Source organism: Chenopodium album, chromosome 23, assembly GCF_948465745.1.
Source record: "Chenopodium album chromosome 23, dcCheAlbu1.1, whole genome shotgun sequence".
NCBI classification, from domain to species: domain Eukaryota; kingdom Viridiplantae; phylum Streptophyta; class Magnoliopsida; order Caryophyllales; family Amaranthaceae; genus Chenopodium; species Chenopodium album.
The window spans coordinates 8,102,938-8,175,026 of NC_137856.1; the positions used below are offsets into that span (position 1 = coordinate 8,102,938).

The 72,089-nt window shown below is 33.0% G+C and overlaps 3 protein-coding genes across 5 annotated transcripts; 1 reads left to right on the top strand and 2 right to left on the bottom strand.

The window, feature by feature from the left end:
* Positions 1–11,557: 11,557 nt before the first annotated feature.
* LOC145608421 (uncharacterized) lies at positions 11,558–25,156 on the bottom strand. Of its 2 annotated transcripts, XM_081664034.1 has the most exons (15): positions 24,760–25,156; positions 23,836–23,970; positions 23,668–23,747; positions 23,440–23,523; positions 22,736–22,823; positions 22,365–22,597; positions 20,243–22,229; positions 19,408–19,718; positions 18,869–19,184; positions 18,628–18,783; positions 18,286–18,427; positions 18,060–18,136; positions 14,951–15,090; positions 13,156–13,264; positions 11,558–12,192 (listed from the first exon to the last, which is right to left on the bottom strand). In XM_081664034.1, exons 1-15 carry the CDS (start codon positions 24,934–24,936, stop codon positions 11,998–12,000), a joined length of 4,230 nt encoding a protein of 1,409 aa, XP_081520160.1. In that variant the 5' UTR covers positions 24,937–25,156; the 3' UTR covers positions 11,558–11,997. The 2 variants fall into 2 exon arrangements, with proteins under 2 accessions (XP_081520160.1, XP_081520161.1); XM_081664035.1 differs by lacking the exon at positions 24,760–25,156 and having other exon boundaries at positions 23,440–23,512; positions 23,836–23,967.
* A 119-nt stretch (positions 25,157–25,275) lies between these two features.
* On the bottom strand, positions 25,276–25,992 carry LOC145606969 (uncharacterized). The gene has a single exon (XM_081662778.1). It carries the CDS (start codon positions 25,990–25,992, stop codon positions 25,276–25,278), a length of 717 nt encoding a protein of 238 aa, XP_081518904.1.
* A 6,404-nt stretch (positions 25,993–32,396) lies between these two features.
* Positions 32,397–45,457, top strand: LOC145608996 (mediator of RNA polymerase II transcription subunit 7a-like). Of its 2 annotated transcripts, none has more exons than XM_081664574.1 (6): positions 32,397–32,517; positions 35,277–35,437; positions 35,605–35,674; positions 36,594–36,760; positions 36,854–36,927; positions 44,880–45,457. In XM_081664574.1, exons 2-6 carry the CDS (start codon positions 35,303–35,305, stop codon positions 44,938–44,940), a joined length of 507 nt encoding a protein of 168 aa, XP_081520700.1. In that variant the 5' UTR covers positions 32,397–32,517; positions 35,277–35,302; the 3' UTR covers positions 44,941–45,457. The 2 variants fall into 2 exon arrangements, with proteins under 2 accessions (XP_081520700.1, XP_081520699.1); XM_081664573.1 differs by having other exon boundaries at positions 32,411–32,517; positions 35,274–35,437.
* The last annotated feature ends 26,632 nt before the right edge of the window (positions 45,458–72,089 follow it).

Here is a 72,089-nt window from a genome sequence, read left to right on the forward strand (position 1 = left end):
TACTTCTTGGACATATGATGTCTTGTTTAGATCATTCATTGCACAATATGATTGAACTAAAGGAAGAAGTCATTGCTAAAGGAGAAATATATCTACAAGTTTGGAAGCAAAAGTTGCAACTTTACAAGTAGAACCAGTATTTCACCACTAGTAATTGGCTAGAATTAAATAAATGTTATTCATTCTTGCCATTATCAAAACACCATTCAATGTTAGTAATGACTAAGCATCGAAGATTCAAAAACGTGGAATAAATGTTATTCTATGCTTCATTGAGTCATAATGTGTTTTGAATTGCTAAATAGGTTTAAAATTCTATATGATAGAAATAGTTAAACCATTTCTATATATATAAGTGGTCTCTAATATGTCAATTAATTCGAATGAAAATGAAAATTGCATGCGGAAGATCCAAAGGGATGGACTTTCAATATCATTAGATTATGAATCTATTGATATATGTAATTATCATTCTAATTTGAAATTTTGACTAAGTCAACATTTAGAGAAATGATGATGAGAACTCAAGGTCGAATACATATCGATGTAAGAAAACCAAAGGTTCAAAGGTTAGAGATGACAATGAAACTTCATTTGTGATATGATCACTACTTGTGCTTAAACATAAGGGTGAAAATTTTGAAATGTTCAAAATGTTCAGTATGAAGTTCAGTATCAACTTGACAAGAAAATGATTACATTACAATATGATTGTAATTGTGAAAATTTAAGTCAAGACATGTACTTGGCAACACATTCAAAATATTGCGATATGATCGTAATTATGAGAATTTAAGCCAAGACCTTGATAAACATCCAAGAGTTGTGAAAATGTTTGACAACAAAATCCGAAAGAAAACCTTGTGAAGTGTTTATGAAGGGAGCTATCAATCTATATGAGATATATTTTGATAATGGATGTAAATTACCTATCTTCCAACCATTGTTCAAGGGATATACTTTTAAATAAGTTACAAAACTAAACAAAAACTACATACGTCAAATCAAAATAGCAAAGGCTTCATATGTGATATGGATAAGAAAAGTTCTTATTAAGTCTTTCTACAAAGCAAGGAATAAAACATGTATTAAACCGTTTGATGCACGTTCGATTCCTATAAAGAGCACTGGGTACTACACCACAAACCATACTTAGCACAAAATGTTTGTTGCTCAAGTAGGTGCCCTTATGGAAATTGTTCCAAAAGGTCAAGTGGGAGTAGTGTAAATCTCAAAAGAGTTTGAGAAAAGCAACAAACAAACATGGTTGGGTCACCCTATGCTAAATATGGCCTCCTTAAAAGGCAAGTGGGAGTATAAGAATCTTGAAAAGTTCGAGAGCCTTGAAAGAGTTCAAGAAAAGTGATTTCGAAAATCTTGAAGAAATTTGAGAAGTTATCGAATAACAGCAACAATATGAGCATGATTCACCTCATGATACAAATGACAACGCGTGGTCTCATTAAGTGTAATGGGATTAATAACCATGTGTCGAAGGTAGTACATTCCAAGTGCACATCCTCTATTGTCATTTCTCATTGAAAGCTAAACAAAGTTGTTGTATGAGTTTCAATTGTTGCATAAAAACCCACAATGATGACTAGCACACGTAAAACTTAGCCAAAGAAATATGATTTCATATTAACTAAGAGTTCTAAATTATTCATTTTGGAACATTATGATTATGCAAGTAATAAAGATGATTTGACAAGTTATAACTCCAAGTGGTTTAAAACCAGGAAATCTGAAATAGATTCTAAATCTGTAAGCAAGTGTATGACACTTGAATAATTTGCCTAAATTGGGTGAAACCCAATATAAGCAAAGCAGACAAGAAAGAAAAATGTTTTCTAACTAAAGCAAAGACTTGTTAATGGATTCAACAAATTCATAGTATGACTATGATTACGATGAAACCTTTACATTAGTCATGTTGCAAAGATCTATTAAAGATACTTTAGTGATTTCTACCTTATAAGATTTGGTAGATGGATCTCAAAACACTTTCTTGAAATTGTTCATGAAAGAAGATTTGCATATGATACAATCAAAAGTTTGGAGATCCAATAATCCTAGGGATGCATAAAAGATCAATAATGGATTGAAGTTAGCATCAGGGAGTTAATGTTCTTAACTTTGCGAGTTAGTCAAATCGTTTGATGTTCTCGTAAAATGAAGGAAAAGGTCTTGAGTGTACAAGATGTTTAGTGGGAGCTATGAAGTCTTCTTGGCCTAGTACAAAGAGCAATTAATGAAGGATCAAGTATTGGCTATTGCATTTTGTATGAAAACCTTGAAGAAGAAAATGAGTACAATTGGGATTCAAGATCTATATAGATAGGTCTCGAAGGATGTTTGAGTTTTTGTTAAGAAGCTTATATTGATAAGATTCTTATAGGGCTCAACATTATATTGAAAGGAGTTTCAATCCCATGTAACATGGCACATTGCTTAATGATTCAATACTTTAAGAAAGGTTGATGAAATTAAGACTTTGAGTGGTGATTCTTATGCAATTCGCAAAGGATGCATCATGCATGCCATGGACCATACTCGTCTATTTGATTCACGTGTTCTAAGAACAAGTGATGATAGATTTCAATCAAAATCCAATAATGTGACGTTGGAATACAAATTAGAAATTCCAAAGTTCCTTGTGAAAGGGCGAAGGAAAATTCTTAGTGTATGGAGATGAAAATGATTATAAAATATAGAAATTGCAAAATTCATGTTTATGAGAATGTCTCATGAACTCTACTTTCTAAACCCCTTCCATAACCAAGGTATGAGAGTCATACTAAGGTTTTTGGATTGAAGCAAGTTATGTAATTTTAGTTGTGTATGTTTTGAGAAAGCATATTACAAAAGTAAATACATTAGCTTGAAGAATTATGTTTATCAATTGAAACAAAGTTTCAATCTTATTTAATTGTGGTTTCAAAATTAAATAAAATGTCCAAAATAATTATGGATTGATGGGCTCATCAGGTTATCTATTCGATAGAGACCTGGTGTATGAAACCCCACAGGTGAACAAAATCCACATATTATTTAAGTTCCTAGTTCGAAATCATTAAAGTGGACATAAATGATTTCAATGAATGGACTAGCATGTAAGATTGATTGGATAGCTCGGTTTCATGGGCTATTGGAGCATAGTGATAAGGCTCGGTCAATCACATGGATATGCATGAATGATGCAGGATCGAACTATAGACCAACTTTGAAGTTCAAGTATAGAACTTCCGGATATATTAGTGGATTCCTTTGACATGAGTGGAACATTGATTTCATTCAATGGATGATATAATTGTGGTACATTCAAACGTCTTCCCGTAACTGGAGATTATAAAGGGTGTTTCCTGGTTATTTCAGAAGTTGAGTGGGAGCTTTGGTTGCCACAAGATTGGATAGAGTCTACCTATTAAATTAGGAATGTGTCATGTTTTGGCCTCTTGAAGAGGGAGAATTCAGAAAATGCATGGCCGTGCTCAAATGTGTTACATAGTAACCATTTGTTTTGTAATTCTAACTCGGATTTCAAGAAACGATTTGTAGATTAATATGGATTAGCATAAGATGCAATCATATTATCAAATCGACACAAAATGACTTAAGGAATTTGAATATTGCGCACTTGTCTCAGACAAGTGGGAGATTGAAGGAATTGTGTCTTCGATAAGTGCAATTACTAGATATATCAAGGATCACTATTATGGAGATAATAAGTTCATTCTATTGGGGCGTCATCCTCTGTTGCTAGACTATGAGAGATGATCTTTGGGCTAGTCAAATAGCCCAAGGCCCTTTAGAATGGATCCTATATTGGTCACACACAAGGGTATTGGGTTAAGCAAGTAAGAGGCCCATTAATGGGCCTCATGAGCAATTAACTAATCATGAATTGGATTGGGCTAGCACAGTTGGATTGGAATTAGGTTTTGGGCTTTTGACATGGGCTCTTATTTGGAGATGAGATCTATAAATGAGAACCATGCCTAGGGTTTGCAGAACGAGTCATAATTCACATACTGTGAATTTTGACATCAATGCAACCAATCCCAAAACCCTAATCCTCTCTCTAACTCACGGCTATCTCTCTCCTCCCCTCACGTTTGTACGGCCACCCCTTAGGTGGTGGTTCGTGGTGGTCATCGTGGTGGTTCTTGGTTAGCATGTCGCTCTTCTACATAGAAGGTCAATTGAAGTGTTCAATTGCAACTAACTAGCATTAGTGGAGGTCTTAACTTGTGCCCGTGGACCAATTAGAGGAATCACGCTTGGGGTTCTTTATCTCCCTTTGTTCTTGCTCGATCGCACGTGGAATCACGCTTCAAAGGTACGATTATTTGTGCTTTATGTGTTATGCATTAGATCCTTGGATTAGGTACTATATGAATATGATTCATGTTTATTTCCGCTGCGTAGTACCTATAAACTCCTACAGCACCAACATACAATTTATTTCTTATGTACATAGACATTTACTTAACTCCTTCTTCATGCTTAAAGCATCAATAAAAATTATATGAACCATAATAAAATTCCTTTTTAATATTCCAAACATAATTAAACAATTAGTTTAATTAAACATGCTCTCTAACATGCCATAAATAAATATGTAGTCCATATAATCATGCCAAAATATGATTTTCCAATCCATAGATCATCACAAATAATTCATGCTTCACAATTCAATCACCAACACCAATAATTCACAAGTCATTACATGATCCTTAACATGATGCTACTTATAATTGATTGAATTTAATCCTAGCATGATTCTACATCCTCAAAATATGCTAAGTACGCGAACGTACCTTGAATATGATCTTAAATTCGCCACGACTAGTAAAAATCGCTTACTTCGAAGTCTCCTACACATTAAAATTATAATAGTGTATCAACATCCATTCTAAACAAATTTCCAGCAATATATACTATTTTAAAACCCTCCATAAATTAATTAGAATAAGCTGAAATTATAATTAAGACATCATAAATAAGCCCCCTTTTATGGGTAATTTAAATTCCCTTTAAAAACATAAAATTTAGGTTTCTACTTAAAATTCTTGCACTATTTTTATAATTAAAACTTGCTGAAAATTAATCTTAAAGTGCTTAAATTAAAGGTCTAAACATAATTACATCATATACTTTCATAATTTCGTAAATCAAGAACCTAGGGTTTCAAAAATTGGGGCTTTTTAATTAAAATCAAAATCTGAAAATTAATTAACATGATCACCATATTCAAACATCAAATTTTAATCATAGATCTAATCATAGATTAATTAGGAACAAAAGGTTAAGTTTTTTTTTTTTTTCCGTGAGCAAGCCACGGCAGCAGCAGCCACCGCGGCAGGGCTGGGCTGCTGCCGCCCGCCGCTGCAGCTGCTGGCCGTGCGCCGGCGGCTGCTGGTGGTGTGCGGTGGTGGTCCGGCCACGTGTGGTGTGCGTGGTGGTGGCCGGCCGTGAGAAGGGGAAGGGAAAAGGGAGAAAAAAAAAAGAAAGAAAATTAAGGAGAAAAGGGGAGAAACTTACCTTGGGTTTTCTCCACTCTGGGCAAAGTTGATTTGCCTCATAAGTGGGATATTTATACTCCCTTTTTACCCTAAACTTTCCTCTTTTAATTCTCCTAATCCCTTTCCAATTAAAACTTGTTAAAAATAAACTTTCTTAAATTAAAATCCCATCTTTTTAAAATAAAGATAATTAAATAAACTTTCCTAATATAAAAATATATTAGTAAAATGCTTTAATTAAAATTATTATATCTACTTTAATACTTCATTAAATACATACTTTAAAATAAAAATACGTATAAAATACGGGGTATTACAATTTGAAAGTAGCACAAACCTAAAAAAAAAAAAAAATGAGCATGCACATATAATTAAAGAGAAAGTATTGGGTGCGGCAAGCCGTACCAAACAATTTGTGCGTTAAGTATATATGTTGGAGATGTGTTATTTGATAGAGGATACGTACATTTTATTGTAGGATATATATTGTTTGTTATAGGATATGTAGTATTTGATAGAGGATGTATACAATTTATCATTGATAGAGGATACATACAGTTTGCTAGAGGATATCATCATATAACCAATAGAAGATATCATCTAGTCTATAGATAATATCATAAACACAATTATGATATCATCTAGCCAATAGATCATCTAGCCTGTAGATGATAGCATAGACACAATTATAAATGATATCATATAGCCAATAAAGGATATCATGAACACCATTATAAATGATATCATATAGCCAATAGAGGATATCATACATCCAATAGATGATATCATAAACACAATTATAAATGATATCATACGTAGCCAATAAAAGAAATCATCCAGTCTATAGATGATATCATTTACACAATAGATGATATTATCTAGTTTATATCATAGAACTAATAGATGATATCATCCAACTTATTGAAGATATTATCAAAACAATAGAGGATATCATCCAACTCATAAAAGATACTTGTATCATAAAAACAATAGAGGATATAAAAAAAACAATAGATGATATATCATCCATCATATAGATAATATTATAGACACAATACATGATATCATCCAATCTTTAGATGCATGATATCATCCAGACAATGAATAAATAAAATTATACATATTTTATATTTAGGAATCTTTATTTTTAAAATAAACAAATACAATAATTGTCTTCCTATATTATTGTATTTACTTAGAGCTGTCAATTCGGGTATTCAAGTTAGGTTCGGGTCGAGTCAAATCAGGTTTCGGGTTAACTCAGGATCGAGTTATGTTGTAAGGTTTTGATGATTGTGAACAAATGATGATTATCTAGCTAATATGTGTATTGAGATGTGCATGAATAAGTCATGAAGCACGAAGATGATTGAGTACAAGTTAGATCATTATAGAAGATGGTTCCCAACGTACAATGTATGGATCATGCTTAAGTTCCTCAAGGGAACACAAAGAGAAGAAGAGTTGCTCAAGGGAACACGAAGAGAAGAGTTCGAGTTCCTGAAGCAAACACAAGGATAATAAGTCTAAACGTTCAAACGTTCTTTTAGACTTTATATGCGGGTTCTAAGAAGCACTAGAAGTCAGTTCTTCGAAAGAAACAAGCAACATTTCCTTGATGGAACAAACAAAGAGAAGTTCCTTTGAAAGAACAAGAAGCTTTGGAGTAGAAGCTTCATCGGAGAAACATGAAGACGACGGAAAAATAGGAGCATATTTTTCTAGAAATCATGTAAGTACGTTGGACAAGATGAGAAATTATTGTTTGGAACAAGCCTAAGGAACTAAATTGAAACTTAAGTCTAGAAGGAACTGATTCTGATAGCTTGGAAGGAACTAGGTTACCACTCAGTTACTTATGGGTCAGTTAAAGAAAAATAAGTCAACGTTCATTTTAATGAATGAGTTTATATTTAGTTATTTTTCTTTATAAAGATAAAGTTTTTAAATGTGATAAAATTAGTTTTGGGAAAAAGATTTTTACTGTTTTTGGAAAATAAATCTTTGATATTATTTTACAAAAAGATTTTATTTATTTATGAAAAATATATATCTTAAATATTATTTTACAAAAATATCTTTTTCATCAGATAAGATTTTAACTGCTTACTTTATCTTCTCTCCAAGAAATCAGTTATCCTGATTTTACTCCACGTTCAACATAGTGCATAAGACTTTGACTACCACGTTATCACGTTTCTCTACTGTCCAAGTAATTGGAAGTTGCCTAAAAGTAAGGGAACTGATTGTTAGTGGAGGATTAAGTGGGCGTAGTGGTTAAGCCTTGTGCATGCTATAAAAGGAGAGTTAAGGTATAGTTTCAAATTTTCTGACTTAAGTGAGTCATTTCAAAATAGTGTATGTCTCAAGTGGAAGAGCAGTAGAAAATAATTATATTTTCTCTCCACGTTTTTGAGTCAGTTGCTTCAGGTTCCAAGTTCCTTACAAGTCTTAAAGTGTCCAACGTATTAGTTTTATACAATATATTTTTTATATATATTTGAGAGTTGTTCAAGGGTCTGAGTAAACTCTTGTAATGGGGAATTTATGAGGGTTTGAGTGAACTCTTGTATTGGGGTGAGAACTTGAGTGAGTTCTTTGTATTGTGAGAAAGAGAAAGCTTTGATTGATTCTTGAGAGAAAGAGAAAGAGTTAGGCTTTGAGTGAAGTCTTAAGTTAGAGAGAGAGTTAAAGTAAACAACTGATTGAGGGATTAATTGATTGGAAAACTCGAGTTCATTGAGGAACTCGATAGAGGCTCAAGTTCCTTATAGGTTGTAACAGAGTCATCGGCCTATTTTAGTGGAATGTTTTGAGTCAAAATCTCTTGGAGTCGAGGTTTTTCACTTCCTATTTGGCCTAGGAAGTTTTCCTCGTAAAATCTCTCTTGCACTATTTCTCTACTTTCGTTTAGTTTCTTTTATTTCCGCAAAAAGTGACTAGCAACCTCCATACTACAATTCACCCCCTCTTGTAGTATTTCATCTTTATAACAGGTTATGCTAGGTCAATCTAGCTTCAGATCAGGTTCACGTTCGGGTCGGGTCAATTTCAGTTTAGTTTATAACGGGTCTTTCACATTTTTGGATATAGGTCGGGTTCAATTCGAGTCAAATTCAAATCGGGTTGAATTTCAGGTTCAGTGGAGTTTCGATGTGTTAATAAGATGGTACATTCGGGTTCGGGTCGGGTTTTGGTTCAAGCTCAAGTTCAATTCTAATAAATATCGATGTAGTGATCAAGTTGAACTATATAATTACGCCTTTCCATAATAATCAAGCATCATCAAGATTATATTAAATCTATATACGAGTAATAGAGAACAAAAGGTATATAAGCTGAACAAAAGATTTTATTGAACCAGATTGAGGGTTTACAGAAGCTAAACAAAAGATATATAAAATTTTATTAAACCTTAGCTTCCATGACTCGGGTACTGGTTTTAATTGGGTCAGGTACTAGTTCAAGTTTGGATTGCTGTCGGGTCGGATTAAATCAGTTTACAGTTACTATCAGGTTGGGTGAAGGTTTGGGTTTAGGTCATAAACTATTGGATCAAATCGGTTTTCGGTTAAGATCAGGTTAGGTTCAGGTCGGGTTACAGGTCACTCGTTTCACCCTATTGTTCGAGTACAAGTTGGGTTCATATCAATGCCGGTTCAGGTCGGATTCTCGGGTTGGCTCAGTTTTTCACAGCTTTATATTTACTCAGTAAATGTTAAAATGTTAGTTTACATTACAACTAAATTAATTAAAAAAGTATGTGGTCTTTAATTTTTTCTTTTAGATACAAATAAAGATTATTCAGAGGAGTAACTTGTGGGTTGTGGCAGTACAACAAAAAAATAATACGAAGTATATTGATTTTGATTTTGATTTCTCATCGGTTTGGCATTGAATTTCGTCTTCCAACCATTGAAGGTCAACAATGGCAGAACCACTATTGAAGATCTTGTACTTTGCTCATTTCACAACCAAAATACATGCATTTGTTATAAAAATGCTCACAATTCAACATACAATCACATTGGACAATCAATTTCAACAATTATACATCACACAAGAAAACCCCAAATCGATTTTTTTGGCATTTTTGAAATATCCGAGAATTTGAAGCAATTATTAAGCCAATTCAAGCTTAAGTCATGGACAAATATAATCAACAATCAACGAGTTTATCGCCGTCGACGACACCACCGCCAATAACAACGCTGCCGCCGATGGGAGCAATATTTGGTATAAAGCAAAAACCCCACGAAACATTTGGCGACTGACGCAATAGTTTGTGATAATTAAAAGGAAAAACAAGTACTCCTCGATCTATCCCTTAATTTTTGCTCCACTTTCTTTTTTAGGGTGTCCCTTTTATTTTGCTCCATTCCATTTATGGCTATAGGGATCACTATTTTTCACTCACAAACAATGTTTTGGACCCACCATTATTCTTTCTCATCAACTTTACCTAACCAAAAATTAATAAAGTGAATATGCACCTATGGGGCAAAAATAAGGGGGCGGAGGGAGTAACACATAGGCGACATAGCTTATCAATTGAACAAACTCCTAAAATCTAACAAATTAACACCTAACATAAGTAGCAAAAGAGCACAGAAAATCGACCTTATTAAATGAAAATAAAATAAAAATAAATCAGGTGTAGCAAATCTACAAATTAATAGCAGTCACGTAGTTAACTATCAAGGGATAAATTGTTGAAATGTGGCATACAAAATGAGTCTTAAACATGGAACTTACAAAACGTAAGTCAAGGACGAGCTTTAACAGCAAGTATCAAAGTAACATTTGTCATTCCATTTTCCTTAGCACAATCAAATCAGGCAAGAGACTAATAGTCAACGCAATAGAGCTTTTGGTTCTTAGCATTATCAATAACTAGCCTTTTGACCCGTTCGATGCACGGGTTGTTGTTTAGGTTATTTTTCTTAAAAAGTGTCGGTGTTGTTCATATACATAGATATTGTACTGAATAAAATGACACATTGGTTTAAATTATATTTAAGTTTAAGAGACGAAAAGACTATTTTATTAATGTAATGAACACTAATTAGTTTAATGTTAATTTATTATAAATGGCAATTTAAAAAGAAAGAATAAAGAGAGGTAACATGTGGCATCTAAGTGATTATGGTGACATGTGGCTTAATATAGATTGTGGTTTGTGTTTTTAAATACTAAAGTATAGAAGTATAGATTAAGAAGGCAATAGACTAATAGTCAACGCATTGAGTATTTGGTTCTTTGTATAGATAATGCTAATGCATAATATCATTGTAGTATGAACCTTGTCTATAAACACATCAGATACCTATCTCTGGATGGATTAGATCTTGAGCAGAGATAATAATTTTAGCTGTGTGTAGAGTGGTTGCTAATGTACTTGGTGCTGGTCATGGAACGGCGTGAAAATAATTTACTACCTCCGTTACATGTTATTTGCAACGATTTGACATAAAATAGAGAGGGAAAATGTCTAATATTTGCAAATAATATGTAACGGAGGTAATATATTGTCAGGAAAAAATTCAATTATGTTCTTGTATTTTGAGTTATGTAAGAGGTGATTTACTCGGTATAAAAAAAAAAAACGTAAAAAACCTTATCACCCCTCCTAGTTTAATCCCCCTTTTGGTGATTGGTGATGATCTTGTGAGGGTAGAGTAATACTTTTTAACATTCTATAAACTGTTTCTTGATTTTATTTTTTTTATTATTTTTATAAATAATGGTAAGAAGAACGGGGCTCATTTGAGGGAGAGATAAGAGAAATCCCTCAAATGAGTCCCATGAGGTTTGATCCCTAGACCTTAGGGATAGGGATACGAGGGGGCAATGCCACTACCTCAACCTCAACCTCATTCCTGTTTTTTTATGGAGAGTGGTTTTAAAATGGTGCAACTATTTCAAGTTTGCTTCGCTGGCTTTTTTTCTTCCTTCTGTTTTCGAAAAAGTCATTTCACATCAGTACAGCCTAATAAGTAATAACACAGTAGCTTAATCAGATTCAATGAAGATTACCAGGCCAAGAAATTCATCTATTTCATCAGATAAGGAATAAGTTTATTTTACATATTCTGTACACGAATTCCCACATGATATACATCATATACTATCCTCTAGCTAGTTGAAAAAAAAAATTTATGAAAAATCTGCCCAAGAACCACTCGCTCAGCATGGAGATGCATTATCTTTTCTGCAGATGAACCACAATTCAGATAGCCAATGAACATCCTATTGCAGCTCCGGAAAGAAGTCACAGGACTATGATGAATAATTTCAGATTTTGCTTCAACTTGCAAAATTTGTGCCACAATTTTAACAGCATTGCTGCTGTTCAGCAGTACAATCCTTCAGTAATATAGGATGCAATGCAGCTTCATATATACAGAAGGTGGACCAACTGAGCAGATTGATGTTCCAGACAGAGACCTTATAAATGCAGATTAACAAGTGTTCAGTTAAGTACATTGTGAACTCGTTCAAGGAGTTGCACCACCTGGTCAACTGATACAGGTGAATGAGGTGACCTGGAGCTTGATGACACTTCGGCAGTTGCACAAGGTAATCCCAACACAGCTTCTTGTTGGATGCTTGTAAGCTCCAAAAACTGAGCCAACATGTCTCCATCAAGCATTGTAGGCACCACACCCTGATCAAGTGAGGAAAAAAGTAAACAACAGAGCAAATTGCAAAAAAAAAAAAAAAAAAAAAAAAAAAAAAAAAAAAAAAAAAAAAAAGTCACCATAATACCCTCTCTATTACTAATATAAGTAGCTGCGCTCTTACAAAAATGGGATATCATGACTGGACAATTGGACTGGAATGTCTGCGGTATAGTTTATAAGGTAACTTGGTGATTCCATCTATATTTATATGACTTTGCCGTTCATGTTAGAAACTTGCAATTCATCTAATAGAAAACTTCTTAAGGCTATGATGGTTATAAATTATAATATGTAATTTAAACATAACTTCTTTCATTAATTCTTTCACACAATCCAAAATTTTAAATGTGATTTAGTAATGGAAAGAGCATGAAATATGTAATAAAATCCATTTTTCATATATATACTTTATACAAACAACATAAAGGGGATTACGAAAATAACAATTCTCTAATGAAACTCATCGTTTCTTTTCACTTGATAACTGTTTACTCAATAGGACTTTTATGCTCATTTGAAGAGCGCTCCGAATGAACAAAAAAATACCCTTTGATACAATTAACTCTAGAGGCATCTTACCCTCCCATTCTACTACCCTGTGCATCTGTTTATATTTGTATATTATATATTTATATATGCCGATTTGTATTAAGGTTACATCAGGTAATTGTTTTATAAGTAGTATCTTAGAAGAGTATGATAAGGTTCAATCCTAGATACTAAAATGACAAATAATTGCTAAACGTGTGAGAATGAACTTAGGGTGTGTTTTCCTCATTTCACCAGATATAGTTAAGACTATAAATTTACACACACAAGTTAAGACACAAGCTCAATAAAGTCCGTAAAAGTTTAACTTAAAACATTAAGATGTCAAAATAAGTTGATGAGAAGACCCTTTAAAAGACCAAATCAAACACGAAAAAGAAATATCCTGATTTGTATACCTGGTTCTCACGACTACGAAACTCGCTATGATTGTTCCCAAGTATAGGAGCAGTAAGAGGATGAACTGCAAGTCTGGCTTGTACAGGCTTCAAAAGCTCATATTCCTCCCTGTGGCAATATCAAAGAGAGCATAAATGACATACTAAAACCAGATTAACTCATTGAACTACAAAGAACACCCACAGAACTGAAGAAGTACAACAATTTCATGGAGTTGTTCCTCTAAACCGGCCTTTGAACACCTTCAATAACATTATTTATAAGTAACAGGTACATAAATTTGCTAAATTGTTAAATAAATGAAGACAATCAAGGGATTAAACAAAAGAAATCAGCTGAGACAAAACAGGTTTCTTTTTCCCTTCAATTCCACAGAGACTGCTTAGTGTCTCAAATTGGGATTTCAATAAGGGATACCTTACTTGCTACTATGTAATGAAGTACATCACTTTGCAGGGTTCGACGTTTTAAAAGCAGCTACCATCAGTGCTGGCTAATAGCCTACGCAAGTTGTGCAACAAAATAAGGCCCCCGATTTCAAAAGGCCCGTGTTTTTGGAAAACCAACCAAACACAGCATATGAAGGTTCACGATAAAATAATACAAAAACTATTAGAAATGACTCCATGGTTGGTTGTTAGCAAGATAAGATAACCCATATTACCGCAAGTAGCATGATCAAATCCCAATATACATGCTTTGCAATTTATTTTTTAATTTATAAGATTTAGTATTATGCTTTGCTACTTCCTTTTTATGTTTTCACCTTACGTTTATTTGGCTTCGCTAATTCATATCATTTTTCTTGTCTGCACCTTCCTCTTCCCATATCCTTCGTATCCGTAGATTTTCTTTTAGCTAAATTCCTTTTTTGGTCTTAAAAATAAATAAATAAAAATTGCTCTTCCATCACATTTTATTTGATTTATTTTACCCTATTTTATTGTGTTCCATCTGAAAATACAGAGGAAATATATGTAACAGTGTAACACGTCTTTTTTTAATACTCAATACTTCCTCCGTTTTATTAGTTACGTGTCAATATCACGTTTGCCAACGCATGTTTCAATGATTAATATCTCTTATTATCTACAATGTAAAATTATAAAAAGTGGATATTAATAATATATACATCGAGACGATTGATACAAAATCCCACATGATTATGTTTAATTGTATATATAAATCACAAAATCGAGTCAAAGTGTAGTGTGTAAATAGTGTAAAAGTCGGAGGAAGTATATAATTTAAAGTTCCAGGAACATTTGGAACATATCGCTTCTGAGCATCCTTTAGCAGTAGTTTGCTAGGCCTCCTCTACAAGAGACTGGGGCAGACTCATGAACATGTGTGTAATGGCCTCAAGCCATTGTTAAAGAGTGACAGCCTCAAGCTATTAACCTATCTTTTGTAAACCTTGCAATTTTCATTCGATATTCAAACTTCTATTTTTATTATACTTGCATTGTAAAATCTGAATTTCAAAGCTAGATAATCAGTCCATTACAAAGTGTATGCTCTATAATTCTATATAGTATATGCTGTTACAACTTATAAATCTGCCAGTCATTTTAACTGGGAGGGAATCATTAGCTAATTTAATGATAATACAAATAAATAAGCAATTCATCTGTTAAAATGGTAAATAAGATATTTATGTAAGGTTAGAGGATAATAGCTTGGTAAACTTTACATTTGTCTCTTCTATAATAAAATTTTCAAAGAGGCAGTAAAGTTCACTACTAATCAAATAGTTTTGAAAACAATATAGTTCCAGATTCAAAAGAAAGGTACCTGGATATAGGGATGAAAATTAAAATGCTTCCAAGTAGAGTACTGGCCATGATACCATTGCGTGACAAATCAACAACACTATTACCACCGTCACACCCTTTAAATCCATCTTCAGCAGGCATTTTATAAGAGAATGACCCCTACACGAACACATGCAGCAAGTATCAATAGTAACAACATGATAGAATGCCATGCACTAAAAGTGACAATGAAAATCACATAGCATTCAAGAAAACTTCACAGCAAGTCCAAGAGGCACACAACATCAATAGTGACAACATGACAGAATATATCGATTTTCAATGCCTAAATAGTTTCCATGAAACAATCTATAAAGAAGAAAACACATAGTAATTACATGAAAATAACAATTCAGATGTGCAGCCTTAAACCTGGAAATGCCATTTTTCAAATAACGCCAAACCATTCTCTCTAAAGATGAGACAAACATAAGTGTCATAGCGGCCCAATTGCATAGAATAAATGAATTGCTGCATACACTAATTTCCCTTCATCACCACTAAATTTGTTAACTCTATTTGCTCCATTACCACTAAATATAAGTAAAGGTAAGTTTTAATTTAACAAAGATAAGTTCAGCAAAAATAAGCTAATGAGAATAGAGCCAATGTTGCTCCTTTGTTATGGATTCATGACCGACTTATTTGGCTCACACAAAGAAGACAGAAAATAGAGAGAAAGATTGAATCTTTCATTAATATACTAAGTTTCTTTTAACAAACTAGTAGCTTTAGGTACCACTCTCCAAATTACTGAAAAGCAACCATTCACCAAGGTGATGACTTTAAACAACAATTACCTGCCTAATCAGTTTTTCTCTCTCACTATTTACATACATGGTTTCAATCCTAGGATGATTCTAGACTGAGCTTTTGTCTCATGTGGACAGGTGGCGTCTCTCGGTTCATTGCATATTCTCCCTTATTTATACTTAATAATTTGATGACATCTAAGTACTAACAATATTAGACTACTCGTATGCCATCCACTAGGTTGGTTCACTACAAGGAGCTTCCCGGCAAAAAACACAACTGAGATACACTAAAGCACAAGGCACTGCAAGGTGCCAACAAAAGAACATCTCAGTAGTCTTCAGTCAACGCAGATTAAGAGGCACATACCACAGGATGCCTCAACCAAGTGCAAGGCTTCCCTTCTTGCACATCTAGGAAGTTGCCTAGGAAAGGGATAAAAGAAAATAACGACTTGTGAGAGATTGACAGATTCGGAAAAATTTCCAGTCTTTAATCCATCTCACAACTTGCCAAAGGTATTGACTATTTTCTCTCTACATTTTCTTTTCTCCCTCCCTTTCTCTATTATAGTAGATCATGTGATTCCCACTGCCTCCCATTTGATTCTTCTTCCTTTTCTTTTCAAACATAGCTTTCTTCTAAATCTTCTTCCAGATTTCTTTTTTCATCAGTAATTGCTGATAGAGATATGAAAATCCCATCTCTTCTTGACTTAAAGGAGGCAGTATAGTGTTGGGAGAAGGACTTGGGCCGGATGCTGACTAGTTAAGAGGTTGAAATTATGCATACTTACCGCACTTGGCTTAACTCTTTAACCTTGTAAAACAGTCTAAATAAAATGTTAATCCAGACTAATTCAAGGAGAATAACCGGAGAAGGAGTGAGCATTTTATGCACTTTGATACCATCCTTTGGTTTCACATCATCAAAATTTTCCTTAATCAGGACAAACAGTGGTTTTTTTGTTTCTTTTGTTAATCATCTTCCAAGTACATATGTTTTAGATTTTCCATGATGATCCAAAATGATTTGAAGTTGGCTAACATGAATCGTCATAAGGAATTGTACCATATAAAAGAAAGGGGCATAACAAAATAATCAGTTCAAAGAGTTTGTAAACAGGTGAGTAAAGTGAGAAAAAGAAAGAGCATCCAAGAAAATATTAAAGGAGTTTTAAAAGAGAACCAAGAATAAAATTCAAGAAAGTTTTAAAAGAGAACCAAGAATAAAATTCAAGAAAGTTTTAAAAGAGTAGTTAAAACGTTGGAGTAAAAAAAAAAAAAAAAAAACATATAAGGTTTGAGAAAACTTTAGCAAAGGAAATCAATACAATTCATAAAACACTAATGGGAATGTGGGATAAATTAATAAGAGTAAATACTAAGATAAATTTTAAAAGTATAGATATAAAAGAGAATTAAAGAATAAATCAAAATAATATTGTTTTGATTTTTTTATTTATTTACAATAAAGCTCAATACACATGTTAAAATAAACAATTATATGAAAGTAAGGCCTCATGTGAGTGGCTCAGCTCCAAACGATGACCCAGTTTTGCTGTCCTAGGGTTAGTATCCGTGAGAGCTAAAGTACTAATCAGCCCTAATGTCTTGAGGAACAAGATAGCACGACTGCAATGTTTTTTCTTCTACAGATAAGGTTATACACCTTTAAGGGTAGGTATCTGAAATAAGGTTATACACCTTTAAGGTACTTGAGGTATCGGAAATAAGGTAATCTGGCCTAAATTTATTAAGGCCTGATAGATTCTGATATGAATCTTCTAGCTCTTATCTCCTAGTCTAAGCTTTGACCATATTTTACAACTAATTTCTAGGGAAAACATTATCATGTGGGGGTCTCATTAGATTTGGCTCAACGTGTAATTTTCAAACATCAATTTTCCTTATTTCTACATAAAAGTAATCAAAACTTTGTCTCCACAAAACAAAAATAAAATCACATAGTATGCAGGTACCATTGTGTCAGCAGTTCACATAGTATGAAGGTTCCCTAGTTTCAGCACTTCATAATATGACAGGGGTAAATGCCAAGTCCAAGCATCACAAAAAGGAAATTTAATTTTGAGGCCAATCTAAATGGATATACATATAAAAATAAATTTACTACGGTCGGAATTTCTCCTAACCTACCAGCCCAAAACTTCAATAAAAAAATAGAATACGCTACTTCATAAAATAAATAAGTACACTATACACTTTTACAGATTAAACTATGTTAGAAATTATAGGTGAAACTTCTGTAAAAAGTATAGTCTCCGGAGTATTGCAAGGAATAATGAGAACAGATACTAAAATTAGCCTTTGACTTACCTTCTTGATGCTCATTGCAATCTCGCCTGTATAATATGAACAGCTCACTGTTAGATTGCATTCAGGACTCGCATTGTCTGGGGCATTAGATGAAACACGGTGTTAATGATCCTAAACATGTCATCTCCAAAAATAAAATACATTGTAGGAAGAAAAACCCCTACCTGATTAGCTAGATTTAAAAAATAAAGCTTATTGCCTACAATAATGAAAAAATAAAGCTAACCTTCCAAATGAGTTGAGGATGTTAGAACAGCAATGCTTCCCTTACGATCCGAAACAAAGGCAGTGCTGGTATCAGTAAGGAGACAATCAGCAACTAACCTCTGACCAGGATCACAATAGATCTGCTCCAGTTTCTTTGCAGTCTTGTGTTTTTGGTCACGGAGACAAGTGTTAGCACATTCATAGAACAGGTGCCAAAATAATGTTAAGAATCAATTTTTCATACCCAAAAGAAAAGGGGAAAAAAAAAAAGGAAAAAAAGAAAAAAGAAAAAAAAGAAAAGGTTATCACTAATCACAAACATACAACGGAGAATTTACTGGAAGAAGCCAGCAGTATTTACCTCGTGATAATCATAAAATAGCACACCATCACGACAGTCACCAACAGCAATCCGTGTGAAGTAAGCTGTCAATGAGACTATCATAAACCGCGTTCTTTCAACAGCATACCTTTTAAGTCTCTTGGGATTATCATTTTGAAAGCCGCATACATAGAACTGAAAAATAAAAATAAGATTGGATACTCAACATCGTCAAGTACATCTAATAATCATCAGGATAAGAGGAAGGATAGCAATTTACAGCGTTGCCAGAAGAAGCTAAGAAGTACTCATCAAGGTAAGGGCATATTGCAAGCACCACTCCAGGCCAAGTAATTGCACTAAGAAATTCTAGTTGCCAAGCTTCAGAATCTTCAAGCTTCACTTCATCACAGCTATTATCATCTGGGCTACTGCAACGGCTGCTATTAGACATCCTTTCAGCAGTGTATCCAGCAGCTTCACAAACTGGCGAAATATGTTGCGTAGATGAACTCGACTTCAAACGCATTGTCATTGACCCACTATCCGAATTGTGCGAGTGCTCTAGGCGGAACATAATTAATCGGCCCTTTGTACTGCCAAAGTTATGTCCAGTTAGGATGCACACATAAACAGGACATATTAAACTATTAACTCAAAAGTCATAAGAACGGAATGCAAAAGGGCAATTTTATCTTGAACCAGATCCAAGTGCTGTTTTAAAGCTGAACTTAAAGAACCAAAACAAACAAAAAAAAAAAAAAAAAAAAAAAAAAAAAAAAAAAGTCAGAAGATAAGGTAATCCAAGATACGACTAACCTTTCAGCTTCTCCACTAGGCATTATAGCTGGCCCAGAAGATAAACTGGTTCCAACCAACAGTACCTGCTGATTCCCAACCTGCACAAACTCCATGCATTTTCCAGTTTCACCCACATCGAACTTAAAAGCAGAGACCACAGACCCACTAAGGGGATCTACACAGCAAATATCAGAGGAAAACGGATCGATATCCAAATCAGTTCTCATAACGAGCAGCAACCTGCTCTCACTATGATACAAGACCTTTCTTGGAGTTCCACCCAGATGAAATTTCTGCACATTAAGCCTCTTACTATGCACCATCTCTACCTGAAACATCAAGTTGTTTCTATATCATTAGTTATCACCAGCAAAACATGTGTCTAATAACAAAAATACTACTACTATAAACACAAAAGTTGATGTTGGAGCAATATAGGTATGAGGTCCTATAATTAAATAGACAACAGAGCAAGGTCAGAAGAAACAAATGTCCATGTATCTTTAAGTAAGGATATTTTAGACATAGGTCTAAAGATCAGCTTTAACTGCCAAATCACCAGACTGAATGAAGAAAGATTTTCAGTGATATAAACAGAGGTTTTAGTTTGTTTGAGGTAAATGACAGTTGGCTTTCATTTTGAGGATCCTTGTGTCCTTATCACAAGTGTTCCTATCAAACTCTTTATTCATTGACAGCTACACTCTTTAACATGGCCGCATGTAGGAATGAATTAGCTACCAAGAAAATCAATCTGACTTAATTAACCCAGCATATGGACTATAAAGGGAAAAAAAATCTAATAACAGCCCTAACCCCGTTGATCCAATATACTACCAAAACAAACACTCACCAGATGTAGACAGTTCTCTGCTACAAACAGAAGTCCCTTTGGACATTCAGCTGAGCATACAGGAGTCACATAAGTTGAAGGTTCAAACGAGATTGAAATGTATGAAAGGCTGTGCCTAGCAGCTTGGACTAACCAAGGCCTATCGCTGAGAGCAATAACATCAGCATCTAATGACTCGCTGAGAGGAACAAGGAAAACAGGGGTAATACCAATCCGACGAATAGCAATTAATAGGAGATGAACAGGATCATTATCCTTTGGCCTTTCATAGGAGTTGACACCACTAAGCTGTGGACCAAGAACGGCTGGAGCTGATGCTTTAAACAAACCAGATTTTGAAAACAAAGTGGTCCTATAACAGGGAAGATCAGATTCCCAGGATGTTGTAGGCCACTCAAAGCGTAACAACATTCCATTTCTTAACCCAGAGAGAATATACAGCCTATCAACCAGCACAAGTCTTACATCCTGCGGAATACACCCACTGATAGCGGTACCAGTCGTGTTTGTCAGTGATATCATTCCAGCGGCAAGAACTCGTATTCCTTGACCACGCACATAAGATAGAATTTCCACAGATGGCTTGTGTGTACCAATCACAAATGTATTACCGATATCAAATCCAGCTGGGATAGGACCAGAATCTCTTCCTATACTGTGCATTTGTGGAATAGATATGCAAGACAATTCACTTTGAAGTCTAACATGTTGCATCTCATATATTTCATAGTCATACAATGATAGCAATTTAACACCAAGAATTATAAGGAAACAAGGATTTGCAGTAGCAACAATTATCATGTTGTGTCCAACAGCTCCTAAGCTAATACCAACTTTATCAGGAGACCAGGAAGTACATGTTGGTGAAGACATCGGAATACCATCTGGATGAGCAACTGAAGTAGGCAAGCAAAGTCTGACATAATTTTGATCAATCTGAACCAATACATTATCAACAACAAGACCACATGCTAATGTACAGACATCAGGCTGAAAACCAACTGACTCGGTTACATCAGTGAAGCTTACACCAACTGACAACACCCTGGTTTCCTCAACAAAAGAAAGCACAAGAAAAGAGTGATTTGAATCTTTTAATCTCATCTTAACAGTCCATATAGCAGTTATTCCTTCATATATAGGAGCTGTCCTTACTAATCTTTCCAGACTTGCACCATTTCTGATTATCCTCAATGATCCTTCAGGAGCCACTCCACAGCAAGCAAACATTTGATCCTGCTTTTCATCATGATAATCCATGACTGACATGTCTAGGATGGGAGCAATATTTTGAATCGGACCTACATAAGCCAGATATTCATCTTTCATTTCACCAACATCTGCCAATTTTAGGACCATGCCATCGTCCATCTCCACAATTGCTGCCAAATAGCCACTGGTGGTCCATAATAGTGCTATACTTGGAAGACCAACAAAAAGACAATGAGATAACAAGACCTCAGGACCATCAGGGCCAAAAGTGATTTCAATATAAAAATATTCCCCTGTATCCACCGAAAATACCATCCTTGGTTTCGTATTTGTTCCTGGTTCCCAACTCCATGAACTTACAAACATAGGTACAGATTTAGCACTGTGCACATCCGCATCAATGCTCATGGGATCATTGCCCTTATTAAAATCCATCCCATAATCCTGCAACTCTAGCAAAGCACGAGCAGCAATGAAGCCTTCATCATCACCATCCTGCATCTTGAAAGGGTCTTCCATACAACTCTTTTCCTCACTTGGGTTGATTGGAGTACTCAGGTCTGTTCTTTGCACACAAAAAGGATTACAAGCATCACTAAGATCCATAAGTAAGATATCACCAACCCTAAATAAAAATGCAAGTCCCGGAGATCCATGAACTTCAGCAATAGTACGAGCTAAGGGTCCACTTTCCACAAACCTAGAAAGAATATGGATTGTATTCTCTCTGACATCCCAACCCAAAAGAAGCAGCTCATTCAAGGATGATTCCTTCCTGCAGATTATTATCTTTCTTTAAATTTGAGGCACATATAAAAAATGACCTAAGTCATCTCACTAGTAATCAAAATAACAAGATCCATGAGCATAGACAAAAAACAGCAATGTTTTCTTATTTGGAATTTTTTACCTGGTGACAAGAATTGCTAGTACAGGATTGTGCTCCTTGCTCAATTGGTCAGAATGTTTTGAAATAAAGCACATGCTCCAAATTGTTCCATTTATATATGATATTGGAGGTGTTGGAGCAGACTTTACACTTATTTCCTCTACAGGCAATGAATTAACCAAGATAGACTGGCTGGTTTGCTGGAGTTCAATGTCAATCAAATCATCCTCAGGTTCAGGAGGATAGGTTATTCGCTAGAACAAAGCAAAGGAATATTTCAACTTCATAAGAAAACCCCAAACAGAATATACTTGAATATAACAGAAAAAACTTGCAGTACATTCCAGGATCAAGGATCATTTGCATATAGTAAACTCAAATAACTCTAATACCTTGTCAATCATATCAACATCGCTTGATTGTGAAACAGAAAAAAGAGCAACACGTTCTTCGTAAGCACTAACGGCAATGTAACACCCTCTGGAACAAATAGCACAATTAAACACACAAACACAATCAAAAACAAGAAATTGATGGAAAGCAGTAGAAAGAACAGAGTAGTGAATTAGGGAGGAAGAATGTGAACAAAGATTGAAAGAGAACTAGAATTAAGAAGCACAATTAGGAAGAGAAATTTAAGCACAACATCAAGTTCATGGAACACAAAATTAAAATTACAACCAGGAAATTGACACATGGTCATACATACAACATACACACAAGTTTATAGTGTGCCAATGTATTAGTCAGATTAACTAGATCAAACATCTAGGCATCCAACACTCAAAGTCTCAAACTAGGACTCTCGTGTCATTTGTGATACCGGTGAGTAGAGATGCATTTACAAAATAATCCTTCTAGTGCACCACTCATGGATAAATGGAAATCAGAAAAGCCCTTTGCTAATAATTGACCGACGAACCAGCATTGAATCCATCACGCTAATTTAAACAGTTAAGAGTGTAGCAAGAATCTATTTATTGATGAGGCACCCTACATTTGCATCAGAGCAAAGCATGGCCTGGATATAGTCTCCAAATATGGATATGAAGAGGTGGCAAAATTACATTGCAATAATTCCAAAGAAAATACTTACAAGGCATCAACAGCAAGCATTCTACCAATCTGGTGTCTTGAGTTGCCAGGGATTGAAAGTTGAACATGAGTCACTGGAAAGAACCTAATCAGTCAGCGGAAGCACAAATATAAGTCACCAACTAAACCATAATTAGTTCACAACAATGAGAAACCATAAATACATCCAATTTTACTATTAAAAAGCAGAGGGGAACCCATAGAGGAAGGCTCTAGATGAGAGTAGAACCTGTGCATTTCATTACAAAATGTTAGGAAAGAGAGCTTTCCAGAATCGGAAATGATAACCAACATGTCTTTCCCCATAACCTGCAGAAGGAATAAAATATGCATTCAATTACCCCGCAAGAAAAGAGATGTAGCCATTATGATGAGGGTTCCTTATATCATGTAAAACCTGTGAGTTATGTGTACGAGGTTTCTTAGTCCTGGGTAGAATAGCCATGTCTTTTATTATACCAAATACTGGTTGCTCACAGATAGATTGCACCACGCCATCCTCACTCATTTCTACCAACTCAATAGATGTCTCCTGCACGATACAACCCATTTAGACATATTCTGAATTGACTACCAAGTGAATATTCTTACTCAATTTAAAGACATGCATAAAACACAATTGCTTCATTTCTACATGATAACACCTTACTCTGACTTGTGAGCAACTCAAAATAAAATCATACGGAATATGCATGAAGACAGAATTTTTGCAGATGACCACTACATTTGAGACAAATAAACAAAAAGACCGTAGTATAGAAACAAACAGCCTAACAAAAAAAAAAAAAAAACACAACCTCATTTCACAATGATTGATATCAGTAGCAAATAAGAAAATCAGATAACTGTTAAGCAAAATCCCCTCATTGCCATTTAAGTACATAGCACGAAAAAAAACACGATTAAGGGCAACCGAAACAAACGAAATGGTAGAGATTTCAATTATCAACAAAAGAAAAATAATTGTGTTTCATGATGCCAGTGAGTAAAGATTGCATAAACTTGGGAGTTTTCCCCCCTAAATTTTTAAACACTGGCTCATTTTCATCACCAATAGTCCAATACAAAGAACTTTAAACAGACAATAACACGGTTTTCGTAATCGATACAATTAACACTAGATATGTCACAAACCAACCATTTTTAGTATTGAAACCTAGTAACAACAATCACAGAAATCAATTCAAAATATTGAACTCAACCCCAATAAAAACTGAACAAATACGAACAGAAATTATGATCAAAAACAATAACAGGAATTAAATAATACACTAAAAATTAAAATCAAATCAAAGCTTGATTGAATTAGATTAAATAAGACCTTGCCAAAAACGATGTCATTGGAAGAAGGAGAACGAATATGGCCATGAACAACTTGAAGAACAACGGAGCTCGGAAGAACGCATTTAGCGAGGTAGTGAGCGCCATTAGAAGGCTGAAATTCAGAATTTGATGCTGGTGTTGAAGATGATGATGATTCTGCTTCAGTGACCGCCATTTTTGTGGGAATTTCTGCAACTTTTTTTAGGGTTCATACATGATTTGATATCGAATTCAATAGATTGACGATAAATTAATTAAATATAGAATTTGGATTTTTGATTTGATTGTGTCGAGATGAGAGAAGAATTTTTAGGGGGAAAGAGAAGAATTTGGTTGGTTTTCTCACTCTTTTTCTTCCTGCTTGCTAAGCTCAACAAAACACCAAAAACGGAGTAGAAGTTATTTTTTCAAATAAAAAAATTGCCAATTTTGTAATTTTGGAATACTCCCTGTTACGGGAGTGTAAAATGTAAGGCCCTATTTTTTTTAAGAGCCGTCGAGCTAGTGCATTTTATTAATCAAGGGACAAAGCGTCCGAGAGTACATAAGGAGAAATATCCCTAGGACAAGTATTTACCCAAACTTGTTCTACTCCAAATGGCACTAACTTAGCAAGATGGTGGGCGACAATATTACCCCCTCTTTTCACATGAGACCAAGAAAAAGACTCAAAACAACTACTCCCATACAAGATATCTTCTAGCACATTATCAAAATCTGTAAAGAAAACTGCTTCTCTAGTGAGCCGATTGATTAAGACTTGGCAATCTGATTCGAGGACGACATTATCATATCCAAGACGTCTGGCCAACTTAATCACGAAGAGTAATGCTCTCCCCTCTGCAATCTCGGGTGGCCAGAGAGCTCTAACTCTTCTGGTTGCTGCAAACTGCACCTTCCCCTTGTAATTACGCGCCACCACCCCCAAACCAACCCATCCATCTACAGCCAAGCACGCATCAGCATTGATTTTCACCATTCCAGCAGGTGGGGCAGCCCAAGTTGCTCTACTATTCTGAACTGGAGGGGCTAGGCCTTTGTAGATCATTTGGTTATATTTATCATACTCATCCACAAGCCTATTCACTCGAGCCACAAGAACCGAGTTGTCAGTTTGTTTACCATCAAAAACCCATAGGTTTCGCTCAAACCAAATCACCCACGCAAGATACACAGCCTTCTGCTTCTGTTTAACACTCGAGCCCCTCCAACTTGCAATTAAATCACACATACTCCCCTCTCTATCTTGCAGCAAGCCAGCACAACCACACTCATTCCATAATCACGCACCCTCATACAATCAAACAAAGCGTGGTCCATCGTCTCCTCCTCAACTCTACACCAAGGGCACACAGCATCCTCTGTCAAATGTCTGGCTCTAAGAAGAGCTCTGGTAGGCAAAGTGTTAGTGCACAACTGCCATAAGAAGTGATGTAAGGCCCTATTTTGCTGAACTGAAATTATTTTTACTGAACTAAACTTATCAATCAATCAATCAATCATCAATCATCAATCAATACTATATACTAAAAGACACGCCAGTAATGACATATGTCATCTCCTGGTGTGTCCTTGGTTATTTTTTTCTTTTTACTAAAAAAAATTCAATCAATACTAATATACTAAAGTAATCCCCAGCCCTATCCCCAAAGTACACATGTCGCGTTTGTATTAAAAAATTCCCGCCAAAAAGCTTTTTTTTTTCTCTTTTTTGTTCAAAAAAATTAATAACATAGCTGATTAAAAAAAAAAAGCAACCTAAAAAATAGAGCAACTATAACAACTTAAATAAATAAAATATTTTTTTGTATAATATTTTTTTCTCTTTTTCTCTTGAATCGTTAAGTACTCTACATTACCGTATCCAATCTATAATAATTTGATAATATAAACAAATACTTCTCAAACATAGTAATTTATAAAAATAATTTGTTTTCTTGTGAATATCTGAGCATTGCTCGGGAAAAGAACTAGTACTATATACTAAAAGACACACCAGTAATGACATGTGTCATCTCCTGGTGTATCCATGGTTATTTTTTTCTTTTTACTAAAAAAAGTTATTTCAATTAAGGAAACAAATCATTTACAAAAATCATATTATTATTATTATTATTATTATTATTATTATTATTATTATTATTATTATTATTATTATTATTATTATATCTCAAAAACAAAAGTCATACAACCTACAATAAATTAGTGGGAAGCCGAAATACAATCTGGGCCCCCACTCCTCTAGCTATAACAAATCCTACCCTAGTGAAGATATGAGCTGCAGCACGACCCCTAATGTCTTGCGTCGTCGAGAACATCTGAATCCGCTTCAGTAACGCAACAGCCTCCTTCTCTAATTCCCCAAGCGAAGAAAAGGAGAAGGGAATGAAACCGTATCCAATCGCCTGACATCGAGCTTCATACTTAACCCGCTTTCGATGAGCAGCATCAGCCACAACCCGCCCAGGAATAAAGTCTGATAGCCCTGACTGTGTCGAAGGAGAAGACCCTGTCAAATCAACACAGACATCGCGACCACGATCCCATGAATAAAGTAACACATCCGCAGGTCTGAGGGCCTCGTCGTTCCCTCCAGCCAACCCAATGTCAACCTCTTTTCTCGCTGAAATCCCAGAACGATAAAAGATTAACATATTAACATGTAGTAATTATTATTATTATTATTATTATTATTATTATTTACATATTCCATATTAACATGTAGTAATTATTATATTTCAGATAAAAGATTTATTCACAAATCTTTCTAAAAAAAAAATAATCAATTATATACCAAAAATCAAAATTTTAAAATAATCTTACAATAAGAAAAAATATTGCTTAGATTTTTTGTCTACTTTTGTTTTAGTTGTGTATTGGAAGCTACAATTAAAATTGCAAATACCAAATTAACAAATTTCATACTTTTATATTATTATTTCTCGACTAATTTATGATTATACTGAGTACAGTAATATTTCTCAATCATAACTATATAACTATATATATAACTAAAGATCACCGTGCATGGCACGGGATCTAACCTAGTTTTTACTAAACTAAACTTAATTTTACTAAACTGAAATTATTTTTACTAAAATTAAATTATTTTTACTGAACTGAAATTATTTTTACTGGTTTTTCATTATAATTCTTCTTTAAGAAAACTAAATTTTACTGAACTAAACTTATTTTTACTGAATTGAAATTATTTTTACTGAACTGAAATTTATTTTACTAAACTGAAATTATTTTTACTTAATATTATTTTTTTAAGGTGAAAAGAACAAGACTTAAATGTGTAATAATACTAGTTTGACTAGTTTTATAATATAAAATTAAATTTTTTAATTCCATTTCATTGAGTACACATCTTGATCTAGTAGTAATGTTAGTCATCTCATAATCACCTTTCTCCCCCCCCTCCCAAAGAGCCTAATCCGCTAACCCTAGTCGGTTTGACTTGTGAGAGTTTCTAGCCCGGTAGGGCCTTTCTCTATACCATAAAAAAAAAGGAAATTTTGACATTTGCTACCAGTAAAAGGACCATGCTTCACATTTACTACCGCTTTAATTTTTTATTTTACTTTGCTACCACCTAAATCATAGTTTGTTAAAAATCACTACCACTCCGTTAAGACTCCGTTAAATTTATAAAAAAAAAAAAAAAAAAAAAAACAGCCACCCAAAAAAGCCTAGCCCCTCCCCGTCAGCCACCCTCCCCCCTTCCCTTACCGGCGGCCAGCGCCCAAAGCTGTAGGTGGCGCCGGTGATTTATGTCGGAATCGAACCCCTCCCCTTACCAAACGAAAACCGACAACCCTAACCCTAAACCGCTAGACCAAAACCACCCTAAACAGGTTTTAGGGTTTTGCTTATGGTGGTTTAAGTGGCTGGGGATTCCGAAAACTCCTTCGCGCTGCATAGGATCGGTCAGAATGGGGTTGGGATCGGGTTTTCGATGGGAAGAGGCTGGGATTGGGTTTTCAAGGGGAGGGGCTGGGATCGGGTTTTCGAGGGGAGGGGGCTGGGAAGTGGTTTTCAGGGGAGGGTCGCGACACCAGCGTCGACACTACTGTCGTTGGGGGTTGGGTGGCCGGAGTCGTCGGCAGGGGATTGGGCTCAGGCAACGGTGGAGGTAGCTTGGGCAACTGGTGGGTGGGGAAGGACTGGTGGCTGGATGGTGGTTGCGGTGTGTTTGATGTTGAACAATGGCGGTGGATTGGGCAGCAGGTGGGTGGGAAGGAGTGGTGGCTGGACGGTGGTTGGGCGGTGGTAACGGAAATACTAATGGTGTAAGACAAGTGGTAGTGATTTTTAACAAACTCTTATTTAGGCGGTAGCAAAGTAAAAAAAAAAATATAACTGGTATCAAATGTGAAGCGAGGTGTTTTTCTTGGTAGCAAATGGCAAAATTTCCTTAAAAAATTCCATATATTGATAATTTCATGCTATCTTCAATCTCAACAATGGAAGTTGAGGAGTTCTCAATTTCGCAACAATAGAATTTGAGGATCAATATCAATGGAGGATGGAAAACTCACACGCAAAATGATAAATATCTTTCCTTTAGGGTTAACCATGCCGTAATTTGTATTTTATTCTCAAGATTTTCTTTGTTTCGCCATTGAAATGGTTGTGTTGGGGTTGAGGTTTGTTGTGGGGTTGATGGTGTTGGGTTTACTGTTTGATGTGCTACCGGGTCATATTCGTCATTGTTGTTGAGATATGGAGGAAGTAGGAGGAAGAAGGATAAAAAAAGACTGTAGAATTACAACAATCTCATTAGTATTTAGTAATACATTTTGTTACTCATATTGGGTAACCTGTGTTGTGTTAAAGGAAGAAAAACAAAGATTAGATTCTCATATATCAAGTAAAAGGAGTATTTTGGTGAATATTTCTGGGCGGAAGAAGGAGAAAACAAGAATTCAAGAAAATGGGGAAATCTCATGTGCCCGGGCAAGCTCGCCAAGTCGGGCGTGCTGGCTTGCTCACCCCGTCGGGCGTGGTCTTGCCCGGTCGGGCACATGGGATTACAAGTTCTTGAGTGGCTTTTTGCCTACTTGGATTATTTTCTTGTTCTAGATTGATGCTTTGTAACCCCCACATTACTCCATCTTTAAGTATATGTTTTGGAGTTTAATCTACTTCCTTAATTCTAATTAAACTCTCTTCATTTTCATCTCCCTCCTCTTTTCATCTATCCATGATTATGCTATATATTCATGGTGCAAAAATCAGAATAACACACACAAAATAGCTAAATACATTTTGTTCTTAGGGCATAAGTTTACAATGACTCCACCTCTTACTCTAAAGTGCCTTAGTGTGAGAATGGGGTGTAACCTTAAGGGACGATATGACGATCACAATTGTGCACCCCCGAATTCGTTTTCAAAGGCAATGATTTATCACGCCACACCGAATTTCCTCTATTATGTTGTTCTTGTTTATTTTCGCTGACTTTTGTATTAGACACCATTTTGACAATGTTAATTAAAAACGCATATAAATAGGTTTGAACTCCTAACCTTATGGAAAGAACACCACATGCCTTACCATCTTAACTACCAATCATTTATGTTCTATTCTTCCACATAAATGTATTTAAATGCAGAATACAAAATTGCATCCAAACTCAAAAATGAAGAAACACATATTATTTATATTCTCTTCCATATTCAACATCACATTCCAAATTAGTAATACTTCAAACACTATATTAAAAAACAGAAATAAATTACTCAAAGTAACATCCCGGGGCAACGCTTGGGTGACACACTAGTTTGATCATTAAATATGTTATAATAATTACATTGTTTTGCATGATTATCGTGAATGTCATTGTTTCTTTGCAATTTTGATATTTATTGGATTTGTATATTTATTATGAGACCTGTAGATCAATTTTCGCCAAATTAAGCTTGAAGATGATGTTCTTTATACAGCGTGATTATGTTTCTTATATTTATTAGTTACGTTGTAAAATCAATGTTCATCCTATCTTAGTGTATATGTTCATTTTAAAATTTTTAAAGGGTTTTATCATTTTTTCGATCCACATTTTTTTAATTGGAATGGAATATAATATTTGAGTATGACCATTATGTTCTATTGGTCTAAATTATATGTTCTTTACATTACAAAAAATGTTCTGTAAGGTGTGTAAAAAAACATAATTAAAAAATAACTAGGTTTTTTCAATAATACAATAATGTTTATTTCAATTGCTTTATATGTTCTTCAATATTCATATTCTTTTGGGCATTTTTTTTAAGTATATTATCCCAGGGGCAGAATCAAGGGGAGACTGGGGTAGGCCTTGGCCCCTTATGATTCAGTTAAAAGTTATATATACATGAATTTATACCTTATACATTGTAGCTAAGTAGACCAAAGTTCGACTCCTAGTATATATGTACTAATAAATGATTTGTATTTGAGCTTGGCCTTCTTAATGTAAAATTTCAGGTTACGCCACTGAATTATCCCATATGCTCTTTGAATTTGACTTGTATGAGTATTCATGTTCTTTAGTTTTTTTTTTTCTAGTACGAAAAATAGTAAAAATAATCTCAACTTTTGCTCGTTCGCTCAAAATAATGCCAACTATAAATTATTTTTAAATAATTTGAATTTGGGGGTCATTTGCTTTTATTGGTCCCAATTGACTAGTAACTTGTTAAAGAGATATGTAATTTTTTTTTAATTTAACACGTGTCACCACATGATTGGTTATAGAAAAAAATAAAATGAAAACTAATAAAAAGCCCCCACGCAAATCCACCACCACCGTTCTAGCAGCCCCCCTAACCATGATATGTGTCACGTCTTAAACTTTTGTGTCAAAAAAAATGTGAAACTGAATTTATGGAGGGAGAGAAAATATTTTTTGGAAAATGATATTTTTGAAAAGACTTCATCAATTAATGCGGGACATGGGTAGAAATTTAATGAAATCAAGATTAGAGTATATTGCATTCTTTTTGTAAACCCTTTATGTTCTTTGGTTGGGAATGTTTCTTTTTCAAAATATAATACGGAGTATGCTCTTTTCGCCTTTTTTATTTATTTATTTTTTTTTTTTTATAGTTTGTTAGGTTCACATGTTTTATTTTATTGGGTATGTCAAATTTAACCGGGTGTAACATGCGCATGATACACATGTTATACCCGGGTGTACAAAATAGGGATTTAAATGAAAATGTTTCTTTATTATGTGCGCCGACCTCAAAGAACAAACCAATGGTACCATTAGTGATTTTCTAAATAAAATCAATAATGATTTAACATATAAATTTGTCTTCTATTTAAGTTATAAGTTTATATTTTGTATTTGTTGATCAACATTTAAAGTCGCTATTAATTATAGACGTTATTTTATAAACTGCAACCGCTAGTACAATCTATTGGTGTTAACTTTTTATTTCAAGTAAAAGCCATATCGCTAATAGCGTCTTTTAGACTAGCAAAAAAAAAATTGTAATAGATTTCACATAAACGTTACATAAGATTGATGTCGTAGAGGTTCCTCAAATAAAGCGCAGCTAATATGTTAATTCATCACATATTTCGTGACATTGCCCAAACACTCAAACTTCTCTATAGTATCTTTTTTTTGAACGGTCTCTAGTATCTCCTCCCTCTTCCTCTTGCTCCCCTCTTTCTCTCAGTTCTCCATTGAATCGCACTTCAAGTTCTCCATTGATGCGCCTTCTTATGCTTGTATTCCTCAATTGAAGCAGCTTCTGAGGTAATTTGTTGTTTCTTTCTATAATCGTCATGTCAATTTCGCAATTTAGGGTTTATGTTTGATTTAATTTTAATTTAATTATCAGAGCAGTAAGTTTGGGGTTCGAAAATCTGAATAGGTTCTAATATCTAAGATCATAACCAGCGATTATATATGTTGTTGAAAAAGAAAATTATCAGCTTGATTTGATAATTGAATCAACTATCCCTAAAATTATGAGACTAATTTGATAATTGAATCAAATATCCCTAAAATTATAAACCTTTTTTGATAATTGAATCAAATTTGATTCCTAATGTATTGCAGAACCCTTAAATGTTAGAATTGAACTATGAAATTAGACCTCTTCTCTCTTTTGTCCTGGCTCAGGGCCGAGCCTGGGTAAAACGGATCATAAAATTTTTATGAATTTTTTATTTATTTTTTGGATAATTTTTAATTTAGATTTGTGTTGCTTGATTATTTTTATCCCAATTTAAGTTTTATTTTTTTCTAAATTATTGATTTCCTTCCTCATTAGTTTGTTTAAACAAATTTCAAAACTCAAAATATATGAATGTAAAGTATATATAGAATGTGACAAATTTGGAAACATGACAATTTTTTTTTTTTTTTGTTTTTTTTTTTTGCTAGGAATAGGAATGTTTTCTTCACATTCTAAATGTGACAAGTATTTTTCCTAACATGGCTATTTACTCTCATTTTCTCAAGAAACGTTAGCAAATAGTACTACTTTTTCTTGTAATAATTGAACCCATCTTATTAATCATGCCCATATTGGTTTTTATCATTCTTTGAAACTAAGCTATATTAAGCATTTAGGTTGTGAACTTTTTCTCACTTTCAAAACAGTAGACTTGAACATTCAATTGAAAAGAATAATATCTTGTTCAGGCTGGTTATGAATGGTGATTTTTGTGTTGGTTGCTTAGATTAACCTCTCAAATAGTTTTAAGTGCTTAGAGGGAGGCGATGTACATCTAGACCTCCTCGAATGCTCATATAAGATCAGGATCTTAGTATTTATTTCAAGGCTAATATGTTAGAAACAAAGTCAAAAGAACATTTAGTTTGGAACAATTCTACCCTAGTCTTTATTTGATATTATAGGATCATGACTATTAGAACCATTTGCTGGTATGTGTGATATTCACATGTCTTTGAAGTTAAGGTGCTTTTTATTCTATTTATCTAGTTATCTATTTTTTATTTTTGAGGGAAGTTCTGGTGATTAAGTTAAAAGAAGATTCAAATATTACTATACTAGTGTTGAGCAATTTGACATCATCCGTGTGAGATGTGTGGTACTCATTTAATTATACAATAGGACCATGAAGAGTTACAACCTTTTTGCTAGTGTGTGTAGTATTCACGAGTCTATTAAGTTGGAGGTGATTGTTTCCTTTGGTAAAACTGTAAAAAAAAACGATTTAATAATGAATTTGATTTCATCTAAGACTCGGTCTTTAATTATTTATTTCTTCCTTAGGATAGCATGTCCTTTGACTTGACTTTAAGATGCATTATTGTTATAATTGTGTCTAATACATTTTCTCAAACTGTCACTTGTGACGGGGCGCCTTTATTTTTGTTTCCTTATTATCAATCTATATCTCATATCTTGATTTGGTGAATGGGGATTATTGGGGACTATTAAGTACTTCCTCTTTTTTTTTTTACTTGACCTACTTTGACTTTTACGTTGTTCATATATGCTCATTTGATCGTTTTTCATGAGTTATACGTAAGGAAAAGCATATTATCTTGTTAAAATCGTCTCAAAAAACATTATTACAATTTCTATTTTTTACTAATCGATAAATTAATTTATTGAAGGATAAATTTATGCATTGGTAAACATTATAAATGAAACAAGTCAAGTAAAAAAGAATTTCAGTTTTCATTTCTTTGCTAAAGATTTATGTCAAACTTATCCTTCTCAATCTTTAGTTAATATATGATTTTGGGTGTTATATATCATTTTTGATCCGCTGACGTGTAGAAGGATAAGTTTCATATCAATCTATAGCTAGAAGAGGACTCAAAATGGGTTGCATGGCCGCATGTATTAAATTTAAGATAATTTGGCATACATCTTAGCAAACTAATGGGCAGCATGGTCGCATGGCTACATGTATTAGTTTTTACCACATTGTCATTAGACCATCTCCAATGGTGAGACTTGAGGGAGTTTCTTTAGGTGAGAGAGAGTATTTTTTGCAAAGGATACCATTAAGTTGGTATATAAACTTAGCAACTGCAAAAGAAAGTTGCTAAGTTTAGATACTCAACTTTGAGTTTCATTTGATAAAAAGTGCGGGCCCTTATCAATATTATAATATGTTTTGTAATTTATTTAAGTTTTAATTTTATTTTTTTTTTCAAAAAAAATTTATAATATGATTTGGTGGGCCATAAATTGAAATTGACATTAGTATACTTTAGAAAGTCTCATATTGGAAAATTAGACTTCACATGAATTGGTAAATTGATAAGTGGGTTGGGTATCACCATTGGAGGTAAAACACAACTTACTACTATTTTGTATTTTTTTTTTTTGAAAACCTACTATTTTGTATTTCAATACTCATTTTGTTTACCAACTTGGTCCATTAGCAGAAGTCCACAATTGATAAAAGTTGTTTATATTTTTTTTTATTTACAAAATTGCCACTCATAGAATAATCTACTTGAATTTTCCCGTTTTTATTTTTTATTTCTAAAATCACCTTTCTCTCTCATATCTCCGCCCAAAGCAGCAGCAGCCATCATCGCCGCCTTGCAAATGGCGACAGCAACATATCCTCCTCCACCACCATTTTACAAGCTTTACAAAGATTACACACAAAATCCTAAATCGGCTCCTGAACCTCCTCCTCCTATTGAAGGCACCTACACCTGCTATGGCGCTACTTACACTGTCAGTTTTTTCTCTCTCTTCGATAATTTCTGATTTTGCATGCTTTTTTTTTTTTTGCTTATTTTGTGAATTTATTTGGGTATTTGATTGATTGAGTTTTGATTTTAAATTAAGGTTTAGATTGATTGATTGATTGAATTTTTTGTATAATTTGACATTAATTGTAGACTGATGATGTGCTCCCAAGTTTGGAAGATCAAGGTGTTCGACAGATGTACCCTAAAGGGCCTAATATAGGTATTCCTTTATTCTGTTTAGTTTGTCGAATTTTCGGGTGTATTCCGCACAATTGTTTGATTATAGTTATGTACATTTTCTCGAAAATTGTTTGATTTTTGGAACAAAATGGGGGAAATTGAACGAGGGACTAGTAAATTATAATGCTGATAAAAGTTGTGGAATCCTGAATTAGGAGATACTTGATTAGTTGATTATTTGGCTGCTGGGCGCGTTTATGCTATTAGAAAGAAGGTTGAAGGGAAGTGGATATTTTGATGCCAGTTTTGTTCATTAGGAAAAGAGAAACGATACGCTATATGTGCTGCTTATCTATTGTAGTCTTGTTATTAATTTTAGGTTCGATCAGTGTTTTTCGAAAGGGTTTAGTTGTCGTACTGTCATAGAGACGATGCAATGCATATATAAAATGGAAGATAATTTAAATACTTTCAGGGTTCTATTTAGAAAGGAAACTGGTGTTATATGTGTTTGTAATTTGTTGGGGGTTAGTGGTTATAAAATATGTCCTCATTCATGAAACTGGAAGGTATTGGGGTGGAAAAAAAAACTCCTTGTGGAAATCAATTGTCATCTGTTTTTGTAGTTATTAACCGTACATGTTGGAATTAGAGCATGCACCACTCTATTCATACTGTAATCTTTATTTGTTTATGTCATTCATTGTATTGATCTGAGCTTGAATTGATCAGAGAACAATTGATGCTGCTTGAAAGTCTTCATCTTTTGTGGCATAGTTCTAGACAGTGGCCATTCAGGGAAGAGTGAAATCAGTTTTCGTGTCATGCTGTACTGTAGTCATGAACTGTCATATGAGATTGTGCGCAGTATAATTCTTAATCGATATATACCTGAATAGCTGGTCTTATTTTTCCTCTACTTTGTTTGTAATATTAGTGTGCCTAATGATGTAATATAGACTTCAAGAAAGAATTGAAGACGCTCAATAGGGAGTTGCAGCTGCATTTGTTGGAGCTAGCTGACATTCTTGTTGAAAGACCATCACAGTATGCTAGGAGAGTGGAAGAGATATCGCTTATGTTCAAGAATCTACATCACCTGCTCAATTCACTACGTCCTCACCAGGTACTACTTTAACCGTTGAGTTTCTTTATCTTACTACGCCTTTTTATTCTCCCTGAGCTATGCATATTTATGCATTTACTTTGTTATTCTTAGGCTAGAGCAACACTGATCCACATTCTAGAGCTTCAAATACAACGCAGAAAACAAGCTGTTGAGGATATTAAAAGGTATGCTTCTTAAAATGCCATCCTTTGATTTATTTTCCCGGAGGCTGAAAATAGAAGTTTGTAGATCCCTTCACCATATGTCTACTTAATACTCTATAGAAAAGTTTACAATATTGAGAGTGAAGAATTAGATTAGGTCTTGTGTATGATGCTGTTATACTCTCTAATGATTTAATAGTCTTGTTCTGTGAGGGCAATGATCACACAGTTTCATTTTGCATCTAGAGTTTTCAAGATGATGATATATTTTCTACTTGGTCAATCTTTCATTTTTATGTGGGTAACAAATGCATGAATGTTACACATTAGCTAAATCAATCAACTCTCACACCTCACACCATCCAAACATCCAAAGAAAGGCAAATTGATTTAAAGACCATTAAAGTACTATGAAGCTTCTAACAAAAAGTCAATGTGAGGCTAACCTTTTGGGAAGACTTTTATAGGATACCATTTGTGCACCTCATGTGCATGCATCAATGCCATCCTCATACCAAATAGGTTGCTACCTATCAACAAACAATAGAATATTTGCAAATGTCTCGTCATTTGTCTTAAAATTTGGTCTTGGTGTCACTACTAGAATAAGTGTCTTTTATGACGAGATATTTATTCGTTAAAAGCCAAAAACATCCTCGTGAAAATTATTAAAGACCGAAAGTATTTTGCCGTTTTGTAATAGGTTTTGTTGTTATTGGTTTTAATGACAATCATTCCTTTCGTCGTTTGTAACTAATGAGAATCTAAAGACTTACAACTATGACGACTAAAGCCTTAATCCCAAAGATGAGGTCAGCTACATGATCCTCTCTTCTTATTCCCTTGTGTTGAATGTCATATGTTCCTACAATCCTAACTGCATCATGTTCTCAACTCCTTCTATCCTTGTCATCTTTGATCTTCGCTTCTTCTAAGACCCCCTTGATCACAACGCCATACTTTCCTTATCACTGCTTTTTCTGGTCTTTGCCTAACATGCCCAAACCAATGCAATTGGTTCTCCCTATTTTTATTCTTGATTTTGGCAACTCCAAATTTCCTCCTTATATCTTCATTTTTAATTCTATCCTTGAAGGCGTTCTACATATGCATCTCTAATACTCACATCTTCCTAATATGATTCTGTATGCCCAATTGAAATTTTCTCTTGAACTTCATTCAGAGTGCCCTTCATTTGAGCCAACCAAAATTAATCTGCTAGGAATTGGGTCAGAAAAAGAGAGAAAAATAGCAAACCCACATAGATTGTATTGCAAGTCAGAGTAACTACAATACAACTCCTTTCTTTTGAGAGGAAAGGATGTTCTCCCAAGCAATGAATTCCGCAATAATTTTCTCGATACATTCCCTCTACACATACCTATTCCCTTAATTACTGATTTACCCCTCCCTGTAACTAACTTCCAGCTCACTCTCTTTTATCAGCTCCTTGCTTGGGCTTTCTTCTTGCTTATGTGAAACGCACTTTAGGACTCGGCTGGTCTCTTGCATAATCCTATGGGGTTACATCTGCTGGTTTTTTTTTTTTTTTTTTTTTTCCTCTCAAAATTGACCCAAGCTATATAAAAGACTTGCTCATGGGCACTTCCTTACCATCCAATGTTACTATATCCCCACTTAACTTCCTTTTAGTGCTAAAATTACATTCCATGTTCTTGGTCGGAGCTTTGAGTGAAAACCTTTGAGATTATAAGCTTTGCCTCCATTGCTTCCATTTGGCATTAACCCCAACTCTAGTCTCATCCACCAATATAGTATCATTAGCAAAATCCAATATTATTACAAATCATGAGTAAATCCATTTTTCGCCTAATGTAAGCCTTATTAATATTGACCTTTTCCAACCTTGATAGGAATATCATATGGGCCAACTTCTTTCGTAAGTGTCATTCTTTTTAATGCCTTAAACTTTACACTTTATGAATATCTTGTTTATAATCGTAATATGTCTTGACAACAACCACCAACAAGGCAACAATTCATGTAAGCACCTCCATATTTTTTAATGGTCACATCTTTGACCAATTTTTTTGTATGTATCCTTCACACACTTTACCAAGGAGAGGTATTTCCATGTCCTCTTTTAGCTATCCTATATATATCCCTTTTACCTTCCTTGAATCTTCATAAACTATACCTTTTCTTTAGCTTGTCAAACAATTTTCTTTTACTTTATCCTTTGCATTCTTTTATTTTGCAACATTCTCGTCATTTCTAGATTTTCCAAGGGGCAAATAACATTTAATTTCTTCTTTATTGTTGCTTTACTTTCTCGCTCACCACAATGTCTCTCTACACACCATTGCTTTCGCCTTTGTTTTACCGAGGACCTCTTTAGCAGTTTGCAAAAACAACTCTTTATCTTCAACCAGAGAGTGAGGCGCGCCTTAGCGTTGAGGCGCAACGTGTTAGGGGTCATGCACCTGTTGTGGTTTAGGGACCTCTTTAGCAGTTCGCAAAATTAACTCTTTATCTTGAACCACAGAGTGAGCCGCGCCTTAGCGTTGAGGCACAACGTGTTAGGGGTCATGCACCTTTTGTGGTCTAGGCAAGGTAATTTTGATAAGGCGCTTAGTATTTTCAGAAAATTTTATACCATTTATTATATGCGCCTCAATAAGTTACGCCTCCTAGTAACGCTTTGGTATACTTTAAGCCTTTTTATACATTCCAACCAAGTCTGGATTCTAACCCCTTGTTTAGTCAAGTTTTTAGAAAACCCACAATCTTGAAATTAAGATCCAACCTCGAAGGATTTCTATAAGATTGAATATAAACAAACCGATATTTCTCCTCACGAGATCACTCTTGAAACTTATGATTCGAATCCCCAAATTATTTAACCCACTCTTGACGCTAATTATTTTGAGATTAAACTCTAAGCTTACTCCTAAACACCAGGTGTTTAATGTTCTAATCTTTAACAAACTTCTTGAATTGAAAACTAGCAAGAAAACGTTTAAGAAAAGCTAAACACTCTTTATTGGAATTAATTTGATTTTCTAGGACTCTAGGAGCCACGAAATTCCCCTATTTATAGATTAAAAATAAGCTAATTCTATCCCTACAAGGATTAGGACAAACCTTTAACCTTTTCCCCCAGTATCCTAACTAGAATAGAAAATTACTTCTAATTAGACTAGGAAAACTAATCCTAAACAAACTCTAATTAACTAAAAACTCTCCTAGCAACCTTAGGAAGTTTATAGCAATTAAATAACAGAAAATACACCTTATCTTAAGTGCTTAAACCAAGAAAAACCCTCTCAAGTGAAAGGTAAAAAATCTTCTATTTTACATCGTTGCCGTTCCACCACCACACGCGCCGGCCCATAGTGTAGTTGGGTTCAAGGTGGTTCCGGTAGGTGGCACATGGGCCTTGTCTCAGCGCGTGGCACCCGTCATCCTCGCCGGAAGTGAACTGCTGCACACGTTCTTCCTTGGTGATCAAGCTTCCTTCTTTGTCTATTGATTTAGTGGACCTTTCCTTGATTATTTCTTTGTTTGGCAAGCCTATAATGAAGCTATTTGGACTATATAAAAGTGTCTTGGACCCTTCAAAAGAATTAGTCTCTTGATCATTGTGATCCACCTTTAAGCTACCTCTAAGCTAATTGGCTTCTTTAACAACTCTTCTCGAGTAACACCTTGGCCTTACCTTCTTTTATGTTCCACCACCTTAATTCTTGGATCACCTTGAGTTGGAGTAGTCCAAAAGCTTAACCTCATATGAACATCCTAGACCAAAACCTTATGTTGAGTAGCTACTTTCCGAAGTTTGGTTGAGTTGTGTTCTGTGATGGACAAATCACATGTGAGGAGGACTGTTAAGCCTATTAACAAACTCACATGTTAATGTTAGTGGAAGTGTTGACCACATTAAAAAGAGTATATAAGTAAAGGAAAGTGTTGAGATGGAAAAGTGAAAGTTGTATCCACTTTATATGGCTAAGGGGCTACCCCTCTCGTTGCCATATGATTTCGAGGTGGAATCTCCTTGGACTTGTAAAGTGAACACGGCTAGTATGGACCAGGCTCGTTTATCATATTAGGGGTTCAAATAATGGTAGGACCAAAAGTTGATGTTATAGCAATTAAGGGTTCAACCTTTTCACCAAGGAGAGTTTAACTCTTTCCCAAAAGAAGAATAATGCATCTTATACAAAGCATCAACTTTCTAAATCAAGGGATGTCTGATGTATTAAACAAAACCATCCAACATTACTTTATAAATGGAATGCAAAATAGTTAATGCACTCACATGTACAATAAGAAGGATGGGCAGAAAAGTAAAGGAAAAATGTTACCCCCTCCGTTTCACTTTGTTAGTCTCATATATTATTTTGCTTGTTTCAAAATGATAAACCCATATAGAACATATTATTAGCATTATTAAAGGGTGAATAATTTTCATAATTTGTTAATAATTAATCTAATTGGGTGTTTAAAAGTCAAATAATTCTGATTGGTTAGTATATGTGCTAGTGGATTGTTGACAAGGAAAATTCTTCCAATCAAAATTTATTATAGGCGATTAGTTAATCAATATCATTAGCATATTAGTCATAGTCTATTAGTAGTAACTTGGGGAATAAGCTAGATCTTTGTTAGGGGGTATTTTCTATAAATAGACCTCATTAGGAGGAATTAAGTCATGTTGAAAATATTATGAGGTTAGTTATTGGGAGAGAGTGAGCCTCTCGAAAGCTCATATTTGAAGAGCATCCACCTCTCGAAAGTGAAATTATCATTCTATTAGTGTAATTCACATATTATCAATATCATTACCATTTTTCTTCCCTCCTTCCATAGTTAGAGCTGTAATCATGTCAGAATCCATGCTAATTCCAATTCCCATAAATAAAACATGAAAAGACAATATTAATTACAAAGCTATAATCAAGGTTGCACGGATTCGCCAAATGGCTGTTGTCTCCCGTACCGAATACGTTTCGGGGACGGGTACTGTATGGGTTCAGCTGGAAAACGTCCCCAAGGCGTCCCCTTCGAAAGTGGTACGGCAAGCTAATTTGGGTCGGCTAGCCTCTAGTTTGGATACGGATACGTATCAGGACAACTTCGCCCATTTTCTGACGTTTCTTTAGAATCCCAAATTAGTGAATTACGAACCTAATTCTCTAAAACCCTAATAATTATGAACGGCGATTCCCTTGGAGGTGCGACTTGATTTAGTAGTCTGCGGCGGCCGGAGAGGCGGAGACCACCTGCGAGAACCCGGACACTCTTCGACCTGTAACTGTTTCACTTTCTTCTCTTTCTGTTCTGCTTCTAGACTTCTAGTTTTCGTTTTTTTTTTTAATTTTTTTTAATTTTTAATTTTTTATTTGAAGTCAGTGACTGTAGTCTGTAGATGGCAGTCCAGAGGTAGAAGTCACTTTCCACTTTTTATTTTATTATATTTTTTCGTTTTAACTAGTACTATATTTTAAATTTTTTTTTTTACATTTTATGAATTTTTATTTTTTCATTGCTGTATCCAACCCATACCTGTTTTTAGAAATTTTGATTTTGTGGTTTCCCGTCCCCGTATTCGTACCCGTTTTTGTCCCCGTATCCGTTTCAGTGCAACATAGGCTATAATCAAATTTCAAATTAATAGGATTTCTCCTTTTCTTATTTTAAGTGATTGATTCTAAATGAGACTAACAAAGTGAAACGGAGGGAGTATTAAATAAATGGTAAAGGAATGTAAAAACTCAAATAGTAGCAGAATAAAGCCTCAATGGAGTATGGAAGCGGCCATTACAGTAATAATTCCAAAAAAAAAAAAAAAAGCAGCAGCAGGGATATGACTTGAATTATAGATTTGGTTAATATATTGGTTCTTGATAAGCAGAGCTGAACAACTTTATTAAAAAAACAAGAAATGATAATATTAACTGAGGTTGATGCGTTTCAGTTAAAGTTTTGATGATCTATGGTCATTGCCAGCGTAAATTCAAAGGTCTGGTTAATATAATGTTTCTAGTTAGGCATAGCTAGTACAGGGAATGAACAATTTTAATCTAGAAAAACTTAAGGGATCAATTTTTTGTCTGAAATGTGCATTGGGCTGATAAAATTCTTAATCTCTACTGGCTTAATTTGAATTGTTTTAGTTGTCTATGAAAAGTATCATGGTGATGTTTTTGTTAAGCTAGTATACAATGTCAGTACTTTGTTATTGGTATTGCACTAGGTAACACAATTGATTCATCGGCTAAGATTCAACTTTATATATACATTATATAGGTTTAAGTCTGATATTTGAAACTACAAAATTATAAGCCTACCTATCTCTTTGAATTTTTGATGTTAAGGAGTTTTTTGGTTCTGCAAGATTTGATTGTTCCTTGTTTAAGCCCGAGAGTTATTCAAAGCTGCAAAATTATCTACTTACCAATTCCCAACAAAGTAATCTAGTGCAAAAAATTTATTGTAGCTACACATATATATGATAGTTCCGTAAAATTATCATCATAATTTTAGCCTGCCGAAAAGAAAAAGAACGTAGACTGAATGATACACAAAATAAAATATTTAAATGGATTACTACCATTGAAAAAAAATAATAATATTTAAACGAAATTACACCCAGCCCAATAGAAACAAAAAAGACGATTTTTAGATATTCAGAAAAATTAATGCAACAAACAGAAAGGAATTGAGTAAGCAGATTGTAAAAATAAAAAAAAAATTATGTAATGGAGCCCAACAATTTAAATAATTATCAGGTTGAGCAATTCAAAACATTAAAAATTTAAGAAAATCCTAAATTGATTGAGACGAAAACATACTGAAATGTTGTTAACTATCTTATTCCCTTTTCGCTTTGAAGCGACTACTAAAATCTTCAAGCTGCAACCAGCAAAAGTACGAAGCTCAACATCTTTAATAAATAAGTCGAGTGTTGCTTGAGCTTCACAAAACACATTCTGTGTTGACATCCTGCATTTCAGCCTTTTTAGAGAACATGACTTGTCAAACAAGAAAATCTCTGCTCAAACCAGAAAATCTTCTGTTTTCGTTTCCCATCAGTATCTTCATTGAACATATTCTCTAATTAAATTCCTTGACATTTGATACGACAAAATCAGCATATAATGATTATAATCTAGTGCCTCTACCAAAACTTCCTTGACATTTCCTACCACATTGGCACATCAGCATATGATTTAATGCCGCTACCAAGACTTCCTGCCTTGGGTGGTGTTTGAGGAAGGGGAGGGTGTTGGCTAAACCGATTGTTATTCTGTTATAAAAAAAATGTTGTTTTTAATTGACTTTGAATTTAACATGTAATAGCTGTCTCTTGCTTTACAACAAACAAACAGTGCTAGTAGTATAGTCCTATTGTCCTAGAGTTGGGATTGACATATCTGATTTTAGCTATTGCTCAATAGAAGCTCAATGAAACTATATTTGGTTTAGCTGGGATTGCTGTATCTGAGTTCAGATCGATATTGCTTAAGAAAGCTCAGTGATTTCGTATCTGATTTACCTGGGATTGCCAGGTAAGCTAAGTGCGGAGTATTGTCTAACATCCAATGAAGTCAAAGGCAACTGAATCTTGTGTTGCATGCTACAGACGTATTATGTGGGAAATTAGGAATTGGAAGCAACCTTCCATAAGATGTCACCGCTAGAAAATGTGATACAGTAGCAATGATAGTCTTTTCTGATTGCCAGTCATGTTCCAAGTAAACCAAAAGTAGTAATATTGTCACGTTCAATGATAACTTTTGAATCATAATCATATTAACCTATAATAGTCTGCGCTTAAAACCTTTCATGATGGTTCATGGCTAATTACTTGGTTGTAACAAAATAAATGACATGTAATGGTAACTAGTTTGTGATACTTCACGATTATATACACTGTTGAATTTGATACTCTAGGTTTCAATTTATGATTGACGATATATTTATTATTGAATTTCTAACTTGTGTAGGAGGCGAGAAGAGGCACAAAAACTTCTGAAGGAGGCACTTGGAACTTTGGAAGGACAGTAGCACTTTCATAAAAGGAATGTTCTAAAGTGAGAGCACATTTTTTTAAACTGATAAGCATACGGTCTGATGATCTTGATCTCTACTTTGCTTCTGTTCTGTGGTTATATAAGATAACACGGAAGGATCTACGTCAATCTAAACAATGGCTATGTTACTGGATGGGTACGTTGATCTTGTGTTCGAGTCTAGTCATGATGGTATGCTTAAGGAAATTAACATGAACAATCTGATCTTTTGTATATTAGGACTAATTTAACGATGTTACTGTATCCGGACTGCTGGTAACTATATTCCCATGTCTGGAATTAATGGTACCAATTAACAAATCAGCTAAACTACCACTAGTTTTTAGTAGTATTACATTTACAAGTAATTTATGTGCATTATAAAATCATCAATTACTCAATTAGTATTCCTTCCGATTCTTTTTTCTTTCTTGTTTCCCAATTTGGAAGGTTTAAAAAGATTTCCCCATTTAGAATCTTTTAATATACTTGTAGTAAAAAATTTCTTTTCAGTTTTCCTTTATTTTATTTGATGAATGTGCCAAAATCTATTCTAGAGTACGAGTATTTTTTTGTTTGTCCAAATCACTAATTGGATATCCCAATGTGTGGGATAAAGGAAATTATCTACTTCGTATTATAGAGTTCGAGTGTAAAATTAGTGTTTGGATCATTAAACCTGTCTTCTCTCACCTTTGCTCTACCACTCACTCTCACTCTCGTGGTATTACCGCCACCTCCCTCCCGTTGCCACTATCACCACCACAATTTACTATTGTCCTCCCTATCTCCGCTTCCTCATTCTTTTATTGTTTGGCACCACATAATTAGTACTTCTTCCGTTTTCTTTTACTTGCAACACACCTTTTAAGCACGCAGTTTTAGGAGATGATTAGTGAGGGTAAACGAGCGATTTTATCAATATAATTTTTACACGAAAATTAGAATAGGGTTAAGTATCATTTGTAAAATTATAATGAAAAATTTGTTCGTTTACATTAAATAAACCCGACCTCAAAATACGTGTCACAAGGCTGTGTTGCAAGTAAAAGAAAACGGAGGAAGTACATTTTAAGGGTTTAATGGTCAAGAATCTTGTTAACAAACACCTCTTAATAGTTTAAAATATTTCTTATGATAGTACTCGTACTCGTATGTATTTGGGAATAAATGCCAAAATCACAGGTCGATTGATGTAATTAATATTTATTTTAAAATTTAAAAATTAAGTTATAATAACACCCTCGAAGCATTATTAGCTTTTGTTAATGGTCAAATGCGAATATGAAATGATCATCTCAAACCATAAATTGGTATTTAATTTTTCGAATCTCTTATCTAGATTTTAAATTTGACTTTTAAAAATATTTTATCTTGTTTTTCATTTTGGAAGTGTGTCGGGTGAGTTTTTCCAAGGTTGATGGGTTCAGGGGCGAATCTTGGTTAGGGCGGGTAAGGGCCCGACCCCTCGTAAGCATATTTGAGTTATTAATTATAAGTAATATAATGTCTAATAATTACAAATAAAATGTTGTGGCATAGTGATTAAGTATTGTTATTTTTGTGCAAAAGGTTAAGGGATCAAACGGTGACAAACCCCCCCCCCCCCCCCCCCAAAGGCCCAAGATCCGCCACTGGGTTGGTTTTATTTGAGGATGGTTTAGGTTCTGTGGGTATGATTTGGTACAAAATTTTTACCTAGATTCTACGGCAGGGAAAACTGCCTGCACCCCCCACCCCTCCGCGCGTGCCCCACCCCCGCCCCTTTTCATTTATGAATTTTCTGTAAATTTTTATAATATGTTCATTTCTATATTGGTAAATGTTCATTTATAAATCATTAGATGTTCATTTTTATAATAAAGAGTTTTTGTTCAAACTAATACGAAGTACATTTTATGAATTTCTTTTTAAGAATTTTTTTATCAATAAAAATGAGAGCAAATTTATTTATTTATATGGATTGCTGCGTTCAAATCATTTTTATTACTACCTCCGTTTCGTATTAGTTGCAACTTTGGAATATTTTATATCTCACAAATAATACCCCAAAGTTGCAACTAATAAGAAACGGAGGTAGTATTATAAGTATTGCATCATCCAATGTACATTTTTGTTAATTCGTTTTTCAACATATGTTCATTTTTGTATCATTAAATGTTCATTTCAAGAGCTATGTGTAAGTTTTATAGTAAGATGTATAAAAATACATACGTCTTAGAATTGTATTTATATAAATAAAGAGTTGTTAAATATAAATTTCCAATATAAAATAAATTTAATTTAATTACAATAATAATGCATTTCCATACAGCTATACTATTATATGTAATTGTTTCATAAGCACGAAAGTGAACATTTCCATCATCCAATGTTCATTTATGTTTAATGTTTGTTTTCAGTAGTTAACTATAGGTTTATTGTAGTTGTATTTAAATATAAATGTTGTACACGTGAATTTCAATGATTTTTATTCTTTTAAAGACACTCATACATATTTTAACTAGTGAACATATTTTAAAATTTGTTATTTTGTCTATTTATGATATATATATATATATATATATATATATATATATATATATATATATATATATATATATATATATATATATATATATATATATATATATATACAGGGAATTGCTAGAATGAGAAATGAGAAAATGAGAAAACCAATAATCCCTTGACACATCATCATGGTTTAAAATTCAAATTTCCTCCTCTTTTTATTTTTAACTTTCTCATATTTTTACAATGACATGTGTTAGGATATTATTAGCTTTCTCATTTTCTCATTCTAGCAATTCCCTATATATATATATATGCTACACACACACACACACACACACACACACACACACACACACATATATATATTTGTGTTTTTGAGATTATAAGTTGTACATGTGACTTTTATTGATTATCAATGTTTTGTAGTTTCATAAATAATGTTCAGTTATGTAACTATAGATGATCATATATATTTTTACGTATGGTAATTTAACTGTAATTGATCAAATGCATTATTGTGACTGACCATTATTGCTATTATATGTGTTCATTTCTTACATGTTTAATTATCTATTAACATGTGAATGATTGTATACTAATATACAAATGAACATCTATCAAAATGGAAAAGAAAATTTATTAAATAAAAAAACCCACTAAGAACTAGTTTAATAATTAATGCTTACTTTTCTCAAGATTTTTTATGTTTTTCTCTAAAACTATTTCCTTCGTACTGCAATAAAAATGAACATTCATCAAACACCTTTGATGTTCTAATAATCGTATGTTAATATGTGAAATTTTGAATGACCATGTATTATTATGTGATTGAACATTTACCAAAATAAAAACGAACATTCATCAAAATAATTCTCCACTTCAAACTATGAAAAAATGAACATTATTACACGAATGACTATAAATTATTAAATACATATGAATTGAATGAGCATTTGTATTAATTAAATGAGAGTTTTTCGAAAAAAAAAATCATGTGAATGATAGTATACTAATGTATAAATGAGCATTTATCAAATTGGAAATGAACATTTATCAAAAGAAAAATTTCACTACGAATTAATTTTATTAACACTTACATTCTTCCAGAATCTTTGTTTTTCTTTTCTGGAACTGTTTTCTTTGTTGTACAAAAAAAAACAAAAAAAAAAAAAAATGAAGAATGTAATGATTTGATTTACTAGTTTTTGAACAAAAATTACTAAAACTATAGTAAATACTTACATGATGCATTTTCCGCAGTTGATGTTTCAATAATTGTTTTGAAATACAATCACAACAAAAAATTTTTTTAGTAAAACCTAGGTTTCATACTCTTTTTTGAACCAAATATGAACAAAAACCACTTATTCTTTCGAATTTCAATCTTGTTTTATTGAATTTTGTAGTGATTGAACAATTTTTATTGATAATTTGTCTCAAATTCGTAGAAATTTTGGGTTTGAAAAAGTAGATCAATGGGTTTAGAGAGAGAAAATGGGTATAGAGAGAGAAAATGAAATGAAATGATGATTTGAATTTTTTTTTTTTTTTTTTTTAATCTATAGGTGGGTAAAAAGTGTGTATAGAAAATGGGGTTGTTGGGTTTATTTATGTATTGTTTAGGGATGGGGGTGTAGGGATAGATAGCTACACTAGAGTCTAGGAGTATATAATTAATGATTTGGGACTTTGGGGATAGTGGGGCTAGTTTTGGGAAAGTTGGGATCTGATTTCATTAAGTGGGCTGGTTTTGGGTGGGTGGGAACTGGGAAGAGTGATTTTTGGTGGTCTGGTAAAGTTTGAAGAGGTTTTGATTAGCAATGGGGGATTATTTACAACTTTTAGGATTATACTCCCTCCGTACCTAAATTACATTTCTATTTCTAGCATTTATTCCTCACATAATAGAGAAAAGTAGGAATGTAATTTAGGGACGGAGGGAGTACATTTATACTTTATTATTATGCTTTCAAAACTTTGATTAGATTTTGTGATATTCATATGAGATTTTTTTAGATTTTTTCAATGTGTATGTTTGAAATATAATTTTATCTATTGATAGTAAGAGAATTTATAGTCGAATTTGTGCATTGATAAATGTAATAAAAGAAATGTGTAAACTAATTTGAATTGGGAGAAGTATCTAAAAAAAATCTAAATTCTAAAGCAAGAATACCAAATTAAATCAAATGATTACACCCATAATTGTGTGATTTTTCGTGTAATATTTTTTTGAATGAAATATCAAATAAAGATTATCAGGTTTTGGTAGGTGTATTACAGAAATTTAGTAGGTATGAATGTATGATGAGAGTCATGTGACCTTAGAGAAAGAGAGGTTAGCAAAGAGGTTCACTTGAATTTATTTTTATTTTTATTTATTCATTTATTATTATTATAATTATTATTATTATTATTATTAAAATTTTAATTTTTTTTTGTGAGATCCTAAAGAGGAGTAGAAGAATATTATTTGTAGAAAGAGGGAATATTGAAATTTTATAGATATCATTACCCCTTGAAATAGTTAGACAAAGAGAGATGTATTATTTTCTAATTTTTAATTAAAATATCAATCTTTGGTTAGATTGAAAAAAGATAATAATAAAATTGGTTATATAAAATCAGCGCATTTTCTGTGTTGCTGGCCACATCGGCCGGATGACACAGGAGGAACTCCTTACCTGGTAACCCTTGACCAACTGAGTAACCCCTGACTGATCGAATAATTTCTGGCGACCAAGTAACCCTAGACAAGTAACCCCATCAACACGGTGTGGTTAGCCACATATGAAACTTTGTGTAATAAAATATATTGTGTAAAACTTACTAATATTTGTTGAATGGAGAAATCATGTGATTTATCATACTCCTTTCGTCCCAAAATACTTGACACAGTTTCCATTTTCTTTTGTCCCAAAATACTTGACACATTACTAAGGTATTGTGTAAAACTTACTAATATTTGTTGAATGGAGAAATCATGTGATTTATCATACTCCTTTCGTCCCAAAATACTTGACACAGTTTCCATTTTCTTTTGTCCCAAAATACTTGACACATTACTAAGGTCTATTTACATTTACACAACTGAGCTGAACTGAACTGATTGGAGCTGAACTGAATAGAGCTGAAATGTATATTCTATGAGAGAAGGAAATTAGGAGCTGAAATGAACTAAACTAATTGGAGATGAACTGAAATAAACTGATAGGAGCTGAACTGAACTGATTAGAGCTAAACTGAACTGAAATTAAGCTGAAGTGAACATACCCTAAATTGAAATGAGACCACCAATTTTTTCCCCCCTTCTACTCTCTTTGGGACCACAAACCTTAAAATCAAATTAAATCCCTCATTTTCCTTCCACCTTCCACTTGTTATTTTCTTACGATATAAAAATATAAAAGAGAATCCTTTATATAATAAACAATGTTTTAAATAAACTCACTTATAATTTTTTTAACTACGTGTTCACCACAACATCCTAAGTATTTTGAGACGGAGGGAGTATTTTATAAACCACATTTTTGTCACGAAATTAGGTATTGACATTGATGAGGATAAGGCAGGGCCGGCTCAACAGCATAGCTCTTTGTGCCATCGCTCAGGGCCCCATTTTAAGGGGCCCACGACTTTTTTTTTTTATTAGAAAAAATAGTTTATAAAAAAATATTTAAATATTTTTAAAAAAAAAAAATCAAAACAAGGCACAAACTGAAAATTATACACATTATTTATTTTAGAAGGTAGTTCAAGCTTTTTCTCTTATTCAATCATTTTATTCGCTTCCCAATTTTATAATTACGTTATTAAAACACTTAACTTTTGTAAGTTAAATTATGAACTACTAGAGTAAAGCTAGTCAAGTTGTTAAAATCATTATTGTTAAAAAGAAAAAATAGAAAGAAGAGTTAGCTAAATCTCAAATGACTAACGTGCATTTGTTATTTTGATAAACTTTTTAACATAAAGTTCATGAAGCCCCAATTTATCTGAAAATAGTATAGTGCACCCGGGTGACCATGCACATGGTGTACCCGGAAAGAACATTAGGCTTATTTTAAAGAACATAAGGAAAAAAAAAGAACATACGAGTGTTTGAAAAAGAACATGCTAGTATTTGAAAAAGAACATGCATAATAGTGTTCAACACAAGAACACGTTTGTGTTTGACAAAGAACATGGCCCTCTGAAAAGAACATTAGACATATTTTAAAGAACATGGAATAAAAAGAACATGTTAGTGTTTGAAAAAGAACAAGCCAGTGTTTGAAAAAGAACATGCTAGTATTTGAAAAAGAACATGCATAATAGCGTTCAACAAAAGAACATGTTTGTGTTTGACAAAGAACATGACCTCCGAAAAGAACAATAGGCATATTTTAAAGAACATGGAATTAAAAGAACATGTTAGTGTTTGAAAAAGAACAAGCTAGTGTTTGAAAAATTAACCTTGCTTTATTATCTTCCAGTTGACTTCAATTCATTACTATTCTTCTTTCTCCTCTAATTGTACTGTTCTTTTTTGAACAACTTGTACTTTAGCTTTAATTATTTCTTTTTTTTTTAAAACAAAACCCCAAATTCACAAAATTAAACACTTTGTCTTTAAAATTATTGACGAAAAACAATTTGCATGTATAAAATTTATACTTACATTTTACTTGAATCCACCATTTGTTTAAGTTTGAAGGTTGAATTGTTGAAATAAGTTCAATTTTTTTCTTGGGTTTCACTTTGAAGATGAACAATTTTGCTATTTTGAAATTTTTTTGAAAAATAGAAAAAGATAAAAGAGAAAAGTTATGGAGAGAGAAAATGAGTACTTTGGAAATGATTTTTACCCAAAATCATTGAAATTCTTAAATGAAAATGATGGTGTAAAGGAGAGTAAAAATTGGCATCAAGAAAGAGAGTGATAGGAAGAGAAAGAGGAGTGAGAAATTGCAGGAGAAGAGAGTGATGGATTTGCAGTTGCAAAAAAATAAAAACATGTTCATTTTTTACCCATGTTCTTTTAAATATACTAAATGTTCTTTTGGGTGCACCATGAGCATGGTGCACTCGGGTGCACCAACCACAAATTACAATTTATCACAGTGATAAATAAATAAACAAAAGTATCTGAAGTCAGCATGACATTTTCTTATTTATGTCAAATGTGCCCCCCATATCCTTATTTTATCCCTACCTTATAAAAAGTACAAAACTACTCTTATGAATAGTGTTATACCAATTCTACCCTTTAAAATGTGTATTTACATTTATACCCTCATTAATTATGTACAAGTTTCTTAAATGAATAGTGATTGGACAATTATAACATCTAAAATGTTAATATACTTATTTGCCCTCATTAATGATAATTATCTCTTTATTTTATCTATTAAAAATAATGTGTGGACATTTATACCCTTAAAATATTTCTTTATATATTTTCTCTCATTATACAGCTAATAATTAAAATTTTGATATAAGTTCAAAGGGAAATAGATTTCGGATATGACTAACTATACTGCGCGCATCGCGCGCGTTAGCTGCCCTAGGGCCTGTTCTCATTGACTGAACTCAGCTGAATTGAACTGAACTGAACTCAGCTGAACTGAACTCAGCTGAATTGAACTGAACTGAAATGAATATTTTATAAGAGAAGGAAATTAAGAGCTGAACTGAACTGAACTCAGCTGAATTGAACTGAAATAAACTGAACTGAATTTCAACGTAAGAGAACAGGCCCCTAGTTTATATAAAAGTTGTTGATTTGTTTACAATTTTACCACTTAACAAACAAAATTTCTTTATCAAGATGATATACTTATATTTTCTCAAAATTGTGTTGATGTATTATTATGAAATACGACTAGATTATTTAGGGGCCCTTGTTTAGTTTTCGCTCTGGGCTCCAAAAATTTCCAAGACGGCACTCATAAGGAAAGCAAGTTGATGAAATTACACGAGGCACAAGCAAGGAACAAGTACAATAGTGGAGAGCTACGTTTGTCACTTTGCTATTTGATGAGTGAATTGAAGGGGCCTATAGTAAAATTTTACGTAATTGTCCAAGATATTTTATATTTATATAGACAAGTTATGAACAAATTAAATGATGCATACAGTGATACAGCAACCAACAATTAATAGTACGGAATATAATATTATGGAAAGAGGTGTTTTTAGTTATCTTGAGCTGGTCATCATTGCAACACTTCTGATGAATGCTACAGGTTCGTCTCTTTTTGATTAGAATTTATTTTATTTTCTTACTTAAGTTGATTGTCTAAACCCTTTATGCACGCAATATATGTATGATTGTTTCTTTTATTAATTTTTAATACATAATCGTAAGTTAAAGAAAGAATTAGTTCCTGAAAAAGTTTTACAAAAATACAAGTTTCTCATTGATAAATCAATTGTGTTTATCTAATGACAAATATATAAATATTCTAAATTGTTATTTGAGCTTTTATAATAAAAAAAAAAATACTAAGTAGTTTACTTGTTTAGCTAACAAAAAACGAACTAAATTGAGCATTTGTAAGTAATAGTCCGAATTTTTTGTATTATTTTAGGTTAGTTGTCACCTGAGATGTTTTTTACTCCCTCTGCTATTTTTTATTGGCATCACTATCCTTTTTGGGGTGTTTTTTTTTTAAAAAATGTATTACTTCTATTTTTAATAACTTTATACTACGAGTATATTTTATAATTTCTCTCACTTACTTTAAATCCCACTCAACTTATTTATCATTTTTCTCTCTTTTATGGTCCCCACTAAATAATAAAAATATATGTCCTCTCTCACGTACTTTCTCTTTCATAGTCCACATCTTACTTTTACTATAATAATTTATTCATCCACTCACAATATTATATTACTCTCCTAAAACTTTGTGCAATTCAAAATGATGCAAATAAAAAAAAAACGGAGGGAGTATTTAACAAATTGTTCGTTAGGGCTAACTTTTTTTTACCAATTGTCGCCGGAGTTATTTTTTGTTTTACCAATTTGTCACTAAAGGTCTTTTTTATTTAGGAAAATTTGTCTGGAAGAGACTTATATGTTTACTATTTTGTCTGAAAGGACCTTATACGTTCAAAGTGGTCTAAAAGGACCTTATAAGTTTGTTTTGTTGTCTAGAGGGACCTTGACGTCATAATCTGGTGATTGACTTTTTTACTTTGGCGTTGACTAGTCACGTGACTTAAAAAATCACCCCCATCCCAAATTTTTTTTCACGTTTTCCCTCCATTCTTCTTTCTATCTCTTCTAATCCCCTAAATTTCTCTCTCCTCTGGTATTCCTTGAGGAATTATCAATGAAAGAGTGAAGATTGAAGTCCAAAAATTATTGCTCTCATCTACCAAATAAAATTCGGGTCACAGAAGAGAGGACTTAGCTTTGTTGGCCTCTGTACTAATATCTTCTTCTCTCTCATTTGTCATTTTCATTTCATCTACTTCAATTTTTTTTTCTAGTCTCCAATGGCGAAAGGGAAAAAGGGGCAAAAACATGGCAAGCCTATCCAAAAAATTTATATTTAAACTAGGTAAATCAACTTAATTGAACTTAATGTTATAATTGGCAAAGTGAATTAAGGGTTTTTGCCGTATTTTGAGATGTTGATTTTTGCGAACGAAAACAAATTGGTTGCATGCGTTTATGTTGAATTACTTGTTGGTAATTGGATTCATGATTTGAATATTTTCTTTAATGTTAAAAATTTTGGGAAAGTTGAACTACTTACCATAGCATTGTATCGAAAGATGCTTGTTTGAATTTTTTCGAAAACTTAGGTAAGATAATGGATTAGATTAAGGAACCTTGGTTTGTGAGGAGAGAGAAACAATTTGGGGAAAAATTTTAGGCAAATAAGGGGAATTAGAGGGAAAAGGGAAAAATATAAGAGGAAGGGTAAGTTTTTAAGTCCCACATGGAGAGTCAACGCCGGAGTAAAAAAGTCAATCATTGGAATCCGGTGTCAAGGTCCCTCTAGACATCAAAACAAACTTATAAGGTCCTTTTAGACCACTTAATTTGAACATATAAGGTCCTTCTAGACAAAATAGTGAACATATAAGTCCCTTCCAGACAAATTTTCCTTTTATTTATCAATCTGGTCAATTGACCTGATTTTTACTTTGAATTTTTAGTATTTTATCTTGATTTTCATTTTGGGGTGTGCCTAGTTTTCCAAAGTTAAGTTTTGTTTGAGTTAGTTCGAGGATGGTTTAGGTTGCGTGAATGCATGGGTATGGTTTTGTGATAGTGGGGCTAGTCTTGAACAGTTGAGATTCATTAAGGCTATGTGCCACTACACCTTACTTTTGTTTGATTGAAATTACTTTTATTGAAATGAGCTTATTTCTATAATTTCTCTAGTACGAAGTATATTTCTTGGAGTTACTTGATTGAATTGAAATTACTATACTAAACTTGTATATTGAATATTATTTTTGTATACTGAGTCTAAGTGGGCTGGTTTTGGGTGGGTGGGAAGAGTGATATGAGGTGATTGGGTAAGTTTGAGGATGTTTAGATTAGCTATGGGTGATTATTTACAACTTATAGGACTATACTTTTTACCTTCAACACTTTGATTAGATTTTGTGATATTTATATGAGATTTTGTGATATTTATATGATATTTTGTTATACTTTCTAAATGTGTGTTATAGGAAAAATAAAAAAATAAAAATAATCCCACATTTAACACATTTTCTCAAAATAATCTCATTTTTGTGTATTTCAGAAATAATCACACCTTTGTACCACATATTTTTAAAATGATCTTTTGTATTTATTGACAGGTATTGAATTTGTAACTTGTTTTAAAGAGTAATTTGATACGTGTCACCTTTCTTTTTTTTTTTCTTTTTTTTTTTAACTTGACACATGTCACCTTTTAATTGAGTTTTATATTTTATTTTTTAAAAAAATAAAGAATGAACAAAAAAAAAACCCTTCTTCTTTCCTACCCTTACCGGAGTAAACCATTCGCCGGTACAGCCAGACCCAGTCACTGTCTTCCCGGATTCCCTCCCCTCCCCATGTCAGCAACAACTACCACATCCACCACCGCCAGTGGCGGATCTAGCGGGGGTTCAGGGGGTTCAACTGAACCCCGTTAGATCCGGGGAAAAAATGAAAATATTATTTCTTAAAAAAAAATCCGAAAAACTATATAAATATTATTCAGAACAAAAATGTTAGATGAGATTAGGCGCAGCTCAGTTAGAAAGGGTATTTATTTTCAGACATAAGGTCTCAGGTTCGAGGGTCATCAAGCGCATATTTGGCTGCGTCGGCAGGATAGCTTCTCTTCTCTTTTTTTTTTCCCTTCAATTTCTTTAATGTTTTATACTTGCTTAAATTGTAGATTACTAGATTGTTAATCTTTTTTTCTTTTAAGTGTTAATTTGTTAATTTTTGTACTGTCATATATTTAACTCTGTTTTAAAATTTTTAAAACTCTTTTTTTTTTTGGTGTTTAAAGAGCCACAAGGACGGGTGATGAGAATCGATCCCAAAATCTCTTGTAAAAAAAAAAAAATAGAATTTTAGTGGCTCCGATACCATGTCAGGAATTGAATTTCCTTAGTTTGTATTACTATAGAGAAGCGTATATATACAAGTAAATCGGGCTTATAAACACATATGGCCCACAGAGCTAACTATACAATACACTACTAAAATACATGGCATAACATCTTGGGAACCGGGAGGGGAGCTCTAACCACTTGAGCTATCCCTCACTCTCTCTAAATCTATTTATTTATTAATTGTTACTTGTTTAAATTGTTAATTTTGTTACTTGTTTACTTGATTGATTAATGAACTGAATTATTGTCAATTGTATATTGTTAATCTAATAATGAATAATCTATTTTGAGTTTTTCAATTTCTTAATTGTTAATAGGTTGATTGTTTTGTTGTATTGTTAACTATTAAATGGGCACTAGAGTATTGTGAGTCATTTTTATTTTGCATTTTATTGGAATTTAGACTTATTTTGTTGTGTACTTGTGTATTGTTATTCATTTGAACACTCTATTTTATACTTGAATTTCCAATTTATATCCGTGCATTCGGACATCGGGTTTTTAATGAAGTTCGAACCCCCTGGGTGCAATTCCTGGATCCGCCACTGACCACCGCAGCAAACACAAGGTCAAAACGCCGTTGTTTCCGTGAGTGGGTCTGACTATTGTTGCAGGGCGATGTCTTTGATTGACTTTGGAATGCATGTTGAACGGGATGATAGTAATGACTTGGTCAAAACAGAAATGCTTAATGGTTTGGACAACATCTCAAAGAAGCTTTTAAACTCAAATGGAAGGCTGAAGCGCAAGTTGCAACAACTTGATATGTTCATAAAGTTGTATGGCAGACGAAATTTTGAATTCATCCAGATGAGTGGGGTGTGGTGCATGTTTAGGAGGTGAGTGGTGGAGGATGAAAAGCTAGGGGGCAGGGAGTGTGATTGGGGCAGCCATATATTGAAGCCGAGAAGAAGGAGATGAAGCCGAGAAGGTGGTTAGTTCAGAGGTAGGGGTGAGGGTGGTACCCATGGTGGTGATGGAGGGCCGGGGTTGCCATGAAAGAAGGTGATGAGGTGGGAAGAGATAGATTAAAAAAAAAAAAACAAAAGTTTACTTGTTGAAACGGTTGTAGGTAAAAAAGGAACATTTTGAGAATACGGGGTACAAAGGTGAGATTATTACTGGAATACGCAAAGGTGATATTATTTTGAGAAGATGTGACAAAAGTTGGATTTATCTTTTTAATTTTTTCTTTAATATATAATTTTACTAGATTAGGTCTCGTGCCACGCACAATGGTTTAATAAAAGTACGTGATATATTGATTTTTTAATTGTAACTTCTAATAGACAACTAAAAAAAATTTAAAGTTGGCGAAAAATATGAGCCGTATTTTTTCTTGCTGTAAAACAGGTTACAAAATTATTTTAAAAATATGAATTTTGATTTATAGTTGTCCGAATTTTTTTCAAATGATTTGTAAAATATTTTCATTTTAAATATAATTATTGCAACATATTAATATGGAATATACACTACAAAAATTTGGCCTTATAGCAACAGGTAAAATCCGTTGCTAATTGCTAAAATTCCGTCGCTGGACATAGCTAGCTACGGATATATCGATAGAATCACTTTGTTGGTAAAAACCTTGTCGCTAAATGAATTTAGAGACGGAAAAAAAATCCGTCGCTAGACTTAGCAACGGAAAAAAAAATCCGTCGCTGTATTTAGCAACGGAAAAAATAAATCCGTCGCTGGATTACAGAAAATATAAAACTGTCGCTAGCTTTAGCAACGGATTAAAAAAAATCCGTTGCTAGATTCAGCAACGGAAAAAAAAATCCGTTGCTAGATTCAGCGACGGAAAAAAACATTTTGAACTAAAAAGAGCTGCTATTTGGGTCAACCTCACTCGGGTCAGCCCGACTCGGCTTTCCATGTAAGGCTCTCAATGAGCAAGAATTGCAATTGGTAGGAGTTGAACCCGTGACCTCAATGTCACATAGTGAAACTCTTACCAACTATACCAAATATTATTTGTTTACTTTTACACACATAATTGATAATAAATGAAAGCAATTTCAGAGACGAAATTTAAAATCCGTCTCTAGTTTAGAAACGGAATTTAAAATCCGTCTCTAGTTTAGAAACGGATTTTCAAACCCGTCTCTAGTTTAGAAACGGATTTTCAAACCCGTCTCTAAATTAAATTAGAGACGGATTTTCTAGTTAAGAGATGAATTTAACTTGCATAATTCGTCTCTAATGTAATATTTTACATAATTATTTTTAAAAATTATATAGAGACGGAATCAAAAATCTGTCGCTCATATTAGCAATGGAAAAAAAAATCCGTCTCTAACTTAGCAACGGAGAAAAAAAAATCCGTCTCTAAATTTAGCAATGGAAAATAGATCCGTTGCTAGATTCAGCAACGGAAAAAAAAAAAAAATCTGTTGTTGATTTAGCAGCGGAAAAAAAATCCGTTTCTAATTTAGAGACGGATTTTTAATTCCGTTGCTAAGTTAGCGACGGAATTTTTAATTCCGTCCCTAATTTAGAAACGGATTTTTTGATTCCGTCCCTAATTTAGAAACGGATAAAATTCCGTCGCTAAGTATTTATTTTTTTTTAAAATGAAAAAGAACTAAGGACGGATCAGGAGATGACACGTGTCATTGTTGATCTATCTATTAGTACCTGTATATATAGTAATTGATATGTTGATAACAAGGGAATTTATGGTTAGATTGCACATTGATAATTGTGATATTCCATTCGTTTTTTAACTCTTAAATAGACCTAATTAACATTAATTTTTAAGTTTATTGTGGGTCAATAATATTATAGACATTGATCGTTTCCTTAATAATAAAAAAGTCAATATGTTAAATTAATTGTTAATATATTAAAATAAAAGTCATTTTGTTATTATAAAGATCATAAGAGGTTAATTCTAATACTCCTTCCGTTTTTTTTTTTTTTTTTTTTTTTTTTTTTTTTTTTTTTTTTTTGCATCACTTGAGAATGTACAATGTTTTAGGAGAATAATAAAATATTGTGAGTACGTGAATAAATTATTATAGTAAAAGTAATATAGTGACCATGAAAGACAAGGTATGTCAGAGAAAATATATATTTTTATTATTTAAGTAGGGACCATAAAAGATAAGTGATAAAATAATTTGAGTGGAGTTTAAAGTTAGAGACAGAAATAATAAAATATAATATAAAGTTACCAAATATAGAAATGATGCATTTTAAAAATGCCCTTAAAAGGAAAGTGATACAAATTAAATAATAATAAAAAAACGGAGAGTATGAAAGTTTTATATATTGATCAATATAAATAATATAGGTCACAATATTAAAATTAGGATCATTATGTTCAACATAACGTTGGTTGACACATATGTACTTCAGATTAACAATAATATTAAAGTTAACACAAGTTTCAATAAAAGTCACTATGTTCAAATTAAGTTTGTTATTTTAAACATAGCGTTACTATTTTAAACCTAGTGTTAAATTAGTTGCGCATGTATGAACCTCAGGTTTACAATAATATTATTGTGAACAAGTTTTTCTAGAGAGTAATTTTAAGGTTTTGTAAAAATATATATATATATATATGTGTGTGTGTGTATATATATATATAAAGGAGAGTACTTTTAGGGGAAAAGGCAAGGGAGAAGATTACTATAAATAAACTATAGTTATTAATGTTACTCCTTCCGTGGGCGTTGGGTTGGGCACTTGGGCATGTAGAAAACTCGAGTGAGATCATTGAATACATTTGTTTAATGTAGAAAAATTCCTTTGATTTTTTTTTTTTTTTTTTTTTTTTCCGTATGTGACTGACGAAGCGTTTACCGTAGTTGTCAGTTACGGACAACTACGGTAAGAGATTAAATCTCAGCCCTTTATTTTTAAATAAACTAATCCTAGCCGTCCAATTCGATACCTCAACAAAACAGTCATCAAGTCTACTCATCACTTCATTAACACAGTCATCGATCAAGTCTAGTCATCAAGTAAATACACAATCATCAAGTCTAGTCATTAAGTAAATACACAGTCATCAAGTCTAGTCATCAAATTATTACACAGTCATCAAGTCTAGTCATCAAATCATTAACTGTAGTTTGGTTAACTTTATTTTTAAATTTTTTTTTTTCAAATTATTAGATTCTTATATGTTATTTAATTTCATAAACAATTCATTTAATTTTGATCAAACCTTTATTTCGATCATAAACAATCAAACCTTTATTTCGACCATAAACAATCAAACCTTTATTTCGATCATAAACAATCAAACCTTTATTTCGATCAAATCTTTATTTCGATCATAAACAATCAAACCTTTATTTCGATCAAACCTTCATTTCGATCATAAACAATCAAACCTTTATTTCGATCGTATATGTTATTTAATTTCATTTTTATAATTTTTGTTTCTTTCAAATTATTAGATTCTTCATTTTTATAATTTTTGTTTCTTTTTTCCATTGGAAGATTTAATGTCAAGATTTATCCGCAATTGTTGTTTCAATTTTATTTATTTATTTTTTTAATAGCAATCTACCATTGTTAAAGGTTGAAGATGAATAAAGGTTGAAGATGAATGATAGTATTTTAATTTATTTTTTTTTTTTAAAAAAAATTCATTTATTACATGCGTTTTATTAGGGAAACAAATATTTTCTATTTGGCGGAATTCCTGATTTACTTATTTATTTTATTTTATTTTTTGTTTTTTGTTTTGTTTTTGTTTTTTTTAGGAAATGGCGGAATTCCGAATTTTATTTATTTAATTTTTTTTTTTGAGGAAATGGCGGAATTCCGGATTATCATGCGTTTCTTTTTTCTTTTTTTTTTTTTTTTTTTTTTATATTTTTATATTTCTTATTTTAACAAATATGATGCGTTTTATTAGGAAAAAGATAGTTGTTTGTTATTTAGGAAAAGATAATTGCTGCCCTAAAAAAAAGGAAAAGATAATTGCTACAATTATATTAATCTGAATATATATTCTTATCCTTAAATAAAATATCACAATTAATTCTTAAATACGTATAAATACACAATAGAAATTTTTACTCTTTTAAGAAAAATACGGAATTATTTTAAGAATAAACAATACATAATTATCTTAAAAATACATTATATATTTATACGTCTAAATACAGAATATTATACGGTTTTATATGGATTTTAAATACGAATTTTAATATGGACTGTTATACAGGTTTTATACGGATTTTAATACGGATTATAAAATCAAATTAATTGAGGGTTTAGCGCTCAATATTCAAAGGAAATACATACAGATTTATATACGGATTTATTTATACATATAAATACATATTTTTATATGGATTTTTCTTTGAAATACAAAATACGGAATTATATTCAAAGGAAATACATGATACAAATTTATTTGTAATCGTATATAATATTTAATACAGATTTTTATAAGTTAACGCTCAATATTGAAAGGAAATACATATATATTATATGAGTCGAGATTCATATTGGAGATGTTTCTATGTCACATAGTGAAGTAAATTACACAAGGACAGCCTACTCCGCAACTCGATTGCGGCTTGCAACAGTCTACCGCGCCCTACTCGCGGCCAGCTCACCAAGGACTTAAGAAGAAGCGTACGCGTGGTGGCAGTCTAGTCCGCAGCCTACCCGCGGCTCGTGACATTGCACCGCAGTCTACCCGCGGCCTCTTCTTGGATGGCATTTGAGAAGTGTTTTGGATAGATTTTGAGAATAATTATTTAAATATACTTTTCATGAGGCTTTTTTAAGCCAAAAGAACGATTCCAAATTAAGGGCTGTGATTTGAAGGACAATTGGAAGACAATGATTTTGACTAGCTTTTACTATGAAGTATTTGAATGTAGGAGATTATTTGCAAAAATTTTATTATTTTATGTTTAAATATTACTCCGTTGTTCATTGTCATTATATTTTTAAATTCGAAGTTCATTGTTTTACTTTTATTTATTTTGACAAAATTTCTAAGTTCATTGGTATCCCGTCAAAAATAAATTAGTATGATTCTTACAATTTTTAAATGAAAAAAAGTAGAAGTTTATTGTTATCAAGAGTTTATTATTTTTATTTCCATTCAAAAAAAAAAAGAGTTTTTTTTATTTAATTTGTTTGTATTTAAAATTTGAGATGGTGAGTTTAATTTGTTTCCCTCGAAAAAGGGATGGTAGGGTTATTAATTTTTTTTCTTATTAAAATATCCTTGCCTATCCATATATGATTAAATCCAAATAAAAATAAAAAAATCCTTTTTTTTTATTAATGGTAAAGTAGTACGTAATTTTTTATTTTTTTTGAAAGAAAAGTAGTACGTAATTTAACTCTACATATGTCATAAATTTTTTTTTTTTAAAGTTTATGGTATCAATATATATTTGGAAGGATAAATTAAATTTTTTTTTATCTTTTTTTTTTTTGAAGGAAAATATTTTGTAATTTTCCATTTATGTATATAAGATTGATTCAAATCTATTAGAATATATGGCAATATATTCTTGTTTGACTTTGTAAATAGCTAATTTGGTTAGTGTATATTTCCTAGCCTAATTTATTGCCTAGTTTAGCCTAATTTGTAGCTAGTCAGTAGCCAAGATTATCGCTTGTATTTTGTATATTTATATATTGCCATATATTCTAAAAAAATCTTTATGTATGGTAGAATAGAATATTATTTTAGAAATGTAAGAATATGACAATTATAAAATGGAATATGAGTCTACAGTACACAGTTTACAATGCTTATGAACTGTAACTGATACGTACTGCTATGTAAAAAAAAAACACAAAAAATATAAAACCTTTGCTGAGCATTGCCTTCGTACTATGGAATTGGAGAATATGGACTCAAAACTCCAACACGGTTAAAGGGTACTTATATCATTTTTATCAGCAAAACAATCCACCGATCGGTGAAAGTTTCGATGATTACGCTTCGGTAGAAAACAAACCCATGTAAAGCGTAGTAAATTCATTAACATTTGTTCTAGACATCCCCAATTTAACTTTAGGCATTCCCAATGTTAACATTTCTCATAGATATCCCCAATGTACCGCAATATAAATTTCCAGTTTAGATATCCCTAAATAATATTTGGGCGTACCCAAATTAAACACCGAATTTCATGGTTAATCAGGACAATGGAGAAAGATAAAACTTAGCTGCGTTAATTATAGATCACGTGTATAAAAAGGGTTTCCACTAATTAAGGGTGTAAAAAAGAAATTAATATGGAAGTTGTGCATTGCCTTCGAACTAGGAAAGTGCATACATAGTACGGACTCAAAACTCCAACATGATTGCAGGGTCAAAACACTCGGAATAGAATCCGCCGATCCTTAAGAGTTTCGATGGTTTCTCCTCCGTCGAAAGCAAACCCATATACACCGTAAATACATTGCACTAACGTCTTCTTTAGATATCCCCAATTTAACTTTAGGCGTGCCCAATTTAACTTTAGGCGTGCCCAATTTTAACTTTAGGTAGACTGCGGTGCGATGTCACGAGCCGCGGGTAGGCTGCGGACTAGACTGCCACCACGCTTCTTCTTAAGTCCTTGGTGAGCTGGCCGCGAGTAGGGCGCGGTAGACTGTTGCAAGCCGCAATCGAGTTGCGGAGTAGGCTATCCTTGTGTAATTTACTTCACTATGTGACGTAGAAACATCTCCAATATGTATCTCGACTCATATAATATATATGTATTTCCTTTCAATATTGAGCGTTAACTTATAAAAATCTGTATTAAATATTATATACGATTATAAATAAATTTGTATCATGTATTCCTTTGAATATAATTCCGTATTTTGTATTTCAAAGCAAAATCCATATAAAAATATGTATTTATATGTATAAATAAATCCGTATATAAATCTGTATGTATTTCCTTTGAATATTGAGCACTAAACCCTTAATTAATTTGATTTTATAATCCGTATTAAAATCCGTATAAAACCTGTATAACAGTCCATATTAAATTCGTATTTAAAATCCATATAAAACCGTATAATATTCTGTATTTAGACGTATAAATATATAATGTATTTTTAAGATAATTATGTATTGTTTATTCTTAAAATAATTCCGTATTTTTCTTAAAAGAGTAAAAATTTCTATTGTTTATTTATACGTATTTAAGAATTAATTGTGATATTTTATTTAAGGATAAGAATATATTTTCAGATTAATATAATTGTAGCAATTATCTTTTCCTTTTTTTTAGGGCAGCAATTATCTTTTCTAAAAAAACATACAATTATCTTTTTCCTAATAAAACGCATCATATTTGTTAAAATAAGAAATAAAAAAATTTTAAAAAAAAAGAAAAAAAAACGCATGATAATCCGGAATTTCGCCATTTCCTCAAAAAAAAAATTAAATAAATAAAATTCGGAATTCCGCCATTTCCTAAAAAAAAACAAAACAAAAAACAAAAAATAAAATAAATAAATAAATCAGGAATTCCGCCAAGTAGAAAATATTTGTTTCCCTAATAAAACGCATGTAATAAATGAATTTATTTAAAAAAAATAAATTAAAATACTATAATTCATCTTCAACCTTTATTCATCTTCAACCTTTAACAATGGTGGATTGCTATTAAAAAAAAAAATTGAAACAACAATTGCGGATAAATCTTGACATTTAATCTTCCAATGGAAAAAAGAAAAAAAATTATAAAAATGAAGAATCTAATAATTTGAAAGAAACAAAAATTATAAAAATGAAATTAAATAACATATATGATCGAAATAAAGGTTTGATTGTTTATGATCGAAATGAAGGTTTGATCGAAGTAAAGGTTGATTGTTTATGATCGAAATAAAGATTTGATCGAAATAAAGGTTTGATTGTTTATGATCGAAATAAAGGTTTGATTGTTTATGATCGGAAAAAAGGTTTGATTGTTTAGGATCGAAATAAAGGTTTGATCAAAATTAAATGAATTGTTCATGAAATTAAATAACATATAAGAATCTAATTATTTGAAAAAAAAAAAAATAAAAATAAAGTTAACCAAACTACAGTTAATGATTTGATGACTAGACTTGATGACTGTGTAATAATTTGATAACTAGACTTGATGACTGTGTATTTACTTAATGACTAGACTTGATGATTGTGTATTTACTTGATGATTAGACTTGATGACTGTGTTAATGAAGTGATGAGTAGACTTGATGACTGTTTTGTTGAGGTATCGAATTGGACGGCTAGGATTAGTTTATTTAAAAATAAAGGGCTGAGATTTAATCTCTTACCGTAGTTGTCCGTAGCTGACAACTACGGTAGAATTTTTATGTGACTGAATTGTTTCTCAAAAATAAGCAAGCCATGAAAGAGTAAAGAAAAAAAAATACTACTTCCACCATCTTTAAATACTTGCTTCAATTTTTCATGGGCAGAGTTTTAGGAGAAATTGGAGAAAATAATAAAATATGGAATTAATGGGGTGGGTGAAAGAATAAAAAATTATATAAAGTAAAAGTAGTGGAGAGAATCGAAGGAGAGAGAATATATTGTAGAAATATGATTTATGTTGGGTCTACAAGATGAGAGAAATTAATTAAATACTGTAAAAACTTTCCAAATAAGAAAATGGAGCAAGTGTCTAAAACCGCCCAGAAAAGGAAAGTGGAGAAAGTATTTAAAAACGAAGGAAGTATTTTTTTTAGGAAAGGAAAATACTACTCCCTCCGTTTTTTTATTTGCATCACTTTGAATTGCACAAAGTTTTAGTTTAGCATTATAATATTGTGAGTGGGTGAATAAATTATTATATTAAAAGTAAGATGTGGACCATAAAAGAGAAAGTGTGTAAGAGAAGATATATGTTTTTATTATTTAGTGGGGACCAGTGGAAAGAGGAATATGATAAAATAAGTTGAGTAGGGTTTAAAGTAAGAAAAAGAAATGATAAATAATTAAATATAATATAAAGTTACCAAAAATAGAAGTGATGCATTTAAAAAAAACATTCCAAAAAGAAAACTAATGCAAATTTAAAAAAAAAAAAAAAAAAAACACAGATTGAGTATCTAATTAGGTGTTTCGTGCTGTATTTGGTTAGGTGTTAGTTACTCTAGAGCGGACGAAAATAATTTTTTTTTTTTTTTTTTTTTTTTGAGAAAGAGAAACTCTAAAAAAAAAACAAACTTAAAACAAAGAACTAATAACATGTCGTTTCCTAGCCGAGGAAGCCAAACGATGAGCAGGGAGAACCATATCTCTAGGGACCTTCTGAATAACACAAACCTCAAACGAGGAAAGGATGTTCTGAATGCGTTGCCGGATCCAGATAGTAGAAATGTCCGCCGAAGACCGAGAAATACCAGAGACCAAAGAAACACAGTCAGTACAAAGAAGAACACGCAAAAAACCACGATGAAGAGCCTAGAGGCCGCAACTTGGATCTCAGACGGAGTCATTGATCGTCCTCCAACTATGTCAGGTGGATTCTCAGGAAAATTAAAGTTAGCGGACTTGCCACGTAAACAAAATTGTGCCGCGTCAAATGCACGTGCTGCTTTTTCTGCCGTATCATACGAGCCTAACCAAATCCTCTCCCGACTGTTAGGGAGACGGATTTCCGACACCCATTTACCCCACTTCCTCTTGCGTACACCCTTGTACTTGACTGAATTTGTATTGGTATTATCATTTGGTTGGTACTCCGGCGATTTCTTGACCATTTTTTGAAATAAATTTGTAGGATTGAGTTGAGAATTGAACGTATTTTAGTTGGATGATAAGAGTGATGCAAATAAGGTGGTTATATATATGTGTGTGTTTTGAGGGGAGATAAGTCAACACATTAAAAAGAATTGTATCAATTATTGTAAACGAGTATTTTTTTATCTTATCAAAAAGAGATTTGGTATTGACAATTTGACATTAATGAGATAGTATTATTGATATTTTAGGGGTCAGGGAGACGGAGATAGTAACTTTGGTAAGTGCAACGTCTTGTCACTTTGTTATTATATTTCGTAGGAGTGAAGGGCCTTTTGTTTAAATTTACGAAATTGCCCAAGAAAATTATAGTATTTATAGACATCTTGTCAACAACTGAGCAATAACAAGTACAACCTATAATTGAAATATAGAATTGAAATACAATTATGGAAAGAGTTGCTTTCAGTTATCTTAAGCTGGTCGTCTTTGCAGCACTATTGATGAGTGCTACAGGTTCGTCTCTTCTTCATTAAATTTTACTACGTATTTTTTTTTCTTACATAACTTGATTATGTAATTAAGAATTAGCCTATATGTTGGAGTAATTGCGATTCTAGTAATGCAAATCGGAGATTTACCAAGTGAGTGTACGAGGAGTTAACGAGGGAGTGATATGTGCAAGCTAAAGATCTAGCGAAGGAGCTATAGCTCTAGCAAGGATAGATAGCTTTGGCAAGTCCGAGCTATAGCTCGGGTAATAGAGAGCTATAGCTCGCTGCTGCTCGTGGTCGCTGCAAGGCCGAGCTATAGCTCGGATACGAGAGAGCTATAGCTCGCTGGCCATGTGCTTGCGACAGGGGCGAGCGAGAGCTCGAGCGATAGCTCGCACGCTAGCTCGCTGCCGTAGTTGTTCTCTACTAGGCCGAGCGATAGCTCGCTCGACTGCGAGCGAGAGCTCGGTCGATCAGTTTGCTTTTGGGCGGTGGGCTTGCGTGGGCGAAAAGACCTAATTTCTTGGCTTGTTCTTTACTCCATTATATTCATATAAATACCCTCATACCCCAAAATCAATATACGTTAATTTTCATTATTGAAAATACCCAAAAACACAAAAACACAAACCTACCCTTTGAGATCTGAATAGTTCTTGAGCAATTCCAACCTTTGATTCGGGTACACGAATTGCAAAGGTCGTTGTGTAAAACTTGGGGGGCGTGCGTCATTGGAAACCTGTACCGGTGGTGGCGTATTTCGCTTCTAAGTCAGTGGGTACCAAACCACGGCACAACAGAAGGAGGACGGATCTTGATCAGTTGTAACGGTTTGTTCTTGATTTCAACAGGCATTTTTCCAACAATTTAGAAGCGAAATAGTATTTAATTATACTGTTGATTTCTTGAATTTGAAGATTGTCTATATTTGACGATATTCAAGAACCCTAATTCATGAATACTATAAAATTTGGTCAACGGAATATTATTTGTGTATCTCCGGTATCGTGATGGAATTTATAATGGAAGTCCGATTCTATTTGTATAAAATCAGTTTTAATTAGAGACTCTTGCGATTAAGATCAAGACGGGTCATGCGTTTCTCAAAGATTTGATCTTGTGTTTGTTCGACGTAGATTTAAGGAAGTTTAATTCTTTCTCATCTGAGACTACCAATCTAGTGGACTTTATGTCAGCACGAATTAAAAGGGAAAAACCGAAAATTTCCATTGAAGGGTCGGAGGAAGCGGTGCAATTCAAGGAGCTTATTATTTATTTGGTATTACCTAAAGTACGGTTGGAGTATCAAATCAAATGGCATTACATATGGTAGAAATTAGTAAATTAATTACAAGTATGAGTTTTGGGCTATGATAAGATTTCTTTGCGGAATTGAACTAATTTGGGTTCGTCGGTCGAAATTTCCAATACATAGGCTTCGCTATTTAATTCTAGCAAGGAATAAAATGGACTAGTGTCAGACATGTTATGATTGAAGAAATTTGTGAGTTCATGTGCTAATCAACAGATGCAATGGGTAATCTTGAGGAAGTCTGCGGGTAGCTCGTGCCAAGTTTGGTAGAGTGTGTAACAAGAAGTTTGAGATGTGTGGCCATGCGAGTAACAGACACCAGTCAAGAGTGATCAATGTCACATAGATGTCGTAGGCCGTAAGGGTTGAACAAGCTAAGTTCCTTCTCAACTTATTTGATTACCTCATGTTAAGTTTCTAACTTTATATAATATGTTTATTATATGTACCCCAAATATGCATAATTTAATTATTATGATGTATTGTGTAGCAATGTGAGGGTGATTTGAGTTAGATTTTGTGACTAACTAGTAAGTTGGTTATACTCATGTGTGTGAGTATTTTTTAGGAGGAAGATTTCCATGAGTGATTCTTTTATCAATGGCTATTTGTTAGTTTTATGAGTTGCAAGTATCTTTCCTCATCTGTTTGTTTTATGCCTTGTTTAATTTTAATCATGTATGGTTATGGGCATTGTTATTTTCCTAGTTGATCAGGGATGTTATTTGTTCAATCTCTTGATAGTATCATGTTGAATTGTTTCCCTAATCTTGAAAAAAAAAAATATTTATTGAGCATGGAGTATGTTGTGATAAGCTTAGCTAGTGAGGTTCCTTGTTGGTATTTAGAATTATCCTTGTTAATTCTTGTGGTTATAGTTTAGCTTATCTTTTGATCTTGTAATGTCTATAACTCCTAGAGAAGTAGCATTTGACTTTTCTTGTCGAGGGTCTAGATGTGATCGGGTTTTCTCCATGCTTGATAGCAGAAGTGAAAGGTATGATTTGACAAGGACTAGTAAAGTTATACTAGTCTAAATGTTATGAACTCCACATGAGGTAAGAATAGAAAGTAAGTTTCTTTGTCTTAATTATAGCTTATATATACTGTGATTTTGCTATGTGGGGTTAGCCTTATAGTTGTGTTGTTCACCCAAGTTGTAGTTGTCTTCCCTGAAACGTTGACAGGGTCAAGTTTTATTTTCACAAGGTGTATGATGTGAGGGTTTTCTAGCTATGAAGTTTATTCAGTAAAGTACATTTCATATGGCATGTGTGACCAGTATGTATATGTGTAGGTGACGTATAAGTTGAACTATGAGCTATGTATGTAAGTCTCTATGACTTTAATTTGACGGTTGATGTATGTGAAGTTTCTCAAGTACAATGTATATCATGTATTAACTTATTAACAACCTTGGTTGATCATGTCGATGCTTTTGTCTCTAAGCTTTAGTCTGGCCAAGTAGTTGAAGAGTGGATCAACTCAGGTTAGCATAATGGTTAAGGCTTGAACTAGTTGAGTTCCGTCTTATGTTTACTTTCTTCTTGAAAGGTTTAGATGGATAGGAATCCGGAAGCATATAAATAGACCATGTTAAATGTTACTTGAACTAGTTTTGAAGAGAAGAAGCATGTTAGTTAGAAAGTAAGCTCTTGTTGAGTTTTATGTGCTTGAGGTTTAGGTCTTGCCTTGCCATGATATGTCTTTCAGTAGTAAGTTTCTTTCAAAGAAATTGAAGGGTGTTTGTTTACATTGAAAGGAGGTTGAAGGTAAGATATTGTATTTTAACAATATACATGTAAGTTTGGTATTGACCCAATTTTGTTACTCACCTGTTTTATGAGTTTGTCTGTTTTGCAGTAAGGTTGTGTAAGCTTCCTAGCATGATTGACTAATGATCATAGGGTTTGTTATTGATACAATCATATGAGACAACTCAAGGTATGAGGAATAACCTTCATATATTAAATTAACTTTTGTGGTTAATGTGGTGAGTGGACTAGACAAGTCATGTGGGGGTCAAGTGTCTTAATTTAATCTATGCCAAGATGAAAGTACGAAATGATGAGATGAGTGGTGAGATTCTGGATGGTAAGATCATTGAATCGACCAAGGTATGTATCGAACTCATTCTCACTATGTAGAGAATTTAATATGATGAATATGTTGATCATGTTAAAAACCAGATTTATTGGGTGTGAATTAGCTTTGATGTTTGATTCAATATGCTAATGATTTGCAAATATTTTGGTTTAAGATTTTATTCTTGACATGATGTAGCTTTGCAGAAAGGAATTTGTTCGTTCACTTAATTTGTCTAGATAGCATTGTCCAATCGTTGTTGGAGTTGGAGTGATGCAGTGGACAAAGGTTAAGTAAACAACAAAGCTTATGATTACCCTGCCAGTGTATGTTTTACAGGTTGATGGGTTGTACTTTGTTTGAGTTAATTGCAAAGCAAGTGTGACACACTATCCGGTAGGAAGCAAAGATCATTGCTATTTAGGGATGATAAGTGTCAAGAATATAAGTTATTG

Bases quoted from the DNA above. Each gene is read 5' to 3' on its own strand.
- LOC145608421 (XM_081664034.1), bottom strand. From the start codon at position 24,936: ATGGCGGTCACTGAAGCAGAATCATCATCATCTTCAACACCAGCATCA. The intron at 18,784-18,868 runs GTAAATTGCTAT...TTTATTTTTCAG, and splicing joins TAGCTTCTTCTGGCAACGCT to TTCTATGTATGCGGCTTTCA. The intron at 12,193-13,155 runs GTATACAAATCA...TCACTTGATCAG, and splicing joins TTCGTAGTCGTGAGAACCAG to GGTGTGGTGCCTACAATGCT.
- LOC145606969 (XM_081662778.1), bottom strand. From the start codon at position 25,992: ATGTGTGATTTAATTGCAAGTTGGAGGGGCTCGAGTGTTAAACAGAAG.
- LOC145608996 (XM_081664574.1), top strand. From the start codon at position 35,303: ATGGCGACAGCAACATATCCTCCTCCACCACCATTTTACAAGCTTTAC. The intron at 35,438-35,604 runs GTCAGTTTTTTC...CATTAATTGTAG, and splicing joins GCTATGGCGCTACTTACACT to ACTGATGATGTGCTCCCAAG. The intron at 36,761-36,853 runs GTACTACTTTAA...TGTTATTCTTAG, and splicing joins ATTCACTACGTCCTCACCAG to GCTAGAGCAACACTGATCCA.